Source organism: Anomaloglossus baeobatrachus, chromosome 6 (genome assembly GCF_048569485.1).
Source record: "Anomaloglossus baeobatrachus isolate aAnoBae1 chromosome 6, aAnoBae1.hap1, whole genome shotgun sequence".
In the NCBI taxonomy this organism is placed as follows: Eukaryota; Metazoa; Chordata; class Amphibia; order Anura; family Aromobatidae; genus Anomaloglossus; species Anomaloglossus baeobatrachus.
Window position 1 is genome coordinate 153534217 of NC_134358.1, and position 72089 is coordinate 153606305.

Below are 72089 nucleotides of genomic sequence, written 5' to 3' on the forward strand. Positions count from 1 at the left end.
TTTTGCAACGATTTTGCAACGATTTAAAATCGCTAATAGGTGTCACACGCAACGACATCCTAACGCGGCCGGATGTGCGTCACAAAATCCGTGATCCCAACGAGATCGCTTTAGCGATGTTGTAGCATGTAAAGCGGCCTTTAGACTTCTTAAAAAAGGGATGGATGACTTTCTCAGTAGACATGATATTGTGGGTTACAGATAATTTAGTGACAAAAATGTAGAATTGGTGGAGGAAGGTTGAACTAGATGGACTATGGTCTTTTTTCAACCTATGTAACTATGTAAGTATGTAGGCAGGAAAGTTCAATTTCAGTGTACACCTAGTTGCTTTGCTCTGTTTGATTCCCTAATGCAACTCAGTTGTGTTGATGGTGAACAACATTTTAAGGAAAAACAGTATGCTTTCTCTTTCCTTTGACAACTAATTTGTAATTCAGAAATTATATTGAATGTTCTTATTCTTGTCATAGACATATTATTTAAATATACATTTTACTATACTTTGTATTAATTTATTTGCTACATGGACATACTGTACAATGTATGCATAAGAAACAATACACATCCATATGTCTTCAGACCTAAGACATATTCTCGTACTATGTTCATTAGAAATTTTCAGTACTTGATATGTTTTAAAAAAAAAACCAAAAACCTATAACTAGGATTCCTGGAGAACCTGTTTAGCAAGATAATTTCTCACTTGCAATTCACTTGTTAACCTAGCAGGAGACAGCAGAAAAACTGAAATATGCTATATATAGATTATTCATAATAAACTTAAAAGCATTGACAATATACAATCCGATTTTTTATTCAAGTGGAAGAAAAGATAATCTAAAATTGCATACAAGTTGTAGAAAGAATAAAAAAAACCCATATATAGCTATGTATATATTTTGTTCATGCAAACGTTTTGAACCATAACTAAAGGCTACTTTACACGCTGCAATATCGGTACCAATATCGATAGCGTGCGTTCCCGCCCCCATCGGTTGTGCGACATGGGCAAATCGCTGCCTGTGTCGCACAGCATCGGCCAGACCCGTCACACATACTTACCTTCCCTGCGATGTCGCTCTGACCGGCGAACCGCCTCCTTTCTAAGGGGGCGGTCTGTGCAGCGTCACAGCGACGTCACTGAGCGGCCGCCCAATAGAAGCGGAGCGGCGGAGATGAGCGGGACGTAACATCCCGCCCACCTACTTCCTTCCGCATTGGGGCCGGCAGCAGGTAAGGAGAGGTTCCTCGTTCCTGCGGCGTCACACAGAGCGATGTGTGCTGCCGCAGGAGCGACGAACTACTTCGTACTTGCAGCTTGAATGATATTCCAGAATGGACCCCCATGTCACCGATGAGCGATTTTGCACGTTTTTGCGACGATGCAAAATCGCTCATAGGTGTCACACGCAACGGCATCACTAATGTGGCCGGATGTGCGTCACAAATTCCGTGACCCCAACGACTTCGCATTAGCGATGTCCTAGCGTGTAAAGCCCGCTTTAGTCTCTACCATTGGGTTATATTTTTTCTATCTATCTATCTATTAAAGTACTAATCAGCATCTCAAAACCAAATAAAGCTAGTATGTACAAATGCAAGGTGCTATGACTGTATAATATACAAATAAGAGGATACAGCAGCACTTTGCGATCCCAAAGATATATGATAACATTGAAAATATGTAATTTGAATTGCATTACTGCTATATGAAGGTACTTAGCACATAAATTGGCCAATTCATGAGAGCCCATCAGCCGCAGCAAGGCGTCCTTCCTTGATGGAACTCTAACCTCATATGCCACTCCTGGGTTAAAAGTTTACAAATTTAAGGGTAGGTAGGATCCAGCATTAATCAAAAATTAGCCTTAGACTCATGGAAGGAGTGCTCAGTCACAATTATTTTTTATATTAATCATTGGAGGTCAGTGACTGCCTCCTGTTTTGACTGAGCACTCCTCACATCAGCCTAAGGCCCCCTTCATGTGCCTGTTATGAACGGATGCCGATAATTGTGCTTATAACAATACGGTGGTGGAGCTATGGAAGACCCCAATCATGCAAAGATGATAAACCAACTGTTTTCTTTATATGTTGCAAAGATTGACAATAGAAGGACCTCCACATCAATGAGTCACAACAGCCCGAAACATATGTCACGGGCAGGGAGGACGCCGTCGCTGCTGCGCTCTCGCTAACGCTCGGGTCCAGCGCTGCTGCGGCTGCTGCTCGGTGGCTCGAACGGTGGGCCGGATCCGGGGAACTCGAGCGGCGCTCCTCACCTATGAGTGAAAGGGGTGGTTGGTTTGGGGGATTTAGTCCGTGACGCCACCCACGGGTCGTGGTTAAGATAGGCACCACCGCTGCTGGTGACGGGGATCCCGGGAGCGATGGTAGGGAGCAGCTGGGATGTTGTTTTCCCCCTTCGTGGGTAGAGGTCGGTGGTCCCGGGGCCTGGTGATGTTGTTGTGACGGGGAGGCAGGGTTGGTGAGGTGCAGGGTTGCAGGGACAGCGCTGCGCGGTGCCAGATGGCACGGGTGTACTCACTCAGCAAGAAAGGTACAAAGTCCTCGGTAAACCAAACAGCTGGATGGACGCGTCCCGCAGCCGGCTGCAGTGTCTCTCCCCGGACAGGTGATGGCGGCTGTCTTTCCCTGCACCTTAATGTTCTCTTTCTGACTACTATGGATTCCCAACGGTAGTCCGCTCCCCGGTGTATGGGTACCGGAGGAGCCCGTTTGCCCGCAGATGCTGGCCCTTGGGTCTCTAGCCTTAGGCGGTAGCTGTATACCCTCACGGTGTGGGCTGTTGCCTTCAATCGGGACTTTTGCTGTTGTGAAACCCCTGGGGTTCCAGTCACATTCGGATCTGACTATTGTCGGCGGCTCCAAGCCTGGTCGGGGTCCGATGACCCTGCCTGTGTGTGCTGGCTTCACTTCGCTCCCCGGTCGGTACCGGCGGGCCGTCGCCCATCCCCGGTCCTACGTTTCTGCATTGCTCCACCACTCCTGCAGACGGCCACCACCATCTGCCAACCTTGCTGTTAGTGCCTGGGCCACAAACTCAGACACCCAAGTGTTTACTCCTCTCTCTTCCACCTCCTGGACTAAAACTGTCACTTTTCCCGCCTCCAGGCCTGTGAACTCCTTGGTGGGTGGAGCCAACCGCTTAGCTCCGCCCCACCTGGTGTGGACATCAGAACCTGGAGGGAGGCAACAAGGGTTTTGTGTTTGGCTGGTGTCCCTGTCTAGTGGGGGTGGGGGTGTTTGGATGTTATCTGTGACGACCTGGCTAGGCCAGGGCGCCACACATACAAATAACAATTTATGTAGCCTGAAAGACCCCAAGTGTCAGTCTGCAGGACAGGGACTGGGTTATACTTACCTGGATATTCAAATCCCACCCCTCTCTAATAATGGGGCCTACCCAGGGATGCTACTGCAGACGGCGACACGTGGTCCCTCCAGGAATACAATCCTACAACCACCTCCCACGCTATTCTCAATATAACAGGGGTACCCGGCCTTTTTCCCAATAATCCCTCAGAATCAAGCAAACATATGTACATACAGTCAGGGCCAGAAATATTTGGACAGTGACACAAGTTTTGTTATTTTAGCTGTTTACAAAAACATGTTCAGAAATACAATTATATATATAATATGGGCTGAAAGTGCACACTCCCAGCTGCAATATGAGAGTTTTCACATCCAAATCGGAGAAAGGGTTTAGGAATCATAGCTCTGTAATGCATAGCCTCCTCTTTTTCAAGGGACAAAAAGTAATTGGACAAGGGACTCTAAGGGCTGCAATTAACTCTGAAGGCGTCTCCCTCGTTAACCTGTAATCAATGAAGTAGTTAAAAGGTCTGGGCTTGATTACAGGTGTGTGGTTTTGCATTTGGAAGCTGTTGCTGTGACCAGACAACATGCGGTCTAAAGAACTCTCAATTGAGGTGAAGCAGAACATCCTGAGGCTGAAAAAAAAGAAAAAATCCATCAGAGAGATAGCAGACATGCTTGGAGTAGCAAAATCAACAGTCGGGTACATTCTGAGAAAAAAAGAATTGACTGGTGAGCTTGGGGACTCAAAAAGGCCTGGGCATCCACGGATGACAACAGTGGTGGATGATCGCCGCATACTTTCTTTGGTGAAGAAGAACCCGTTCACAACATCAACTGAAGTCCAGAACACTCTCAGTGAAGTAGGTGTATCTGTCTCTAAGTCAACAGTAAAGAGAAGACTCCATGAAAGTAAATACAAAGGGTTCACATCCAGATGCAAACCATTCATCAATTCCAAAAATAGACAGGCCAGAGTTAAATTTGCTGAAAAACACCTCATGAAGCCAGCTCAGTTCTGGAAAAGTATTCTAAGGACAGATGAGACAAAGATCAACCTGTACCAGAATGATGGGAAGAAAAAAGTTTGGAGAAGAAAGGGAATGGCACATGATCCAAGGCACACCACATCCTCTGTAAAACATGGTGGAGGCAACGTGATGGCATGGGCATGCATGGCTTTCAATGGCACTGGATCACTTGTGTTTATTGATGACATAACAGCAGACAAGAGTAGCCGGATGGATTCTGAAGTGTACCGGGATATACTTTCAGCCCAGATTCAGCCAAATGCTGCAAAGTTGATCGGACGGCGCTTCATAGTACAGATGGACAATGACCCCAAGCATACAGCCAAAGCTACCCAGGAGTTCATGAGTGCAAAAAAGTGGAGCATTCTGCAATGGCCAAGTCAATCACCAGATCTTAACCCAATTGAGCATGCATTTCACTTGCTCAAATCCAGACTTAAGACGGAAAGACCCACAAACAAGCAAGACCTGAAGGCTGCGGCTGTAAAGGCCTGGCAAAGCATTAAGAAGGAGGAAACGCAGCGTTTGGTGATGTCCATGGGTTCCAGACTTAAGGCAGTGATTGCCTCCAAAGGATTCGCAACAAAATATTGAAAATAAAAATATTTTGTTTGGGTTTGGTTTATTTGTCCAATTACTTTTGACCTCCTAAAATGTGGAGTGTTTGTAAAGAAATGTGTACAATTCCTACAATTTCTATCAGATATTTTTGTTCAAACCTTCAAATTAAACGTTACAATCTGCACTTGAATTCTGTTGTAGAGGCTTCATTTCAAATCCAATGTGGTGGCATGCAGAGCCCAACTCGCGAAAATTGTGTCACTGTCCAAATATTTCTGGACCTAACTGTATTTCACTACACAGTGTCCTATACTTCACTGTCTCCAGACTGTGCAAAATAGCATTGGCAAACTTGTCACTTTAGCATTAGTCTGTTACTTTCAGAACCACACAGCTTGAACCTTGACAGGCTTCAATTCGGAGAGGACATCCTGGGATAAAACAATAAGTACAGTTCCTTTTTAGCATTAGCTTTCAGTGAATTGCCTTGTTTAAAATGTCTTTAATCTTGACTAACTATCCCTAACTGACTAACTTTACAGTGACCAGTCTCTAGAATAATTGCTACTCACAAATGATTTGGTCCATTTCAAAAGCACATAGATCCCTCCATCTTTGGTGGTGATCAGAGCTCAGGCCTTTCTTCAAGATGGCGTTGGTCACCTGCTCACACAGCAGTTAAAACGGTCTTCTTCCTTCTGGAGGATCTCCACCCGGTCTTTCTTGGTAAAGAACACAAAAACCAAACACGACGTCCACTCTGGTGGTCCCCATTGTCTGTGGACAAAAAGATTAGTTAGAACCAGGCCGCAGCCAATAAACCAGGGTAAAGAATAGAAGAAACCATAAAGGGAGTACCCCATTAAAGAATAACTTTTAATATTATCATTAAAAGGTCAGATGACCAAAGGACACACAAAATTAGTAAAAAAATAGGGTATAGAATAATGATAACTGGGTGGGAGATATGTATACAATTAAACAAAGAAAACACTGGCCCTAATTGGCCATATAGTATCTCTCCCTACCTGGCAATGGAGGCTATGATGTCCTAGGGTTGTGACGCCTCCATTCAACGACAGGAAACCCTCAATGACCCTATTGCACCCTAACAAAAACACCAAACAAAATGAAAAATAAACCCTGTTGCAATGCAATAATTTTTCCCCATTATTGTATTGCAATGGGGTTTATTTTTCATTTTGTTTGGTGTTTTTGTTAGGGTGCAATAGGGTCATTGAGGGTTTCCCGTCGTTGAATGGGGGCGTCACAACCCTAGGACGTCATACCCTCCATTGCCAGGTAGGGAGAGACACTATAGGGCCAATTAGGGCCAGTGTTTTCTTTGTTTAATTGATAACATATCTCCCACACGGTTACCATTATTCTATACCCTATTTTTTTTACTAATTTTGTGTGTCCTTTGGTCATCTGACCTTTTAATGATAATATTAAAAGTTATTTTTTAATGGGGTACTCCCTTTATGGTTTCTTCTGTCGACAAAAAGACAGAAATAACAAAAAGAAAAATCCACAAATGAAACACACAACAGTCCGATTTGCCGGGTCACCAAGCAAAGCCTCCCACAGCCCCACACAGCCCCACACACTTCCTTCTTCTCTCTCCTGTTTGCCTGGGCTCTCTTTTGATCCACCCACTCCCTGGATGAAAGTAAGTTAAAGTCTGTTTATAGAGATAGTCTGCTTCTCAGTGGCACCTTGTGGCCAATCTAAGCTACAGAATTTAATTGTCATACATACTGGCTTCATATGTATATGTTGCATCCTGTTACATTTCCATGTTTCCAGCATGTGTGGTATTCGTTTTCACACATATTGGAGGCACATTTAAAACTTATACTAATTAAAATCTATGTTGATCTTCACACCTTCATGTTTTCATATGAAGTGTGTGTCCGTGTGAATCACACGTGTTCACATGATCCACACCAAGACGTGTCTGTTTTTTCCTATTATTAAAAGGGTCAATAAAATTTTATGGGTCTGTGAAAAACATGTACGGCACATGAACAACATCTGTGTGAGATCCGTGTGCCGTCCATCTGAAATGGAGCAGAATGAAATGCAGTCTATAAATTAATGATTTTTATGTGTTAAAAACGTTCAATGACAGGATAAATATAGAGAGAGCTAAGTAATAGATAAATACAGTGCCTTGAAATAGTATTTGGCCCCTTTGAATTTTTCAATCTTTTCCCACATTTCAGGCTTCAAACATGAAGATAAAAACTTTAATGTTATGGTGAAGAATCAACAAGTGGGACACAATTGTGAAGTTTAACGAAATGTATTGCTTATTTTAAACTTTTTTAAAAATAGCAACAAAAAGAGGAAAATATCCTCCAAAAATTAATTATTTCTTACATCAAGATGGGCTGCAGTGTGTACATCGCCGAGGCAAAAAACTTTTTTAAAAAATAAATAACTGAAAAGGGGGGTGTGCAATAATATTTGTCCCCTTTAAGTTAATACTTTGTAGTGCCACCTTTTGCTGCGATTACAGCTGCAAGTCGCTTGGGGTATGTGTCTATCAGTTTTGCACATCGAGAGACTGAAATTCTTGCCCATTCTTCCTTTGCAAATAGCTCGAGCTGAGTGAGGTTGGATGAAGAGCGTTTATGAACAGCAGTTTTCAGATCTTACCACAGATTCTCACTTGGATTCAGGTCTGGACTTTGACTTGGCCATTCTAACACCTGGATACATTTATTTGTGAACCATTCCATTGTAGATTTTGCTTTATGTTTGGGATCATTGTTTTGTTGGAAGAAAAATCTCCGTCCCAATCTCGTCTTTTGCAGACTTCAACAGGTTTTCTTCAAGAATGGTCCTGTATTTGGCTCCATCCATCCTCCCATCAGTTTTAATCATCTTCCCTGTCCCAGTGTAACAGGGTGAAAATGTAGATAACATAAATGTGCATATTTGTTTGTTAATGTATTATATATATCTATATTTATGCTATAACTTAAATGGCCACTAGCTGTCACTAGAGGGTAGGCACACTGCTAGACAGTAAGGGGCTACATTAGGTTTCCCTGTTAACGTAGACACAGAGAGACAATTGAAAATTTCAGTCAGGATCTGAGGGGCTGTGCAAGAGAAAGACGGCTGTCGTTTTCCCGTATTTGGATTTATAGGATTGCCTGTTTTTTTTCCTTTTGTGGACCGCTTACTCATTTATTTTTGGAGCTCTTACTGCCCCTGACGAGGGGAATTCATCTGAGTGAATTTTTCTCCAGAAACTGTTTGGATAAAATCATCTAAGAGTGAATCAGAAGCAGTCTGAGGGGACGGACGCCATCTTAGGTGAAGACTTCAGTGAGTAACGATTCACCTGAGACCGATCGGTGTATAATAGTCAGGCAGGGACAGATAGATAGGATAAAGGAGAAGGAAGATTATTCTTCGACAGATTATTCACTGAGAAGGAGCTGTGTTTCTTGTTTATCCTGAGGCGTTTGCTCTGAAGTTATTACAGGTTAAGCTGTGTTGTGCTGATAATAACAGACTATTCTGCCTTTGCTTCATCACACTGTCTTGTGGCAGTGAGGTACAGAATTTTGAATAGAGGTACATGTACATATATTTGCTTGTGGCTGACTGTATATGGGAAGGTGGCCGGGTACCCTGATTGAATTGTAAACATAAGGGGAGGTGGTTGTAAGATTATATCCTTGGAGGGATCACGTGTCATTATCTGTAGTAGTGTACCTGGGTAAGCCCCATTAATAGATAAGGCAGGGAGCAGTATAGTGGGGGGAAATATAGTCCACTTCATCCCTACAGACCGACACTTGAAGTCCTCCAAGTTGCATAAACTGTTATTGTTTATTCCGAGCTGTTGTGGCCCATTAGTTGTAAGAGAACTGTTTGGGTTTTTTTTGTAAAAAAATGTTTTGAGACTTATAAAGAAAACTGTTATTCACCATCTTTGTGTCCCTGGGTTTTCCATAGTGCCATCGTATCTTAATAATCATAACGAACGGCATTCAGTCGTTACACCTGCTGTAGAAAATCAGGCCCAAACCATGATGCTGCCACCACCATGTTTGATAGTGGAGATGGTGTGTTCAGAGTTATGAGCTGTGTTGCTTTTACACCAAACATATTGTTTGGTATTGTGCCCAAATAGTTCGATTTTGGTTTCATCTGACCAGATCACCTTCTGCCACATGTTTTGTGTGTCTCCCAGGTGGCTTGTGGCAAACTTTAAACAACACTTTTTATGGATATCTTTGAGAAATGGCTTTCTCCTTGCCACTCTTCCATAAAGGCCAGATTTGTGCAGTGTACGACCGATTGTTGTCCTATGGGCAGACTCTCCCACCTCAGCTGTAGATCTCTGCAGTTCATCCAGAGTGATCATTGGCCTCTTGTCTGCATCTCTGATCAGTCTTCTCCTTGTTTGAGATGAAAGTTTGGATGGACGGCCGGGTCTTGGTAGATTTGCAGTGGTATGATACTCCTTCCATTTCAATATGATTGTTTGCACAGTGCTCCTTGGGATGTTTAAAGTTTTGGAAATCTTTTGTAACCAAATCCAGCTTTAAAAATCTCCACAATAGTATCACGGACCTGCCTGTTGTGTTCCTTAGTCTTCATGATGCTATCTGTGCTTTAAACAGAACACTGAGACTATCACAGAGCAGGTGCATTTATACACAGGTGACTTATATTTATCATCATCAGTCATTTAGGACAACATTGGATCATTCAGAGATCCTCAATGAACTTCTGGAGTGAGTTTGCTGCACTAAAAGTAAAGGGGACTAATAATATTGCATGCCCCACTTCTCAGTTACTTTTTTTTTAAAAGTTTAAAATAAGCAATAAATTTCATTCAACTTCACAATTGTGTACCAATTGTTGTTGATTCTTGACCATAACATTAACATTTTTATCTTTATGTTTGAAGCCTGAAATGTGGGAAAAGGTTGAAAAATTCAAGGGAGTCGAATACTTTTGCAAGGCACTGTAAATAGATAGATAGATAGATAGACAGATAGATAGATAGATAGATAGATAGATAGATAGATAGATAGATAGATAGACAGATAGACAGATAGATGATAGATTGTACAGCTTTTAACCAAATAGATAAATAGTTAAAATAAAAAAAAACTGGAGATCCCCCCAGTTTTGATAACCATCAAAGGTACAGCAGACAGCTGTAAGCTGATATTATTAGGCAGGGAAGGTCCATAGTTATTGGGCCCTTCCCAGCCAAAAAATAGCAGCCCACAGCCACCCCAGAAGGGGCACATCAAATTAGATACAACAATTCTGGCACTCCACATTAGCTCTTTCTGATAGCCCTGATGCATTGGAAATTGGTACGTATGCTGACTGCTTGACCGAGCATCGGGGTGCTTAGGAACATTCGGTGCTCTGCCCAGTGCAAGCTGTTTGCAGCCTCTGAATGGCTCTTACTGGGGGGAAAAACGTTTTCGGATGTGTCCAAAAAGAAACAAAACAAGAAACCCTTTTTTTCCTTCCCTGGAAATGCTTTGTTTATGGTTGGCTGTATGTGGTCAGAGAGCCGAACTGCCCAATCCTTGACTCCCAATGGCGTTTGGGCTCTGGGACCAAGATTCAGGTCAAGTCCGGGTCCTGAACTAAATTTCATCGAAAGTCTGTCTAAACCCGGTGAACCTGAACTTTCAAGGGTCCACTCATCTCTAATAGCTATTTATATTCTGACCACTTGCATGCTGACAATGTCCACAAAGGAGCTTCATTATTTCCTTTCAGGTCACTGCTGTATATATAGATACACACACCGCGAAGAAGCTGGGTGAATTGCGCCTCTGGGTGGAGGGACAATGAGCCTTATACTTATCCTACTCTCCAGGTAAACTGTAGCTTTTGCACACTAGCTCTTTATATGTTGTCATTCCTCCCAGTGTCGATTATGTAATTCTATGCTCTGTGGTCATACTTATCCCTTCTTTGTGGCATTCCACCAAATTATATAGGAGCCACTACTACACGTGTGAGGACTTTAACTTTTATATCGGACCACAACATATATTATAGCAGACACCAGCTACCCTGTTACTTACAGTTGAAACCAGAAGTTTACATATACTATCTAAAAGGACACATATGCATGTATTTCTCACTATCTGACATGAAATCAGAATAAACCTTTCCTGTTTTAGGTCAGTTAGGAACCAAAATTATTTATATTTGCCAAATGCTAGAATAATGAGAGAGAGAATGTTTTAAGGCATTTTTATTACTGTCTACAAAGTCAAACGTTTACATACACTAAGAGTAGTATGCCTTTAAACAATATTGCACAGCCCATATTATGTCATGTCTTTGGAAGCTTCTGATAGGTTTATTGGCAACATCTGAGTTAATTAGAGACATACCTGTGGATTTATGTAATGCCCACCTGAAACACACTTTGTGTAGCATCATAGGAAAGTCAAAAGTAATCAGCCATGATCTCAGGAAGAGAATTGTGGACTTGCACAAGTCTGGTTTATCCTTGGGTGCAATTTCTGGATACCTGAAGGTGCCTCATTCCTCACTACAAACAAATTATATGCAAGTACAAACAAGATATGACTGTCTAGTCATTATACCGCTCAGAAAGGAGATGGTCTCTGTTTACCAGAGATGAACGTGCTTTGATCAGACATGTGCATATTAACCCAAAGTACAAAAGCAAATGACCTTGTCAAGATGCTGGATGCTGAAACGAGTACTGTATAAACATGGGCTAAAAGGCCAATCTGCCAGGAAGAAGCCATTAAGGCCCCTTTACACACTGAGACTTTCAGCGATCCCACCAGCGATTCCAACCTGGCCAGGATCGCAACAAAGTCTCTGGTGAGTCTCTGGTGAGCTGTCAAACAGGCAAACCTGGCCAACGACGCAACAGCGATCTGGACCTGCAGAACGACCTAGCTAGTCAAACACTGGAAACGAGTGATGTGTCACAATATCTGTCAATCACTATACTCTGTCAGTCGGTCTCTCCCTCTCGGTCTCTATTCTCTCTCTGTCGGTCCGTCACTATCTCTGTCCCTCTCTCACAGTCTGTCAGTCATTTTCCCCTCCTCTCTCATACTCACCGATCCCCGGCGCGGCGCTGCACGGCATTCACACTGCTGCGGCGGCATTTACTATTTTGAAAAAGCCGGCCGCTCATTAAACAATTTCGGATTCCCTACTTTCCCCGCCCACAGGCGCCTATGATTGGTTGCAGTGAGAAAGGCCCCCACGCTGAGTGACAGGTGTCTCACTGCACCCAATCACAGCAGCCGGTGGGCGGGTCTATACTATGCAGTGAAATAAATAATTAAATAATTAAAAAAACCGGAGTGCGTCCCCCCCAATTTTAATACCAGCCAGATAAAGCCATACGGCTGAAGGCTGGTATTCTCAGGATGGGGAGCTCCACATTATGGGGAGCCCCCCAGCCTAACAATATCAGTCAGCAGCCACCCAGAATTGCTGCATACATTATATGCGACAGTTCTGGGACTGTACCCGGCTCTTCCCGATTTGCCCTGGTGTGTTGGCAAATCGGGGTAATAAGGAGTTATTGGCAGCCCATAGCTGCCAATAAGTCCTAGATTAATCATGTCAGGCGTCTCCCCGAGATTCCTTCCATGATTAACCTGTAAATTACAGTAAATAAACACACACAACTGAAAAAATCATTTATTAGAAATAAAAAATACAAACACATTCCCTCATCACCAATTTAATCAGCCTCAAAAAGCCCTCCTTGTCCGGCGTAATCCACGGACCTCCAGCGTCGCATCCAGCTCTACTGCATGGAGGTGACCGGAGCTGCAGAATACACCGCGCTCCTGTCACCTCCACGCAGCTAATGAAGGCAATAGCGCGATCAGCTGAGGTGTCACTGAGGTTACCTGGATCCAGCGGTGGATGCAGCGGTGGCCGCGGATAACCTCAGTGACAGCTCAGCTGATCGCGCTACTCACCTCAGTTGCTGCGTGGAGCTGACCGGAGCGGCGGTGAGTAGCGTGATCAGCTGAGCGGCCACCGCTGCATCCACCGCTGGATCCAGTGACAGCGGGTAACCTCAGTGACAGCTCAGCCGATTGCGCGGCTGTCTTCATTAGCTGCGTGGAGGTGACAGGAGCAGCTGTGTATTCTCCTGCTCCTGTCACCTGCATGTAGCACAGCTGGAAGCGACGCTGGAGGTCCGTGGATTACGCCGGACAAGGAGGGCTTTTTGGGGCTTATTAAATTGGTGATGAGGGAATGTGTTTGTGTTTTTTATTTCTAATAAAGGATTTTTTCGGGTGTGTGTGTTTATTTACTGTAATTTACAGATTAATCATGGAAGGTTTCTCGGGGAGATGCCTGATATGATTAATCTAGGACTTATTGGCAGCTATGGGCTGCCAATAACTCCTTATTACCCCGATTTGCCAACGCACCAGGGCAAATCGGGAAGAGCCGGGTACAGTCCCAGAACTGTCGCATCTAATGTATGCGGCAATTCTGGGCGGCTGCTGACTGATATTGTTAGGCTGGGGGGCTCCCCATAACGTGGAGCTCCCCAGCCTGAGAATACCAGCCTTCAGCCGTATGGCTTTATCTGGCTGGTATTAAAATTGGGGGGACCACACGCCGTTTTTTTTAATTATTTAATTATTTATTTCACTGCACAGTATAGACACACCCACCGGCTGCTGTGATTGGGTGCAGTGAGACACCTGTCACTCAGCATGGGGGCGTGTCTCACTGCAACCAATCAAAGGCGCCTGTGCGCGGGGAAAGTAGGGAATACGAAATTGTTTAATGAGCGGCCAGCTTTTTCAAAAGAGGAAAAGCCGCCGGAGCAGTGAGAAAGCCGTGCAGCGCCGCGCCGGGGATCGGGGATCGGTGAGTATGAGAGAGGAGGGGAAAATGACCGACAGACTGTGAGAGAGGGACAGAGATAGTGACGGACCGACAGAGAGAGAATAGAGACCGAGAGGGAGAGACCGAGTGACAGAGAATAGTGATTGACAGATATTGTGACACATCACTCGTTTCCAGTGTTTTAAGTCCACACTGAGACTTTGCTGCACAGCGGGAAACAAAGGACCAAAGAATGGTCCTGAACGATTTGTAGCGATCAGCAACTTCACAGCAGGGGCCAGGTCGCTGATGTGTTTCACACACTGCAATGTCGCTGGGGAGGTCGCTATTACGTCACAAAACCGGTGACGTTACAGCGATGTCGTTTGAGATGTTGCAGTGTGTAAAGCCACCTTTACTCCAAAAGAAACATAAAAAAGCCAGATTAATGTTTGAAAATGCACACAGGAAGAAAGACTTTACATTTTGGAGACATGTCTTGTGGTCTGACAAAACTAAAATTGAACTGCTTGGCCATAAAGACCATTGTTATGTTTGGAGGAAAAAGGGAGAAGCTTTGAAGCCTAGGAACACCATCTCCACTGTGAAATACATGGGTGGCAGCATCATGTTGGGGGGTTGTTTTGTTGCAGGAGGCACTGGTGCACTGCAAAAAATATATGGCATCACAAGGAAAGAAGATTATGGGGCAATACTGAAGCAGCATCTCAAGACATCAGCCAGGAACTTAAAGTGTAGATGGGAATGGGAGTTCCAAATGGACAATGACCTGAAGCATACTGCCAAATGGGTTACAAAGTGGCTTAAGGATAACAAAGTCAATGTTTTAGAGTGGCCATCATAAAACCCTGATCTCAATCCTATTGAAAATTCATAGACATAGCTAAAAAAGTCAGGTACGAGCAAGGCGACCTACAAACATGGCTCAGTTACACCAGTTCTGTCAGGAGGAATGGGCTCAAATTCCTACTAATTATTGTGAGAAGCTTGAGGAAGGATATGCAAAATGTTTGACCCAAGTGTTAAGGGAAATGGTACAAAATACTAATGTATGTAAACTTTTGATTTTGCAGAAATTCATAATTCTGGCATTTGGCAATTATAAATAATTTTGGTTCTGAATTGACCTAAAATGGGAAAGTTTTATTCTGATTTCATGTCAAATAGTGAGAAAAACTGCAGATGTATCTTTTTAGCTAATGTACGTAAACTTCAGATTTGAATTGTCTATTCCTGAGGCACTGCTTTTAGTTTTTATTTATCTTGAATTGTTTTAGAGATGTTGTTATTAGTGATGAGCGAGTATGCTTGTCACTACTTGGTACTCGCACGAGTATCACTGTACTCGGGCTACTCGGCAGGTACCGAGTAATTTCGCGATACTCGTGCTGTACTCGTGGTCTTCATCTTTGCATGTTGGCGCTCTTTTGAGAGCCAGCCCTCATGCAGGGACTGGCTGGCAGACCACTGCAATGCCACAGCCCTGTTAGTTGTGGAATTGCAGTGATGGGCCGGCCCGCACAGCGTGACCGAGCCTTTATACCGGCGAGCGCGCTGCCATCTCATATTCCCTGCTTTCCCTGCCCACAGGCGCCTATGATTGGTTGCAGTGAGACACGCCCCCACGCTGAGTGACAGGTGTCTCACTGCACCCAATCACAGCAGCTGGTGGGCGTGTCTATACTGTGCAGTGAAATAAATAATTAAATAATTAAAAAAAACGGCGTGCGGGCCCCCCAATTTTAATACCAGCCAGATAAAGCCATACAGCTGAAGACTGGTATTCTCAGGATGGGGAGCCTCACGTTATGGGGAGCCCCCCAGCCTAACAATATCAGTCAGCAGCCGCCCAGAATTGCCGCATACATTAGAGCTGGACGCGATGCTGGAGGTCCATGGATTACGCCGGACATGGAGGGCTTTGTTGGGGTTAATAAATTGGTGATGAGGGACTTTGTTAGTGTTTTTTATTTCTAATAAAGGATTTTTTGGGTGTGTGTGTTTTTTAACTGTAATTTACAGATTAATCATGGAAGGAATCTCGGGGAGACGCCTGACATGATTAATCTAGGACTTATTGGCAGCTATGGGCTGCCATTAACTCCTTATTACCCCGATTTGCCAACGCACTAGGGTAAATCGGGAAGAGCCGGGTACTGTCTCAGAACAGTCGCATCTAATGTATGCGGCAATTCTGGGCGGCTGCTGACTGATATTGTTAGGCTGGGGGGCTCCCTATAATGTGGAGCTCCCCATCCTGAGAATACCAGCCTTCAGACGTATGGCTTTATCTGGCTGGTATTAAAATTGGGGGGACCGCACGCCGTTTTTTTTAAAATTATTTATTTATTTCACTGCACAGTATAGACACGCCCATCGGCTGCTGTGATTGGGTGCAGTGAGACACCTGTCACTCAGCGTGGGGGCGTGTCTCACTGCAACCAATGATAGGCGCCGAAAAGCAGGAAAGCAGGGAATACGAGATTGTTTAATGAGCGGCCGGCTTTTTCAAAAGAGGAAAAGCCGCCGGAGTTTAGTGAACAGCTGTGCAGCGCTGCAGCAGTGATCGGGGAACGGTAAGTAAGAGAGAGGGGGGAGAATGACCGACAGACTGTGAGAGGGGGACAGACAAGACAGAGAGAGACCGACAGAGCGAGACCGACCGACGGGAGATAGAATGAAAAAAAAAATGACCGACATCGCTAGTAAAAAGCACAAAACGTGCGTTTTGGACATCGGAGTGCCACACAATGTTTTTACGTAAAATCTTTCATGTAATAATCTCAAAAAGTAACATACACCAGCTCTATCTCACTATTGGGTATGTGCCCTTAACATTTCCGCCATGAAAATTCATTTTGGTGTCATTTTGGAAGGTTTTCTGGTGAGTCCGTAAAAATGGCGTAAAAGTCGGACAAAGGTGTTCACAGCTGTGACTTTTGAGTCATAAATGCTTCAAGGGGTCTTCCCCATGCTGTTGCCATGTCATTTGAGCACTCTTCTGAGACTTTTGTGACATTTTTAGGGTTTCTACATGCTGCCGGGGGTCATTTCAGAAAAATACTTGGGTCTCCCATAGGATAACATTGGGCTCGGTGCTCGGGCCGAGTACACGAGTATCTTGGGATGCTCGGCCCGAGCCTCGAGCACCCGAGCTTTTTGGTACTCGCTCATCACTAGTTGTTATCCCACATTTTGCTTTACTTGATTTTTTTACAGGGTTCACCTTACCTTGTGTTGGTTATTTTTAGGTATATACAGTATGTACAATAGTATGTACATGTATGTAACAATACGCACGTAATTAATGTTTATTGATTCCACCTGTCTAATATTCAAAGCGACTATTTGAAATAAACTCAATAGATTCGAAACGTCAATACTCTATTGCCATAATGATGTATCCTGCAGTATTTATCCTTTTGTTTTGGAACATCAATAAAACTTTTAATTTTGCATCTCTAGAGTGTGCAGAGTATATTTTTACTCTTTAAAGGGTTTAACAGACAACTTTTCAGAAGTTTTATAAATCTTTAATGCAATAACACCTTTAACTGATTTCTACAAATGTGCATCACTGGACATCCAAATTGAAAGTTGTTTACTACAATCAGGCATACGGTTTACTCTCAGGGATGGCACAGGCAGAAGAGTTATGTCTGAGTCATCTGCAACACAGTCCCTCACAATCTGTAATTAATATTGATAGAGGGAGATAGCTCTATTTGTCAGGACATAGCCCCCACCCCCAAGTCAATTGTAGAGTGCCAATGGGTTACTATGGCAACTAAAGGCCTAACAATGTTCTCCGTGTCTGCCAAACACCTCATTCTACTAGATCATGTCATAGGCAGGGTTAAATAAGGCTACTTGTCAGTCAAGCTCTCACATTGTAGATATTGCATTGCACTAACACTAGACAAGCAGTGCAGTTTGATTAGTAAGACTTGTATACAATGTTTTAAAACGTAAAAAAATAGTGTCAATAAAAGTTAAAAAAATGTAAATAAAAAGGGGACAAAAAGATGTATGTCTCCCAAAATGATACCAATAAAATCAACATTTTATTACCCCCCAAAAATCAAACCTACATACAGCTCTGTAAACAGAAAAATGAAAAAAGTTTGGTTTCTCAGAATATAACGACCAAAAAAACCTATAATTTTTATTCAAAAGTAATTTTCTTGAGCAAAAGTAGTGAAAGGTATAAATTGTGTCCTAAAAAATAGAAAAAGTGTCAATTCAGCTCACCCTTTCTTTGTTAGGCTATGTGCCCACGGGAAATTAAACCTGCGGATTTATCTTCGGAAAATCCGTGGATTTTCTGGATTTTCCAGATAAATCCGCAGGTTTCAGCATGTACAGACACTCCCCATGTTATCCTATAGGACGTGGAGAGTGCTGTGTACATGCTGCGGATATGTGCGGCTGCGGAATATGCTGCGGATGTCCCGCAGCCGCACGTAATTGCATGTCAATTATTTCTGTGGAATAACCTGTGGAAATCCCAGCTCTCCACTATGGAGATAGGGCCGGGACTTCCTCAGGTAATCCGCATGAATGCCCGCAGGTTTACCGCAGCTATTTTGCTGTACTACCGCAGCTAAAAATAGCTGGGGATTCCGGCGAGCAGCTGTGGGAAACCTGCGATCGGGTGTTCAGACCACAGCTGCAGAGGGGGGAGGCCGGTGCAGAGGAGGGGGGGGCAGAGCTGTGGAGGGGAGGGATTTATATTCCTCTCTCCTCCGTTGTCGGCTGATGCAAGAATTGCACTGCTCTCACGTTACACCGGTTACACGTTACACGTTACACCCGCCCCCATCGTTCGTGCGACATTTGGTGCTCGCTGCCGTAGCAAACATTATCGCTACGGCAGCTTCACACGCACATACCTTGTCAGCGATGTCGCTGTGACCGCCGAACAATCCCTCCCTCAAGGGGGAGGTCCATTTGGCGTCATAGCGACGTCACTGCGGCGTCACTAAGCGGCCGGCCAATAAAAGCGGAGTTGAGTGGGACGTAACATCCCGCCCACCTCCTGCCTTCCGCATTGCCGGGGGACGCAGGTAAGGAGATGTTCATCGTTCCTGCGGTGTCACACATAGTGATGTGTGATGCCACAGAAACGACGAACAACATCGTACCTGTGGCAGCAGCGATATTAAGGAAAGGAGCGACGTGTCAAAGAACAATTTTGCAATCGTCGCTCCTTGGTGTCACACGCTGTGATGTCGCTACCGGCGCCGGATGTGCGTCACTAACGAAGTGACCCCGACGATATATCGGTAGCGATGTCGCAGCGTGTAAAGCACCCTTAAGTCTCTCTCTCATGAAGAGTGTAAGCTCTTATGACGTGCAGGGTTTTCTCTGTCTCCTCTTCCTCATGTGTAAATAATAATAATCTTAATAATAATAATAATAATAATAATAATCCATTTTCAAAAAGTGTAATAAAAAGTGAACAAAAATTAGAATAAATCCTCAAACACCTCCAGTGACAGAAAATTATGTCTCTTAGAAAAAATGGAACAAAAGCAAATGTTTTCTTTTTTTTTTTCTAACAGTGCATTTATTATGAAAAAGTAATAAACACATAAACTAAACTGTAGTAATGTAACAAAGACATAATTGTACTGAACCTCAGAATAAAACTAACACTTTATTGAGCAGCATGGTGAATAAAGTAAATTTCATCATGCAAAAAAACTAGCAGAATTGTTGTTTTGCTTCTATTCAACAGCATAAAGATTTAATTTAAAAGTTTGTTAATAAGATACATGAACCACAAATGATATAATTTATAAATACATCTCATCTTGAAGTAGAACAAGCTCTTATACAAATATATTGGCAACATGTTAAAGCACCTAGAGTGCAACAATAAAAGTCAAAAGAAAAAATGGTTCTTCACATAAAGTCCAAATCGGGCTGTGATGCCAATGGGTGAAGGATAGTGATGAGCGAGTACTAAAAAGATCGGGTGCTCGAGGCTCGGGCCGAGCATCCCAAGATACTCTTGTACTCGGCCCGAGCACCGAGCCCAATGTTATCCTATGGGAGACCCGAGTATTTTTATGAAATGACCCGCCGGCAGCATGTAGAAACCCTAAAAATGTCACAAAAGTCTCAGAAGAGTGCTCAAATGACATGGCAACAGCATGGGGAAGACCCCTTGAAGCATTTATCACTCAAAAGTCACAGCTGTGAACAATTTTATCCGAGTTTTATGCCATTTTTACAGACTCGCCAGAAAACCTTCCAAAATGACACCAAAATGAATTTTCATGGCGGAAATGTTAAGGGCACATACCCAATAGTGAGATAGAGCTGGTGTATGTTACTTTTTGAGATTACATGAAAGATTTTACGTGAAAACATTGTGTGGCACTCCGATGTCCCTGAGAAGAGACGTACATGAAGGCCTCTTGAGTCTAATGTGCCCATTTTGAGGAAGTGAGTCTTTGTAGTATTTTCCTTTGCCAGGGCAGTCCAAAATTGTGAGGTTCACCAATGCCCCTGCATACAGACGTGCATGATGGCCTGTAAACCTGAAGTGCCCATTGTAAGGAAGTGGGTCTATTGTAGTATAGCTCTTAGGCAGGGCAGCCAAAAAATTGGGAGGCTCCACGTTGTCCCTGGATAGAGACGTGCATGAGGGCCTGTAAACCTGAAGTGCCCATTGTAAGGAAGTGGGTCTATTGTAGTATAGCCCTTAGGCAGGGCAGCCAAAAAATTGGGAGGCTCCACGTTGTCCCTGGATAGAGACGTGCATGAGGGCCTGTAAACCTGAAGTGCCCATTGTAAGGAAGTGGGTCTATTGTAGTATAACCCTTTGGCAGGACAGCCAAAATTTGGAAGGCTCCACATTGTCCCTGGATAGAGATGTGCATGAGGGCCTCAAAACATTATTCCCATTGCAAAGGAGCGGGTCTCTTGTCGTTGTAATGTCCATTCTGAAAGAATCGGCGAAAAAATTTACCACTGGGGGTATACCTGAAACAACGGCCTAACTATTGTAACGGTCATCATGGTGGCGCATGAGGAGAAGCAGGAGCAGTCCAGCAATTATCCAAAGTCCAGAAGTGTGTACCCATGGGTGAGTGGAGGTACATGGCAAATTCCCGTTACAAACTTTAAATTCCGCTCTCATTTGCTGGTGGCGTGGTGAAGTCTGGCCCAATCCAACCCTTGTTCATCTTGATCAGAGTCAGCCTGTCACCATTTTCAGTTGACAGGCGGGTGCGTTTATCTGTAATGATTCCACCTGCGGCACTAAAAACACGCTCTGACAAAACGCTAGCGGCATGGCAGGCCAGGACTTCCAAGGCGTAGAGAGCCAATTCATGCCACGTGCCCAGCTTGGATACCCAATAATTGTAAGGCACAGAGGAATGTCGGAGTACAGTTGTTCGATCTGCAAGGTACTCCTTGAGCATCTGGGCAAACTTAGGATTTCTTGTGGCACTACCCCGCACCTCAGGGGCTGTGGTACTTGAGGGGCTGAGAAAACTGTCCCACATCTTAAAGACTGTTCCCCTACCTCTGGCGGATTGGACTTGTGCCCCTCTCGGCTGTACGCCTTGGTTGTCCACTGATTCCTGACCTATGCCGCTAGCAATTTGTGATGGGAATGCTTTGCATACTTCCGTGACTATGGCCTTCCGGAACTGCTGCATTTTGGCTGACCTCTCCGCCTCGGGAATAAGAGACATAAAGTTCTCCTTGTAGCGTGGGTCTAACAGTGTTACCAACCAGTAATGATTGTCGGCCAAGATGTTCTTAACGCGAGGGTCACGAGACAGGCAGCTTACCATAAAGTCAGCCATGTGCGCCAGACTCTTAACAGCCAGTACTTCAGTATCCTGACCAACACGATGACTGAACATGCTGTCCTCCTCCTCCTCCTCATCTAACCTGTCCTCTGGCCAGCCACGCTGAACCGAGGATATGACTGGTGTGCATGTCATATCCTCAATTTGGCCTGAGAGTTGCTCCATGTCTTCATCCTCCTCCTCGTCATAGTCCTCCACTGCACGTTGTGATGAGACGAGGCTGGGCTGTGTGTTATCACCCACACCCACTACTGTTTCTTGCTCCAACTCATCGCGCTCCGCCTGCAATGCATCATGTTTGTTTTTGAGCAGAGACCGTTTTAGAAGGCAGAGAAGCGGTATGGTGATGCTAATAATGGTGTCATCACCACTCACCATCTTGGTGGAGTCCTCAAAGTTTTGGAGGATGGTACATAGGTCGGACATCCATCTCCACTCCTCAGGTGTTATGTGTGGAGTTTGACCCATTTCCCGACGGCTTAGGTGATGCAGGTACTCAACAACTGCCCTCTTCTGCTCACATATCCTGACCAACATGTGCAGAGTTGAATTCCAACGCGTGGGGACATCACACACCAGTCTGTGAGCCGAAAGATGCAAACGGCGCTGAAAGTCGGCAAGGCCGGCTGAAGCAGTAGGTGACTTTCGAAAATGTGCAGACAGGCGGCAAACTTTTACCAGCAGATCGGACAGCTCTGGGTAGGACTTTAGAAACCGCTGAACCACGAGGTTGAGCACATGGGCCACGCATGGAACATGTGTCATCTGGCCTCGCCTCAAAGCTGCCACCAGGTTCTGGCCATTGTCACACACGACCTTTCCTGGCTTTAGGTTCAAAGGTGTGAGTCAGTGATCTGCCTGCTGTTTCAGAGCTGTCCACACCTCTTCTGCATTGTGGGGTTTGTCACCTATGCAGATTAGCTTCAGCACAGCCTGTTGCCGCTTCGCCGAGGCAGTGCTGCAGTGCTTCCAGCTTGGGACTGGTGTGGAGGGTAAAGTGGATGAGGATGCGCAGGAGGAGGAGGAGGCTGAGGAGCATGACATTCCGGAGCTGTAGAGTGTGGGTGAAACCTTGACTGAGGTAGGGCCTGCAAACCTTGGTGTGGGAAGGACGTGTTCCGTCCCTCGCTCAGACTGGGTCCCAGCTTCCATAATATTAACCCAGTGTGCCGTCAACGAGATGTAGCGGCCTTGCCCACAAGCACTTGTCCACGTGTCTGTGGTTAGGTGGACTTTGGCTGAAACAGCGTTGTTCAGGGCACGTGTGATGTTTTGTGACACGTGGTTATGCAATGCGGGGACGGCACACCGGGAGAAATAGTGGCGGCTGGGGACCGAGTAACGTGGGACAGCTGCCGCCATCAGGTCGTGGAATGCTTCTGTCTCCACCAGCCTAAAAGGTAACATTTCCAGCGCAAGCAGTCGCGAAATGTTAGCATTTAGAACTGGGGCATGTGGGGCGTTGGCAGTGTATTTGCGCCTGCGTTCAAAGGTTTGCTGAAAGGATAACTGAACGCTGCGCTGGGACAAGGACGTGCTTGATGATGGTGTTATTTCTGCGTAGGCAACTGCAGGTGCAGGGCCGGAGGAGGCTTGTTTGCAGGCAGCATGGAAAGGGGATTGGCTCGCATGCACAACAAGCAAAGACGTAGCAGTGACATCAGCAAGCACTGCTCCTCGACTCTGTTGTACATCCCACAAAGTCGGGTGCTTGGCTGACATGTGCCTGATCATGCTGGTGGTGGTCAAGCTGCTAGTTTTGGTACCCCTGTTGATGCTGGCATGGCAGGTGTTGCAAATGGCCTTTTTAGAATCATCTGGAGCCAACTTAAAAAACTGCCAGACTCGGGAAGACCTAACATTTGTACAGGCACCTTGTGTCGTGTTGTTGTTCCGGGGAACGGTTGCCTGACTTCTGCCTGGGGCCACCACCCTGATTCTTACTGCCTGTTGGGATGCTACGCCTCCCTCCCCCTGTGCACTGCTGTCCTCGCTCTGCATATCCTCCTGCCAGGTTGGGTCAGTTACTAGATCATCCACCACGTCGTCTTCCTCTTCTGCACCCTGCTCCTCTTCCTGACTTCCTGACAATTGTGTCTCATCATCGTCCACCTATTGTTGAGACACGTTGCCAACTTCGTGAGAACGTAGCTGCTCAAATATTTGGGCATCTGTACATACGATCTCCTCATGACCCACTTCAACAGGAGCTGGCGAGAGGCCAGAATGTGCGAATGGAAACGTGAACAGCTCTTCCGAGTGTCCAAGTGTGGGATCAGTAATGTCCGTGGACGTGTACTCAGCCTGGTGGTAGGAAGGAGGATCAGGTTCTGAAATGTGCGGTGCAGTATCACAGCTACTGACACTTGACCGTGTGGAAGACAGAGTGTTTGTGGTGGTGCCAATCTGACTGGAAGCATTATCCGCTATCCAACTAACAACCTGTTGACACTGGTCTTGGTTCAAGAGCGGTGTACTGCTGCGGTCCCCAAGAATTTGGGACAGGACGTGCGAGCGAGTAGATGTGGCCCTTTGTTGTGGCGAAATTAGAGCTTGCCCACGACCTCGGCCTCTGCCTGCACCACCATCACGTCCACTTCCTTGTTCGTTGCCAACGCCCTTGCGCATTTTGCAATGCTGTGCTGAAGTGTATTCACTAGACTTGTGCGTTATATCCAAGTTTGTGCAAAACGCACACAAGTGCACCTGTACGCTGCCACCGACAGGCACACATGTGCGGTTTTTAAATGCAAGCACGGACGCACTAAGAACCTAACAGGTTTTTAGGAGCACAATTACTGAGTTTGAGACTATCAGACACTGCTGACTGACGTGTATTATTCACTAGACTTGTGCGTTATATACTAGTTTGTGCAAAACGTGCACCTGTACGCTGCCACCGACAGGCACACACGTGCGGTTTTTAAATGCAAGCACGGACGCACTAAGAACCTAACAGGTTTTTAGGAGCGACAATTACTGAGAAGTTTGACACTATCAGACACTGCTGACTGACGTGTATTATTCACTAGACTTGTGCGTTATATACTAGTTTGTGCAAAACGCACACAAGTGCACCTGTACGCTGCCACCAACAGGCACACACGTGCGGTTTTTAAATGCACGCACGGACGCACTAAGAACCTAACAGCTTTTTAGGAGCGACAATTACTGAGAAGTCTGACACTATCAGGACTGTTTTAGACTGTGTACACCAGCCCCAGATATGATGAAGGCTGGTATACGGTCACCACTAGGAATGGCTATATACCCTGCCTGCCTGCCTGTATACAGCTACAATAGTCCTGAGAAGGACTCTTCTGGTCACTAGCCTGTATTCCGACCTGGCTATACCCTGCCTGCCCTGCCTGTATATAGCAACAATAGTCCTGAGAAGGACTCTGCTCCTGTACTCCGACCTGGCTATACCCTGCCTGCCTGTATACAACTACAATAGTCCTGAGAAGGACTTCTGGTCACACTGTTTGCAGCCCTGCTACGGAAATAACTATAAAGGGCCGCAAACCTTTCCCTGAAGCAGCAACACTCTTTCTGCACTGACTGTCTGGATGGCTGTGTGCAGAGCACAGCGCGCCCGCTGGTATAAAGGCTCGGTCACGCTGTGCAGGCCGGCCAATCACTGCAATTCCACAACTAACAGGGCTGTGGCATTGCAGTGCTCTGCCAGCCAATCCCTGCATGAGGGATGGCTCTCAAAAGAGTGCCAACATGCAGGGATGAAGACCACGAGTACAGCACGAGTATCGCGAGATTACTCGGTCCCCGCCGACTAGCCCGAGTACAGTGATACTCGTGCGAGTACCGAGTAGTGACAAGCATACTCGCTCATCACTAGTGAAGGAATGTCAAATCATATATTAAACAACTAATTTGGGAGTCCCATATAAGATAGTTGTGTCAGGTAGAAGCTCAGGTTTGTAATCAACTGCTTTTCTAAGGCAATCTTCCCGTAAGGTGCACAAATTTTAGTCTATATTGCAAGCAGAGTGATTCATTCTGGCAATACTTTTTCAGTAGAGCCTGAAGAAGGACAGTAGATCCTTCTAAGAACATTTATTCAAGGAAAGATAATTTGTGAATAAAATATCTTTAGTCTGACTAATTACATACTTTTTTCTTGATTATATTGTCTAATCACTTTTCTGTTACAATTAGGGGAACAAATTTTTTGTTGCATCCACAAAAACACTTGTTCTTACTTAATTCAAGTGTGCTGATCTCAAATTTGAAATTAGTTTTTCTCTGTAAGATACAGTTTATTTTGCGCCTTTAACGTTGAAGTGTATAACAGCCACATATATAACAGAAGGTGTCAGTACTATACTTACATTTACGCCCACTCAAGGAAGCCATGATTCAATCTAAAAACAAAATAAGAGGGTGCAAAAAGGAGTTTTTATCAGATAATATAATTTTTTACATTTCAAAACAACTACAGTTATGTAAAAGTGATGTTTGTAAAACATTAAAGAGGCTCTGTCAGCAGATTGTACCTATGAATGTGCTAATGCTACTAATTGCTACTAATTTTACTAATAAATAATGCTCCTAATGTTACTCTATATGATCCTATATGCATGTTATAGACCAAAACGTGACGACAGGTCCTCTTTAATTGCCTTGTGGTTATGTTCAATCTAAGAGTCGTTGCCCTTTAACTCCAATTTAAAAACCAATGCATGCCATAAACTGTAACAAAAAGAAATTAAATTTGTCAAAAAACTAGAGCATGCACCAAAAACGGTTTTCAGATTTGAAATCAGCGATGCAGACATACATAGAAAAAGTTCTAAAACCTCATGCAACAGAACAGTGTTATATTCATTGTAAAATTACACTCAATGACAGATAATCTATATGCTCTTTCTCCTTTTACTGCTACTTCTTTCAGGCGATATCTCTCCTAAACCTGGTCCACCCCATGCCAACTTTACCCCCTCCCCCACCTCTCATAGAAACCCTGCTAACCTCATTAATATTAGCTGTACACCCTCCCCTCCCACTTTTAATTGTGCTTTCTGGAATCCACAGTCTGTATGTAACCAGCTTCCTTACATCGACAACTACTTTCTCAATAACTCTCTTAATCTGCTGGCCCTCACTGAGACCTGGATTCAGAACTCGGACACTGCTTCGCCTGCTGACATTTCTCATGGTGGCTTACACTTTTCCCATTCACCAAGACCTGAGAACAGACATGGTGGTGGAGTCAGCTTACTCCTGTCCCTACAGTGCACTTTCCAGGTCATCCCGCAGCTCCATCACTCTCATTTCCATCCTTTGAGGTCCACACCATCAGGCTTTTCCTTCCCCTCAGAGTAACAGTCATATACCATCCTGCAGGCTCACCGACCCAGTTCCTTGACCAGTTTTCAGTCTGGCTGCTGCACTTCATGCCCTCAGAATTACCAACCCTTATCCTAGGAAACTTTAACATACCCATGAACAGCCCCACCTCCCCTTCTGCATCCCAGCTTCTATCTCTAACCACCTCCCTTGGCTTCAAACAGCTCTCATCCTCTGAGACACATGAAGATGGTAACACCTTTGACCTCGTCTTTGTCCGCCTCTGCTCAGTCTCTCACTTGGATAACTTATCTATTCCCCTCTCTGACTACAACATCCTCTCCTTTAAGCTCACAAACCCTCACCCACCCCAGCACACTCCCACCTATCACTCATTCAGAAACCTACAGGCCATTGACTCTCAGACACTTACAGAATCTCCACACTCATCACTGTCCCCTATCCCCTCACTTTCCTGTCCTGAGCTGTAAACCACTACAATGACATGCTCAGAAGTACCCTAGACCAAATAGCTCCCCTCACCTTCAGAAAGATCAAACAGAGTAAAACAGCCCTGGCTCAAATCGCAAACTCGATTTCTCCAGCAATGCTCTAGGAGTGTTGAACGCCTTTGGAGGAAAACTTGCACACCAGAAAACTTCATCCACTACAAATTCATGTTAAAAACCTACAACACTGCACTTCACCTCGCCAAACAGACCTACTTCACCACCCTGATCTCCTCACTATACAACAATCAAAAAAAGCTCTTAGACACTTTTCATTTCCTCTTCAGTCCCAAAGCACAGACCCTTATCACAGACCTTCATGCTGATGACCTGGCCTCATATTCCACAGAGAAAATAGAATACATCCAGCAAGAGATCAGCTCCCAGCCACCAAGCGTCATGATTCCTGTCCCTCCCCACATCCCGTCCGGTTCACTCTCCCCATTTGACCCAGTCACAGAGGAAGAAGTCTCCAGGCTACTCTCCTCTTCTCATCCTACCACTTGCCCTACTGATCCCTTTCCCTCACACCTACTCCAACCCCTCTTTCCGTCACTACTCACCTAACTAAAATCTTCAATCTCTCTCTTCTGGTATCTTGCCCTCTTCCCTTAAACACTCTATCATAGCTCCATTATTAAAAAAACCCTACTCTTTACCCATCTTGTGCAAACAACTACAGACCAGTCTCCAATATCCCCTCCATTTCCAAACTCTTGGAGCACCTGATCTATTCCCGCCTCACCCGTTACCTCTCCTCTCACTCTCTTCTAGATCCTTTACAGTCTGGCTTCCACCCCCTACACTCAACAGAAACTGCCCTTGTCAAAGTGACCAATGACCTACTTCTTGACCTCTCTGCAGCCTTCAACACTGTTGACCACCATCTCCTTCTCTCTATGCTCCATTCAGTCGGCTTAAAGGACACTGTGCTCTCCTGGTTCTCTTCTTATCTTTCTGGCCGCTCATTCAGTGTATCATTTGCTGGCTCCACAGCTTCTCCTCTTCCTCTCACAGTTGGTGTCCCTCAAGGTTCAGTCTTCAGCCCTCTTCTTTTCTCCCTCTACACTGCCCCAATTGGACAGACCCTCAGTAAATTTGGCTTTCAGTACCATCTTTATGCTGATGACACACAACTATACACCTCATCCCCTGAGCTTACCCCCGCTGTTCTACAGAACACCAGTGACTGTCTGACTGCAGTTTGCAACATCATATCTGCTCTCTATCTGAAACTTAACCTTTCCAAAATTGAACTTCTTCTATTCCCTCTGTCTTTGAACCTTCCTAAACCCAACATCTCCCTCTCTGTGTGTGGTGCCACAATAACTCCTAGGCAACAGGCTCACTGTCTGGGTGTTATACTTGACACCAATCTCTCCTTCACCTCCTATATCTCTTGCCCACTCCTGTCGCCTGCACCTTAAGAACATTTCTAACATCCACCCCTTTCTCACAATGGAAACGACAAAAATCCTCACCGTGGCCCTGATCCACTCCCTCCTCGACTACTGTAACTCTCTATTAATTGGTCTCCCCCTAACTAAACTCTCTAGTCTACAGTCCATCCTTAATGCAGCAGCCAGGGTCACCTATCTGGCTAACCGCTACTCAGATGCCTCCTCTCTGTGCCAGTCATTGCACAGAGATATGGCTGCCAATATATCACAGGATCCAATTCAAATTGCTTATTCACACCCACAAAGCTCTCCACAGTGCGGCACCTCTCTACATCTCCACCCTCCTCACTGTCTATCACCCCACCCCTTCCCTACGCTCTGCAAATGACTTTCGACTAACATCCACACTAATCCGAACCTCCCACTTCCGGATCCAAGACTTCTCTCGAGCTGCACCAATCCTCTGGAATGCTCTACCCCAAGAAGTCAGGACAAATCACAACTTACTCAGCTTCAGACGCTCCCTAAACACACATCTTTTTAGGGTGGCCTATCACACTCCCTAGCCGAGTTAAATGTACATAGTCCCTCCACAACTTCTCAGAACATAACTCCACATCAAACTCCACTGCACCCAAATGCATTTCACGGTTCTGGCTGACTTTGTAAGGTATCCCTTATCTATCTCCCATTTCCTTGAGATGGCTGGATTGTCATTGTAAATAAGCATTTGCACCTTGTTTCCCCCCCATCTCATTGTAGATAGTAAGTTCTCACAAGGAGGGTTGTCTCTTTTTTTCCATACTCTAATTATTGTATTTTCTATAACTGTTATTTGTTTGTATATGATCCTCCTGAATTGTAAAGCACTGCAGAATAAGTTGGTGCTATAGAAATAAAGATTTATTAATATTATTATTATGATTGAAATTGTCCATATTCATTACCTTTAGTCTAAAATGCATTAGTAATTTTCATAAAAGAGTAAACCCAAGTGACAACTCCCTAATTTAATGATGTCTCATTGGGGTTGTAATTCTCCATATTAGAATATTACTCAAGGAGGCTTTAGCTGGTGACTGTGTGGCACCCCTAGGGGTATTATCCACAGTAAAACCATCATTAGTTACTCAACACAAGCACTAGAGCAGATACCGCACTACCACCTCTGGCCAGAAGGGGGAGCTCAAGAGACTCCCCTAGATATATTCTGATCTGAGGTAAAATTGACAGTTTAGTTTTTTCAGTTGGAGCCGGGACGCTCAGAGGAGTAGTTACAGAGAAATTGCTCTGAGGTCCTTAGGAGAGACTGACAATTTCCAGGCCCAAGCCATCGGTCTGAGGAGGAGGAGACAGAGAAGAGGAACATTTTAGGAACAAGGTAGCCATTAATATCTACCCCTGAAAAGGCGCAGATACGGACACCGGATCCGTGGCTGCATTAGTTTCACACAATACAGCAACCAGGAAAATTGAAGGCGATTCAAGCTTCACCAGGGTCAGACACAGCAACATCCAGAGAGTTCAGCGGTACTCCCGGAGGGGGTAAGCAGAGGAAAAGGACTCAAGCTGCCTGTTGAATTAGGACCCGGGAGGGACAGTTTGGGCCAGCAGCTAGTTCACACACAGCAGCAGGCCACACACAGACAGCGCAAAGAAGGAGGCCAAGGACCCGGCAGGGCAGAGTAACTTAGTCCTCCTGATACAGACTCCGGTGATGGGACTTGTTGTTATGTAGTTTTTGTTAAAGTAAACCGATAAAACGTTGCCTGCGCCTCAGTCTCTCATTTGGACAGTTGCCACCTATCCAGGATTGGGACCATCGAAGCTGAGAAAACCTGTTGCTGATCAAGTAAGTGTCTGCGGCTGCGCCCCTAAAGTCTCCTCACAATACCATTATCTATAACCACCATTGACTTTTACCTCACCTGCCTGGGACCCACAGCCCTACCCGGAAAGGGCTTTCCACCTCAGCTGCCCCACATCATCATCCCCGGCCAGCTACTGGCAGCGGTGGCCATAAATAGCCACATTTATTCCGGGTGGCGTCACGAAAAACTCTTATAAACTTTTATTTATCCCCTGTAAATACCCCCCATTGCACTGTGCATCGCCTGAGACCACAGCCCGGGTCGAGCCACCCGTGACATCCCCTCAAGAAATAGACCCCAGATCCGGTGCTGGGTACCCCGGTCTCCTGGGCGTCACGAACAGGATCTACCGTGCCCAGCTAAACTGGGTATTGTGTGCCGTGATTTCCAGTAAAATTGGTCATAAACTGTGTGAAAAACATCAAAAATTGACTTTATTAAAGAAAATTTATTTTCCCCATTGAAAACCATTGAAATTGACTTTTTCCCATTGAAAGACATGGGGACAAAATGGCCGCCATCCTCTGAGGTAATCACCTCATAACTGCCAGGACGCGAGACTGTGTTATTTGAACAGCGCCACAGCCTGAGCTCTGACTAAAATAAATAAATAAATCCTGCTGCACCGTGGAACTATTGTGCGCCATCCCGACGGAAGCAGAGGACCGGAAGGGTCCAGATTAACTAAGGGGGCGCAACATGTCGCACCATGGAGATGCTGATGCACCAGGTGATGCAACCGCAGCAGAAGGACAAAATATGAATAGAGCGTCTGGCAGCCCAGCGGCGCAAGGAGCAGCGCCCATTATGCCATTTCTGATGCCCTATACTCCAGGTGCCCCGTGGCTACCAAACTATGAAGGTAAGCCAAATACTCTTGATAACTTTAATGAGAAGCTGCAAGCCTACTTCAACATGTACCCTGCCCTGACAGAGATTCAGCGTGTTGGTCATCTTATGGGACAATTAGCTGGCAGTGCCCTGCGGGAAGTCACAGCCTGGCCAGTAGATTCAAAAGACACTGTTAAACATAGAATAGCCGGATTGAAAGCAGCTTTTGAAATCACTGCCGGTAGTAAGGCTAAAACAAGATTCTTTAATTGTAAACAGAAATCCAATGAGAGCGTGAGAGACTTTGCTTTAAATCTACAGGAGGCGCTGAAAGCACTTACACTAGCAGAACCTGTTTTTACCACCGGAGCAGATAAGTTATTGAAAGATCAATTTATTGAGGGACTCTTAACTCCTTCTCACAGGGGGCATTTAAGCATGCTGACCTTTAAGGATCCCGAACTGACATTTGCTCAATTAAAGGAAAGTGCCATTCGTCTCCAGCAGGCAGAGGCGCCCCGGGATCTGGATTTGTCTCAAACTATTGCAGAGGCACCTCAGCAGCAGGGAGTGCCAGTGACCTCTGCCATGTCAGGGGCTATTGCTAAATCTCTGGAGCCTAACACCAATGAGGCTCTCCATCAAAGCTTGCTGCCCTGACAGACACCGTTGCTTCAATGGCTAAAATCATTCAGGAGTTGCGTGGATCCCAGACTGCACCCAAGATCGAGTTGGCGACCAGCAAAGAGGACGTTCCATGGATGAGGCCCAGGAGATACTTAGCGTGGAGAGGACGACCCAGCGACCGCTACCAGCCGGATGGACAGCCCATTTGCCGTCGTTGCAAGGAGCCAGGCCACTTTGCCCGGGAATGTATTTTAAACAAAGATCCCCTGGGAAGGCGGGCTGCTTCGCAGGAATGAACTTTCAAGGTCCAACACCCTGGCATGACAAGTACGTAGGAGGGCGTCCCGTTATCCCTATCGTGCTGGACGGTATTCCCCTCAACGCCCTGCTGGACACCGGTTCCCAGATATCATCGATTCCACATATCCTTTATAAGAGGTACTGGGCTGATACAGACATTGATAAAGGACCATCTAACGTTGCATTGAGTATATGGGCTAGTAATGGTGAGATAGTACCGCAAGTAGGTTTTAGGGAAATGACTGTCAAGATTGGTAGGGTAGAATTACAGAAGCAAGGTATTATTGTTGTTGATGTTGACCGGCGAGATCGTGAACCAACTGTATTGATAGGAATGAATGTAATAGAAAATTGTTTTTCTGAGGTCCTTACTGTCTTACAGCAACTCGCCAAGACTGCCAGATGTGACCAGCAAAGAATTCTACAGAGAGAGATAAAAGCTTTGGTGTTAAAGCAACAGGTAGAAGTTGCAGGTGGAGAAATTGGCAGTGTGAGGGTAAGTGATCCAACCCCTATTGTAATTCCGCCTAAAACCGAAATGTTGGTATGGTGCAGAGCCGCAATAGGCATAAAAGGGCGAGATTATCAGGCTTTGGTAGAACCCATGTACACTGATAGTAGGCCCACTATACTGACAGCCAGGGGAGTAGTCGAGGTACACCGGGGAAGGGTGCCAATACGTCTTTTAAATTGTGGAGAAGAAGAGGTCACTTTACCGAGGTATGCTACTATGGCAAAACTATATACCGTTGACAACAATAGCATCACAGCCATTGAGCCCTTGGATCCGTCATGCCAGGCGGATGACAATGGTTCACATGGAGAATTGGAGGATTGGTTTCAACAGTTGTACGTAGGAACAGATTTAACACCTACCCATCAAAAACAAGGGGTGTACAGGCTAGTGAGAGAATATGAACAAGTTTTCAGTAAACACCCGCTAGATTTTGGGCAGATCAAAGGGGTAGAACACACAATGCCCACTGGTAACCACCCACCAATAAAAGAGAGATATAGACCCGTACCGCCCGCTCACTACCAATGTGCAAAAGGTATGCTAAGGGATATGCAACAAGCCGGGGTAATAAAAGACAGCTGTAGCCCCTGGGCAGCCCCTCTAGTGATGGTTAAAAAGAAAGACGGAACCATGAGAATGTGCGTGGACTACCGGCAGATTAATCACAGTACCCATAAAGACGCGTACCCCCTACCTAGAATAGAGGAATCATTAGCAGCATTAAGATCTGCTAACTATTTTTCCACCTTAGACTTAACAAGTGGATATTGGCAGGTCCCTGTGGCAGAGAGAGACAAGGAAAAAACAGCATTCACCACACCGATGGGTCTCTGTGAATTTAATTGTATGCCGTTCGGACTCTGCAATGCACCCGGTACCTTCCAGCGACTGATGGAGTGCTGTCTAGGACACAAGAATTTTGAAACCGTCCTCCTGTACCTAGATGACGTAATAGTCTACTCCAAGACTTATGAGCAACACCTACAAGACTTGGCAGAAGTATTTGAAGCCTTGTCCAAATATGGCATGAAGATCAAGCCATCCAAATGTCACCTTCTTAAGCCAAAGGTACAGTACCTGGGACACATTGTAAGTTCAGAAGGAGTAGAACCAGATCCCGAGAAAGTAACCGTGATAAGGGATTGGCCAAGACCCACCAGCGTGAAAGAGGTGAGGCAATTCCTGGGACTGGTGGGCTACTATCGCAGATTCATAAAAGGGTTCACAAAGTTAGCAGCACCCATACAAGACATCCTGGTAGGGCAGTCAAAGAAGCCCTCAGCCCGGAATCCTCCTTTCCAGTGGAGTGACGAGAGGGAAGAGTCCTTTGAGAAGCTAAAAAAGGCACTGACAGGAGAAGAGGTTCTAGCATACCCAAATTACCATCAACCCTTCATCCTCTACACAGATGCCAGTAATGTGGGACTAGGAGCAGTACTGTCACAAAAGCAGGGAGGCAAGGAGAAAGTCATCACCTTTGCAAGTAGAAAGCTCCGGCCTACTGAAAGAAATCCGGAAAATTACAGCTCCTTCAAGTTAGAACTATTGGCAGTAGTCTGGGCTGTAACCGAGCGTTTCAAACACTATCTGGCAGCTGCAGAATTCACCATTTATACTGATAACAACCCGTTGACCCACCTGGATACAGCAAAATTAGGTGCGCTGGAACAACGATGGATAGCCCGGCTGTCTAATTACAACTTTGTGATCAAGTATAGAGCAGGCCGCAAGAATGGAAATGCAGATGCCTTATCCCGGATGCCACACTTTGAAAATGTGGAAGAGGAACCGGAGGAGCTTGAAGAAATTGAACTACCGGCCTTCCATAGTCCCAAGATTGGACAGTATCAGTCAGGTGCCTATCAGAAACAACAACAAGCGACTCTTAACCCATTAGCCCACCACAGATGGGCTGACACGCAAGACAGCAATCCGGCTGTGAAGTTGGTAAAGGAACTGCTGACGGAACAAGGTGCATTTCCCAACCAGAATGCCCCGGAAGAGACACATCAACTCTGGAAAGAGAGAGGCAGAATGTTCTTGTATCAAGGGAAGCTTTGCAGAAGGTACACTAATCCAAAGACACATGAATTAGTCTGGCAAATAATAGTGCCTAAACAGGATGTAAAGATGGTCCTGGAAGCTTACCACAATGGTGCCGGTCATTTCAGATGGAAGAAACTAGAAATACTTATGAGAGAAAGATTCTACTGGGTTGGTATGAGAAGATCAATTGAAGAATGGTGCAGAAACTGTGGCCCGTGCAACCTCAGAAGGAAAGATCAACGAAACCAAAGAGCACCACTCCAGCCCATAGTCACGAAGCAACCACTTGAGCTTGTCGCCATAGACCATGTGAAGTTGACACCAAGCCGGTCTGGCTATGTCTATGCCTTAACCATCGTGGACCATTACTCACGCTTCTTAGTAGTGGTACCCGTGAAAGATCTCACATCAAAAACAGCAGCTAAGGCGTTTCAAACATACTTTTGCAGACCCCATGGTTACCCTGAGCAAGTACTTGCAGACCAAGGTAAAGCCTTTGAATCAGAGATCTTCAGAGAGATCTGCAATATGTATGGTTGCAAGAAGATCCGGACAACAGCATATCATCCTCAAACAAATGGCTTATGCGAAAAGATGAACCATATTGTAATTGACTTATTGAAGACCTTGCCGGAGTCAGAAAGAAATCAATGGCCAAAGAAATTGCCCGACTTGGTAGACCTATATAACAATTTCCCAGTAAGCTCTACAAATTGCACCCCAGCTTACCTTATGCGTGCAAGACCCGGTAAGCTACCAATTGATCTAGAAATGGGAATTCTGAAACCGGATGCAGAAGTGCAAGATTCCAATTGGGATACCCTACGTCAACAGCAGTATCGCCAAGTACAAGAGTGTGTGGAAAGAAGTCTCCAGCAAGCTCGAGAAAGACAAGAACGAACTTATAATCAGCATGCTCTAGCAACCCCGTTAAAACCTGGTGACCAAGTACTAAAGAGAAATCGTTGCACCAATAAACTGGATAATCAGTGGGAAACCATCCCATACACAGTTTTACCAACAACAGTGAACAATCCTAAAATGTGCCTTATCAGCAAAAACGGAGGGCTAACATCAGTACTAGTGTCAAGAGACAATCTGAAACTATGTCCTGAAACCTTGAAAGAGACAGAAGTTATCCAATCGGAACCTGAAGTAATCCAACCCGTACAGTTTCAACCAGTTAAGGAAGAGGAAGAAAAAATTCATACAGTCTTAGGAGACTTTCCTAAAACCTGGCCCACGTACCATGGTGCAGTGGTAGTACCAATGATGGCCTTTTACCAAGTACCAGAACTAACACCAAAGTCCATACAACCAGAAGCCCCAAGACAAACAGAATCAGAAGTTGACCCTGTACCACAAGAAGTCCCAAGACAGGAAGAACAGATTCCTAGTTATAGTGATCCCGGTCACAGTGGACTTGCCAACCCCACAAACGTGGAATCATCCCTAGCAGAACCAGAAGCACCCGGTAGGTACACATCCACTAATACCATCATGCTAAGTACGCCTAGTACACTAACCTTACGTAGGTCCCAGCGTAATACTCAAGGTCAACTACCGACAAAATATACAGATTATCAAATGTAAAGAAGTCGAAATTTGAATTGTGTATATGTTATGTGGCACATTTAACAGAATTCAGAAAAATTTAGTTTAGTCATTAGTTATTAGTTTGCAACGTTTAAGCCCAGTACCTACAGGGACTTTCCTGTATGAACTACTTAAATATTCTTGAACTTTTCTTCATTATTAACTATGGACCATGCCACAGGACCGGTTGTGGTAAAACTACTTGTAAATAGTTATCAGCTGGAGGCGATAGACTAAAACTCCGGAAAGACTGCTTTTTGATCTTTTTCGACTTTCTTTTAGACTTTCTTTTAGACTCTGTTGGAAAAATGGAACCGAGTTCCAAGACGCTAATTGCAGTGCCTTTTCTAGCAGATAGTTAGTTATTTCAATTTCTTCAGGAATAGAACTGTATTAATGGATGCTGTTTGAAGTGACTTTTTACAGAACTCTATTTTTGCACTCTGAGTGGTTTTTGTAATTTTTTATTTTTACGACTCTGTACATATTAATTGTTATATCATTTGTTTATTGTATCACAGTCCCGGAGTACTGTTTTTCACTAAGGGGGAATGTGGCACCCCTAGGGGTATTATCCACAGTAAAACCATCATTAGTTACTCAACACTAGCACTAGAGCAGACACCGCACTACCACCTCTGGGCAGAAGGGGGAGCTCAAGAGACTCCCCTAGATATATTCTGATCTGAGGTAAAATTGACAGTTTAGTTTTTTCAGTTGGAGCCGGGACGCTCAGAGGAGTAGTTACAGAGAAATTGCTCTGAGGTCCTTAGGAGAGACTGAAAATTTCCAGGCCCAAGCCATCGGTCTGAGGAGGAGGAGACAGAGAAGAGGAACATTTTAGGCACCAGGTAGCCATTAATATCTACCCCTGAAAAGGCGCAGATACGGACACCGGATCCGTGGCTGCATTAGTTTCACACAATACAGCAACCAGGAAAAGTGAAGGCGATTCAAGCTTCACCAGGGTCAGACACAGCAACATCCAGAGAGTTCAGCGGTACTCCTGGAGGGGGTAAGCAGAGGAAAAGGACTCAAGTTGCCTGTTGAATTAGGACCCGGGAGGGACAGTTTGGGCCAGCAGCTAGTTCACACACAGCAGCAGGCCACACACAGACAGCGCAAAGAAGGAGGCCAAGGACCCGGCAGGGCAGAGTAACTTAGTCCTCCTGATACAGACTCCGGTGATGGGACTTGTTGTTATGCAGTTTTTGTTAAAGTAAACCGATAAAACGTTGCCTGCGCCTCAGTCTCTCATTTGGACAGTTGCCACCTATCCAGGATTGGGACCATCGAAGCTGAGAAAACCTGTTGCTGATCAAGTAAGTGTCTGCGGCTGCGCCCCTAAAGTCTCCTCACAATACCATTATCTATAACCACCATTGACTTTTACCTCACCTGCCTGGGACCCACAGCCCTACCCGGAAAGGGCTTTCCACCTCAGCTGCCCCACATCATCATCCCCGGCCAGCTACTGGCAGCGGTGGCCATAAATAGCCACATTTATTCCGGGTGGCGCCACGAAAAACTCTTATAAACTTTTATTTATCCCCTGTAAATACCCCCCCATTGCACTGTGCATCGCCTGAGACCACAGCCCGGGTCGAGCCACCCGTGACATCCCCTCAAGAAATAGACCCCCGATCCGGTGCTGGGTACCCCGGTCTCCTGGGCGTCACAACTGCTACTGCCAATAATTGGCTACAGAATTCCTAGTCCCTCGGGTGGACAGTGAGCATGTAGTAGGAAGCAGGCACTAGTGGTGAAACAGGCAGTTGATCACTTCCAATTGACTAAACATGTATAATGATTTACTTTTTCAACTGTTATTTTGGGGTTGACAGCATGTGAGTGCACATCAGTCTGGTATTTTCGTCACATGCATATTGCCTGTACACTTTTGGAATGACCAGGCAATGCTTTTAAACTTTATTTACATGACATGTGCAACCCCTTGAAGCATTGTGCTAGGTGTTTCTACAAATTATCATAGTCTATGTGGCTGTTCACATATCCATGTAGTTTTGTAAACTTGATGTCAGTGTAAAATCATGGAGAGATGTCTAGTTTATACCTGTATCACGGATGAAAAGTGATTATACAAGTCAATGGGTCAATGACAATACATGGATGGCATCACTGTTCAGACCCTGTGATAAACAATGAAAAGGATAGGAGAAGCTTTGTAAATTATTTACTTATCCATACATGAAAATCACTGATGACACGCTGATGGGAAAAACTGATTAAACACTGATGAGTAGAGATGAGCGAACCTGAGACTGTACAAAAAACAAAAACAGTTAGAGTTTAGAATTTGGGTGTTTTACTTATGCAAACCATTTGTGCGAGTATCGCTGTGCTTGGGTACGCTCGGTGCTCAGCCCAGTGCGAGACGCTTGTAGTGTTTGAACGGCGCACACTGGAGATAACAACAGAGTGATCGGATGTAGTTTGCACCCCCCCAAAAAATGGAAAACCCCACTGGCCCATCCTTGGAAGTGATCTGTTTATTGTTGGCTGAATGTTGGAGGAGACCTGAACTGCATAATTAGTGACTTCCATTAGGGTTCAGGCCAAGTTCGGGTCCCAAACCAAAGTTTATCTAAAGTCTGGCTGAACCCGTCGAACTGCACTTCCACAAATCCTTATTTCTACTGATGACACATGGATCAAAAATACTGAAGGCACTTGGACCGTTTTTATGCTTCTGTGAACAAACAACGCCTTCTGAATGAGGCCTTAAGATGTAAAACGTTATTCAGGAAGCACTTATCATGTCTACTGTATTTGGTTAGTGCGCATTGGTGCTAATAGCGCTAAGTTTTATAGTAAGTATTTCTGAGTTATGCTGAATTTGGTTTAAATAGAAAAATATTACTGCTGCATATGTATTTTAAGCATCCTGTATATTTGTGTTCCTGTAGACACCATTAAATTCAACATAAAAGTCCCCAACCCCTTTATCATGACTGATATTTTTTCTGCCATATAGCACGGTCCAAAAATGTCACCCGTATCCACGCTGTGCCTTTGCACGAGGAATATTCAATTTCAGATGTTGACATTCGAAGGATTTACCACTGGAAGCCTTAAAGTCATCCAGTATTCCGTCCTAGCTCGATTTAAGCACCTTGTCACAGTGAGTTATTTCGGTGTGTGCTACTTATGGCATCAGTCGGAAATTTTTCTAGTACCTACTTATTAATCTCCTCCTTCTCTAAGCTCTGAATACAGAAAAAATACAGGCTGCCAGAGAGTCAATCTGGATGTAATGTGCTCCCTTGATAAATGGCTCTTATCCTTTTTTCAGCTTGGCAGAGTACTTTTGTTCTTTATTTTTTGTTAATGCTTATGATAAAAAATTAAATTACTGTTCATCTTTTCAATAAGTTTTCCACTGAGATTCCCCAGCTCAAGAACAAACATTTAAAAGACTGCAGAAAAGGTTTAGCTTTATACACATCTCTGCTATATTATTCATTGCAATGTATTTTTAATGGCTTAAAAAAAAAACCCAGTAAAATATAGTTTAATTTCCATGACCAAGCTGCCTGAGATTTACAGAGTGATAACTTTACACATCCTTGGAGACATACACAATGGAAAGATACTGCGGTCTTGCCTTTACTAAAGCAGAGATGCTCATAAGAGATTCATGCATGCTTGGAGGATATTGTCAAGAGATTTCATCAGGTGCCAAGGATCTTCTAACCTTTAACTTACAAGCATTAATTTAGCTTTGCTATGAGAATAAAAAATAGGTCAGCTAAACAATACCTGTTCATATAGTAATAAAAGAGAAACAAATCGGGAGCGGTGTGTCCGTTATTAGAATTCGCGAGGTTAAGTAATTAAAAACATTGGAAATTGCCATTTAATGTGAACTATAAATCAGATTCTATGAAATTCATGAAAAGCGGAATATTGTGAATATAGAACTAAATGCAGTTTGGCTTCAATGATGCTGCTGTACTTATACTTAAACAGACTAATGGATAATTTTGGACAAAATGTCAGGGACGCTACTGATTTCATCAGAATAGCGGTAATATCATCTAGCAGTTTTACATCCAAGGTTGTTCTGTATGGTTTTATTAGCAATATTTAATGGAGTAAAACATGAAAATAACCATTATTGGGTGTTATATCCTTTTTACGTTAGCCTCTTGATAAAAAGAGACATTGTATACAGATAAATTAATGACTGTCTGTTATAGAACTGCTGTGGAACCAGATACGACTACACATTGAATTATGATATACTGTGAAGTTGTGTGTAAACAAATATGTCTTTCAGGCTTGCTAGGGGCGTAAAAAGAAGCTCCGTGGTCCCAATGCAAAAAATTGTACATGGCCCCCACCTACCATGTGCCATTTATAATACTGGAATATTGTTAAGTGGAAAGGCCTTTGGTTCCCCTCAGGCGCTAGGACCTAAGTTCAACTGATACCTATAATTATGCTCCTGCGGCTTTGACATTATAGCAGTTCAATATTTTAAAGGGGTTTACCATTACAGTTTGACCATCTTGCATATGTCCTAGCTTTTCTTAAAGGGAACCTGTCAACAGATTGGGTGACTATAATCTGCGGCCACTACCACTGGGCTCTAATATAAAGCATTCTAACATGCTGTATATAAGAGCCCAGGCCACTGTATAGAGCGTAAAAATGACTTTATAATACTTACCTAAACGGTTGGTTCTGTGCAAATGGGTCAGATGGGTGTCTCAATTCTCCGGGAACGGTGCCTCCTCTTTCGGCCATCTTTATTCTCCTTCTTCTGAAGCCTGGGACCATGACTCGTCTTACGTCTTGCACACACGCCGGCATTGAGGTCCTGCAGGCTCATCACAATACTTTAATCCGCCCTGCTCAGGAATAATACAAAACAATACACAGTAATTATGCTACAAAAAAGCTAAAACTGAAATACCAAGAAAAAGTGAATACCAGACAATGGTCACATAATATATAACCTGCTATTCAATCCAACAATAAATGGATGTCAATATATAATTATCTCCAATAAAAAAAATATACTAACAAATACAAGGCAATAGAACAATAAATACTGTAAAAAAAGCCCTCAGAACATGCAAAATGCCCATTTAGAACAGACCAACAGCAATGGGTAGTCCAAATGGATATAACGAGTAGGGCTGTTAGGTCTGATCAAATGGGCTGAAGGAAAAAAGGTGGCTTCTGCCAGAGCAGAGAGAAATCTTGCATGGGGAGGTAAGGTAGTGGAGAGAGAGGGGGGGTGGGTCATGCGGCAGAGCCCTACACGTATCTCCACGACTGCGGCTTCATCAGGGAAATGTGGGGGAGCCATGTAACAAAAGGTATTTATGCAGTAGTCGTTAGAAATAATATTAACCCGAATATAGCACTAATTCAAACCCAGTAGGTAATAGAGAAGAATTCCAACATGTACAACTTATTCAGATATAGCAACATGTGATAATAAAACTTAACCTTTAATTGGGTTATTTAAAATAACGTAAATAACATACAGTGATCCAAACACCAATTAAAACCAGAAACATGTTGAGGCCAATACGGTTCATGTATTTATGGCGCCAACATATTTCAATATACAGGGGAACGGGAGACGTTCACCCTTTACAACCAACACAGGAGGGGTAGGGAGATCTTGTGCACAGTTGGCTATAATGGCACTGCTAGTAAGCTGGATTATTGCTGGGTATATGTAGCATACAGGATATATATATGATCACAATAAAAATAGTATGCCAATTAACCCAGTCAGCATTAGTACCATTAGGCTTAAATGGATGAAAATAATTGCCCAGCTGTAAATTTACAGTAGTGTAACATACCAACAAAGGACAATTTAAGCCGAAACAAACACCATAGACTGTAATATCCAAAAGATGGTGACTCCTATATGGATATACTATGCTAGAAATCAATTATATCCTATGGCATATAATAAGAAAAAACAAATGCAATATCAAGACCACTTGAAGTGGAACAATCTCACCCAGTCCTTTCGTCCCATGGATGGATCAAAGTTCTCCCGTGTTGTATAGTCCAAATACCGGCACGGTGGGAGTAGTGGCTTGGTCACTAGCCCTGTCTGGGATTAAACTGACCCTTTAGTTATCCACAATGACTCCCGCCCTTACAAGGGCAGTCCACAGCTGGCCCTGTTGTGAAAGAGAAAGAGAGCGCATCTGCTGTTTACAGCCTTGTAGCTGTGATCAGCAGATACTGCAGAGCGATCGGAATGCTGATCGCAATAGCCCCTTGGGGGACTAGTAAAATAAAAAAAAAAAAAAGTTAAAAAAAGTTTTAAAAAATTAAAAAAAAAACAAAAAAACCTAAAAGTTCAAATCACCCCCCGAAATCGCCCCATTGAAAATTAAAGGGTTAAAAAAAATACAAAATATACACACATTTGGTATCGCCGCGTTCAGAAACGCCCGATCTATCAAAATATAAAATTAATTAATCTGATAAGTATGCGGCGTAGCGGCAAAAAATTCCAAACGCCAAAATGACGTTTTTTTGTCGTCACAACTTTTGCGCAAAATGCAATAAGAGGCGATCAAAACGTAGAATCTGCGCAAAAATTGTACCGTTAAAAACGTCAGCTCGAGACGCAAAAAATAAGCCATCACTGAGCCATAGATCCCAAAAAATGAGAATGCTAGGGGTCACGGAATATGGCGTAAAACGTGCGCCACTTTTTTCGGACAAACTTCCGATTTTTTTTAACCCCTTATATAAAAGTAAACCTATACATGTTTGGTGTCTACGAACTCGCACTGACCTGACACATCATACCAACACATCAGTTTTACCATATAGTGAACACAGTGAATAAAATATCTCAAAAACCATAGTGCTATCGCACTTTTTTGCAATTTTTCTGCATTTGGAATTTTTTTGCCGTTTTCCAGTACACTATATGGTAAAGCTGACGGTTTAATTTAAAAGTACAGCTTGTTCAGCAAAAAATGAGCCCTCACATGACCATATTGACTGAAAAATAAAAAAGTTACGTCTCTCAGAAAAAGAATGGCGAAAAAAAAAACGGAAAGCAAAAAAGCGGCCGGTCATGAAGGCAGGGGTTCTTTTTGAGGATAGGCAAGAAGAGTTAGGACATATAAAAAAGTGGGTTAAATAATTGTGGGAAAATCCCTTTAGGCCCTGTGCGCGCTTACCGGATTTTGCCGCGGATTTTCCGCGGATTTGCTGCATGTTTCGCTGCAGAAAATGTTCATAACATCTCTGCAGTGAATCACCAGCAAATCCTATGGAGAAAAAAAATCCTGTGGGCACTGGGCGGAATTTGACAGCTGCATGTTTTGCTGCGGGAATCCCGCAGCAAAAACAAGTGCATGTCAATTCTTTTCCGCACGTCGCTGCGGGATTTCACTCCATTGACTCCAATGTTAATCATGAAATCCCGCAGGGAATAACGCAGGCAGCAAATTCTGTGCGGTTCACTGCGTTTTGCTGCGTTATTCCCTGCGGTATTTCGCGGTTTACCTCCGGTAATGTACATCGCTTGTCTGCGGTTTGCAGGGAAGTGATGTCATTACAGGAAGAGGAAGCCGTGCAGAGAGTAAACACAAACACAGATCACACACACACACAGACATCACAGACACATAGAACACACATAGAAAGCAAACGGACATATAGAAAACAAAGAACGTGGGCTCCGCTGCATATTTACCTTCCAGCCGAGGTAAGCACACAGCGGCAGCCCGGTATTCTCAGGCTGGGGAGGGAGAGGGGCAGGGATAATGTCCCCTGCCTCACTCCCCCTCCCGCAGCCGAGAATATCAGCCGCAGCTGCCGCGGCACTGTCGCATCCATTATGCGGCAGCACCGGCTTGTCCTCGGCTCTTCTTGCCGCCGTGTAGCAGTGGCAGCAAGGTAATACAAGGGGTTAATGATGGTGGGGGACCACCGCCATTAACTCCAGGCTTGATCATGGCAGCGTCTATGTGACAGCTGACATGATCAACCCGTAAGTAAAGTGAATAAAACACAGACACCGAAAAATCCTTTATTTTAAATAAAACAAACAAGCCTCGCTCACCATTTTATTAACCCCTCCCGCACCAAAGCTCCGGCGTAATCCACCGCTCCGGCGTAATCCACAGGTCCTGCGCTGCTTCCATCCAGCCGCGACTGTCACAGACACAGCGCTGAATGAAAGCAGCAGACAGCAGAGGTAATTACCGGTCATTTCCCACGGCCGGTAATGTGAACTCACTGCCGACCGTGGGAAATGCAGCGATCTGTCCTCTATCTATCCCTCTATCTGTCTGTCTATCTATCTATCCCTCTATCTATTCTTCTGTCTATCTACTATCTCAGAATTAAATGACTTTTTTTTTTTTTTCTTCAATGTGCTTTATTGCATTGAATGCAATAAAGCACATCCCAACCCGCACGCGGCAAAACCGCGGCAATACCGCGAACAATACCGCGGTAAAACCGCAGCAAACCGCGGCAAACCGCATGCGGTTTTCGGGTGCGGTTTCCCGCGTTTTTTTACCGCGGGTGCGGTAATCTTTGAGAGCATGCGGAATTTCTCAAGAAAATTCCATTTCCCAGTGCGCACATAGCCTTAATATACTGAATGTAATCTTCATAATATATAACATTGTCTGCAATTGTGCTTAATGATTCAACCGACAAAACCATTAGCATGTGAATATACATTTACATTTCTTAGGCCCACCAGCAATTTCTGGCATGTCTCCATGGCCTGCTCCGGTGACGTCTGCCCCAGTCACCACGCGCCGCTCCACTGTCACATCTCCACCAGGGCCTGCTCCAGTGATGTCTTCCCCGGTCACCAGGCGCTGCTCTACTGTTATGTCTCCACCAGGGCCTGCTCCGGTGACGTCTGCCCCAGTCACCAGGCACCGCTCTGCTCACACTGCAGGCAGTGCTGGTGATGAGGGAAAAGTCAGTTCCCGTGGCTCTGGTGGGCAGAGTCGACGCACATTCACCAAGCTTGGTCTAGTTGGAACTTGCAGTAGGGCTGACTTACTGTAGGGGTGTGTGCCTTCCAGCTAGTATCAGCTTCTGCTTCAGCCTATTGGAAGGTACCACACCCTTTTTATATCCCTCAGTGTTCTTGGAACTTTGCCAGATATTGTCTTGTGTTGCTGTGAGCCACATCCTTCCTGGAACTGTTCACCTTGCTTGTTGTCTTATATGAACTCGGCTTTGTTTACTGACGTCCCTCCTGCCTACTGTTTTGTACTTCACCTGACATCTCGGTTTGACCTTGGCCTGTTTTCCGGACATTCCTCTTGTTTGCTGTTTTGTACCTAGCTTGACATCTTGGTTTGACCTCAGCCTGTCGACTATCGCCATCTCCGGACTGCAGCCTGCCATAGGCAGTGACCCTGCAGTAATTCCAGATCTCTGTATAGGGGTTAAAGGGTTTCGGGGTACCTCAGGATCCTGCTTAGTGGCTGGATTGCCGTTACAATTTCTGTGGGACTAAAGTGCTTGGGCAAAAGGGGCCTAATTTTGCCTGCTGCCAGCCATTTAATTCTTCCTTATAGATAAATACAATGGAGGATTATTACGTGACACTGGCCAGTGCCAGCATCAGGACACACAGTGGTGAAATACAATATTGAAAGTAAATATATTACTAAAGCTGCTATTGACTTGAAATATATAGTGTTTAAAAAAATGGAGGGAACACTAAAATACAAAATCCTTGTTTAAGTGTTCCCTTTATTTTTTGAGCAGTATATATAAGCTCCAGCCCAAGCATCTCCTATGTGATGTATATGCTGCAGCTCTAATGTCTCCTATTTGATGTAAATGCTGCAGCCCTAGTGTCTTCTATCGATATATATATATATATATATATATATATATATATATACAATGTTGGCCAAAAGTATTGGCACCCCTGCAATTCTGTCAGAGAATACTCAGTTTCTTCCTGAAAATGATTGCAATCACACATTCTTTGGTATTATTATCTTCATTTATTTTGCTTGCAATGAAAAAACACAAAAGAGAATGAAACAAAAATCAAATCATTGATCATTTCACACAAAACTTCAAAAATGGGCCAGACAAAAGTATTGGCACCCTTAGCCTAATACTTGGTTGCGCAATTTTTAGCCAAAATAAATGCGAACAACCGCTTCCGGTAACCATCAATGAGTTTCTTACAATGCTCTGCAGGAATTTTAGACCATTCTTCTTTGGCAAACTGCTCCAGGTCCCTGAGATTTGAAGGGTGCCTTCTCCAAACTGCCGTTTTGAGATCTCTCCACAGGTGTTATATGGGATTAAGGTCTGGACTCATTGATGGTCACTTTAGTAGTCTCCAGTGCTTTCTCTCAAACCATTTTCTAGTGCTTTTTGAAGTGTGTTTTGGGTCATTGTCCTGCTGGAAGACCCATGACCTCTGGGGAAGACCCAGCTTTCTCACACTGGACCCTACATTATGCTGCAAAATTTGTTGGTAGTCTTCAGACTTCATAATGCCATGCACATGGTCAAGCAGTCCAGTGCCAGAGGCAGCAAAGCAACCCCAAAACATCAGGGAACCTCCGCCATGTTTGACTGTAGGGACCGTGTTCTTTTCTTTGAATGCCTCTTTTTTTTCCTGTAAACTCTATGTTGATGGCTTTTCCCCAAAAGCTCTACTTTTGTCTCATCTGACCAGAGAACATTTTTCCAAAACGTTTTTGGCTTTCTCAGGTAAGTAGAGATGAGCGAACCGGTCCCGGGTCGGCTCGAGGTCGGTTCGCAGAACGGAGCTCCCGTTCGAGTTCGGTTCGTCGAACGTTCGACGAACCGAACTCGAACTGCATAGGAAACAATGGCAGGCAATCACAAACACATAAAAACACCTAGAAAACACCCTCAAAGGTGTCCAAAAGGTGATAAACAACTCACAACACAACACAAACACATGGGAAAGTGACAAGGACATATACTCATGCGAAAACAAAAGAACTGAACAAGGAAAAAGAGGAGACACAGATATATGAGTATATGCAAGGAAACATCGATGCCATTACTGTGCAACTTGAGCCCTGCTCATTTTAGGCTTCCAATCTGGATAAATTGCCTGAGCTCGACACGTACGCCTTGGGGATCTTGTCGTGTCCTGCAGCAAGCGTTCTCTCGGAACCTGTCTTCAGTGCTGCTGGGGGTCTGCTGGCAGATAAGCACACGTGTCTGTCCACTGACAATGTGGACATGGCTCTCAGAGGACTTTTCTTCCCCTGGGTCAGCCAGGGGACGGGAAAGGCACGCGTAATTTTGAGAGTGCTTCATGCAAAGCATCTTTTTCATCTTGAAAATTGGGTCAACTGATGCCAGTCAAGTGGGGTGTGTGTGGCCCAGTTAGTGGAAACGAGAGAGACTGTGGTTGGAGTCCCCTCGCTGTGTTTCTAAAAGAACCAAGATGAACAAGTCATGGCTCTCAGAGGACTTTTCTTCCCCTGGGTCAGCCAGGGGACGGGAAAGGCACGCGTATTTTTGAGAGTGCTTCATGCAAAGCATCTTTTTCATCTTGACAATTGGGTCAACTGATGCCAGTCAAGTGGGGTGTGTGTGGCCCAGTTAGTGGAAACGAGGGAGACTGTGGTTGGAGTCCCCTCGCTGTGTTTCTAAAAGAACCAAGATGAACAAGTCATGGCTCTCAAAGGACTTTTCTTCCCCTGGGTCAGCCAGGGGACGGGAAAGGCACGCGTATTTTTGAGAGTGCTTCATGCAAAGCATCTTTTTCATCTTGAAAATTGGGTCAACCGATGCCAGTCAAGTGGGGTGTGTGTGGCCCAATTAGTGGAAACGAGGGAGACTGTGGTTGGAGTCCCCTTGCTGTGTTTCTAAAAGAACCAAAATGAACAAATCATGGCTCTCAGAGGACTTTTCTTCCCCTGGGTCAGCCAGGGGACGGGAAAGGCACGCGTATTTTTGAGAGTGCTTCATGCAAAGCATCTTTTTCATCTTGACAATTGGGTCAACTGATGCCAGTCAAGTGGGGTGTGTGTGGCCCAGTTAGTGGAAACGAGGGAGACTGTGGTTGGAGTCCCCTCGCTGTGTTTCTAAAAGAACCAAGATGAACAAGTCATGGCTCTCAAAGGACTTTTCTTCCCCTGGGTCAGCCAGGGGACGGGAAAGGCACGCGTATTTTTGAGAGTGCTTCATGCAAAGCATCTTTTTCATCTTGAAAATTGGGTCAACCGATGCCAGTCAAGTGGGGTGTGTGTGGCCCAATTAGTGGAAACGAGGGAGACTGTGGTTGGAGTCCCCTTGCTGTGTTTCTAAAAGAACCAAAATGAACAAATCATGGCTCTCAGAGGACTTTTCTTCCCCTAGGTCAGCCAGGGGACGGGAAAGGCACGCGTATTTTTGAGAGTGCCTCATGCAAAGCATCTTTTTCATCTTGAAAATTGGGTCAACCGATGCCAGTCAAGTGGGGTGTGTGTGGCCCAATTAGTGGCAACGAGGGAAACTGTGGTTGGAGTCCCCTCGCTGTGTTTCTAAAAGACAAAAAAGATGAACAAGTCATGGCTCTCAGAGGACGTTTCTTCCCCTGGGTCATCCAGGGGACGGGAAAGGCACACGTATTTTTGAGAGTGCTTCATGCAAAGCATCTTTTTCATCTTGAAAATTGGGTCAACCGATGCCAGTCAAGTGGGGTGTGTGTGGCCCAATTAGTGGCAACGAGGGAGACTGTGGTTGGAGTCCCCTTGCTGTGTTTCTAAAAGAACCAAGATGAACAAGTCATGGCTCTCAGAGGACTTTTCTTCCCCTGGGTCAGCCAGAGGACGGGAAAGGCACGCGTATTTTTGAGAGTGCTTCATGCAAAGCATCTTTTTCATCTTGAAAATTGGGTCAACCGATGCCAGTCAAGTGGGGTGTGTGTGGCCCAATTAGTGGCAACGAGGGAGACTGTGGTTGGAGTCCCCTCGCTGTGTTTCTAAAAGAACCAAGATGAACAAGTCATGGCTCTCAGAGGACTTTTCTTCCCCTAGGTCAGCCAGGGGACGGGAAAGGCACGCGTATTTTTGAGAGTGCTTCATGCAAAGCATCTATTTCATCTTGAAAATTGGGTCAACTGATGCTAGTCAAGTGGGGTGTGTGTGTGGCCCAATTAGTGGAAAAGAGGGAGACTGTGGTTGGAGTCCCCTCGCTGTGTTTCTAAAAGAACCAAAATGAACAAATCATGACTCTCAGAGGACTTTTCTTCCCCTGGGTCAGCCAGGGGACGGGAAAGGCACGCGTATTTTGGAGAGTGCTTCATGCAAAGCATCTTTTTCTTTTTCAAAAGGGGGGTCAACTGATGCCAGTCAAGTGGGGTGTGTGTGGCCCAGTTAGTGGAAACCAGGGAGACTGTGGTTGGAGTCCCCTCGCTGTGTTTTACATGCTTTTAGAAGGGCATGACATGGCTTGGAGGTTGACTTTCAGCATCTGCAAACTGTTGGCTACCAAAATGCTGCCTTTCCAACCTTTTTAACCGAGGATTTTCGAGACCTTATGCCCATCGCAGTGCCCCAAGAGCCGATGCCCAGGCGCCACTCCTTCTCCAACAAAGGCGTGCACGCGCTACACCAGCATGTCGCACTAAACATCACTGATTCCTTGAGAAACTCTGTGTGAAAGGGTGCATTTCACCACAGATAATTGGCCCAGTAAGCATGGACAGGGGCGTTACATGTCGCTGACTGGGCAATGGGTTACTGTGGGGAGAGATGGAGAAAGGTCTTCTGTACAAGTCTTGCCGTCCCCACGAGTTGTGTCAATCCTTCTTCTGTATGAAGAAGTTAATACACTGCTTCTGCCTCTTCAACCTCGTGTGGGTCCTCCGCCTTGGCCCAAACCCTGTGTGGTCAGGCCACCCTTCCTTGTAACTGCGCACAAGGAATACCACACACCTCCTTACTATGCTGGCAGCAGAACTCAATGCCATCAGGCGGTCAAAGGTTTACTTTGAAATGTATGGGAAATGTGAGTCACACCGCTGAGAAGTTGTGGACGGTTAGCTCTGGAGACCGAGTTTCATCAATGGTTGTCTCCACTCAACCAGCAGCCAGGGAAGGCCGGGTGCGACAATGATGCAAACATGGGTGCGGCGCTTCGCTGTGACAATGTGACACACGTGCCTTGTGTGGCTCACGTGTTGAGCCTGGTTGTCCAGCAATTTTTAAAGCACTATCCTGGCCCACATGGCCTTCTGCAAAGAGCACGGTGTATTGCCTTCCTTGATCCACACACTCAGATGGGCTGTAAATGATAGGCTAGAGGGAAGCCACTCACCAAGCAGGACCACTAGAACCCTGAAATCCTTTAACCCCTATACAGGGATTAGGAATTACACAGGGCCCAAGGTGATCAATACCTGTGGAAGGCTGCAGTTCCAGAGAATAGTAGTCAGGCAGGGTCAAAACATTAATTGAGGAACAGGAACAGAATGGGACGGCCAGGACTTAATCAGAAAACAAGCAGAGGTGAAATGCGGATCGGCCAACAAGGTACATAAACAGCAAGCAGGAAACGTAGTCAGGTAACAAGCACACAAAATCATAAAACTGAACTGGGGGTAAAAGTAACCAGAGGTTCATAGCTATGTCTGGCAGTGGTCTGCAGACAGGATGGGCATAAAAAAGGGTGTCTTCCCATTGATTGTAGCTGAATGATGGTACTTCATCTGTGAGATACCCACCAGCTACATTCAGCCAGAGATTCTGCATCTGTCAAGGTAATGCAGCCCAGTGGGTGAGCATAACCTGCGTCCACCTGCGCCGCTGGCATCGACTCCTCTCCCATCATCAGCACTATGCATGAAAGGAACACGTTGTCACCTGGCGACCGGAGTACAAATTGACGGAGCGGACTCCGTTGGTGACTTAACAGCCGTGTGCGGCAATGATGCAAACCTGGCTGCGGGCCATCAACAGGGCAATGTGACACACGTGACTTGTATGGCTCACGTGTTGAACCTAATTCTCCAGCAATTTTTAAAACACCATCCCGGCCTACATGGCCTTGTGCAGCGGGCACGCTCGCTATGTGCTCACTTCCATCGTGGGCACACAGCAGCTCAACAACTTTCGTCGCTACAGAAGTCTTTAGGTCTGGTGGTTAAACGCCTGAAATGCGATGTACCGACACGCAGGAATTTGAATCTGCACATGTTGCAGCGTTTGTGGCAGCACCGCCGAACCCTGCTGCAATACGTTATGACATATAGCCTGGGATAACTTGATCCAGAGGTGGTGCAGATCACGCTGCTGGAGTGGTGTCAGATCAAGGACCTATGCACCCTTCTACACAGTTTACAAATGTCGACGAAGATGTTTAGCACTGGCGATGCCATTCTCAGCATGACAATTTTGGTCATCTACATGATGGAGCACACTGTAATTATTATTCGGAGTCAGGTGTTGGGACAAGAGTAAGGGTAGGAAGTACAGGAGGAGTCATATGCGGAAGGGATAACAAGATCTACGAGGTCCAGATGGTCAGTGGCACCTAGGCGGCAGTTATGGTGAGGGAGAGGGATTAACAAGGGCGCATAGTATCAGCAAAAAGTGTTGAGGAAGGTGCAGGAGCCCATGAAGAAATGGAGGACGAACTGGCGATGGGCATGGAAGACTCAGCAGATGAGTGAGAGCTTGCTCACATTTCGGTTGTGTGAGGTTGTGGGGAGAGGGCAGAGGAAGGAGGCACGATTCTCACCTCTCTGCCACCAACACACCAAGGACTTGGTCCTCCTGGATGCACAAGACACATGAGCGCCTTCTTGCTGCACTACCTACAACATGACCCTCGGATTGTACGAATTCGAAGTAATCCTGACTACTGGGTTGCCACACTGTTAGATCCCCGGTACAAGACAAAATTTGGCGAAATAATTCCTGCCATAGAAATGGACGCACGTATACAGGAGTATCTGCAGAATGTGGTACGCAATCTTAGATCTGCTTTTCCACTAAACACCAGTGCTGCACAGAGTGAATCTCAACGCTTTGTCATGGATAGGAGGAAATGGTCTTTTACTTGTCCACATCTGAGGGACCGAGGGCTGGCTGCCGTGCTGAGATGGCATTGAGTACGGTGTCCCTGCAGAGTTGCACTTTTGGTCATATACCAAAATGAGTTGAAAAAGGACAGATGCTGGTGGAAAGGGGAACAGGTGTGTTGGAAAGGGGAAAAAGTTTTGGTCCGTGGATTTGTTGGTTAAGCAACAGTAACATTTGCTGAAGAAACACCATCTGTTACAGTGGGACTGGCAGATTTGGATAAGGTGGTATATACTATGTTACCGCTATATAGCGAAAATTAATAAGAAAAGAAAGAGAAAGGTATATATCCCCATCAGCAGTCAGTGTCCACCGTGCTCCCAGATGGAAAAGGAGAGGTTGGCAACTGGAAGGTTTGGTGGAGGATACAGAGCTGTGTGGCTATGAAACTAATAGTAGCCTGAACCGAGTTAGACGCCATTCGCATCTGGAGACTGGGAGCCCTGTTAGCGTCACAGGGTCCACATGCCAACCCAGCCCAGGAACTCCCTGTTAACAACACAGGAGCCATTGAGTACGCTGACCGTGTGCGTAGGGGCCACACCTGTGAACAGCAGGCGCATCAGCAGCAGCAGGCCTGTTAATGCCACTGGGCTGCACAAGCAGGACTGGTAGGACAGGAGCTAGTCTTAACCGTTCTGCGTTACCAACTGTGGTGGTGGCCTGCATCGACACCCTATCCCTGCCTACCTCTGGCCTAAAGCCGCAATGGGTTCAACACATGGAGGTGTGCTCTTTCGGAGCATAATAGAAGACTGCGCACCTCCTTGTTGGCTCCAGCCCCTTTTATAACCTGGGTCCGCCCCAAACCAGGGTGAACCACAATGCACCTCCTGGAGACAAAAGCAGAGTGACACGTCATGAGTGGCATAACTAGCGTCCTATTTGAAACCGCAACTTCAATGATGACCTCATGGCTGCCATGACCCAAACACCTCACCAGTCATCGTCTGACCATCAATAATGCGGTGACAAGTCATAGGGGTGGGCCTCTGCAAGCCATTTGGGAGTGGCCTGGCCACATCGTCAGGACACCTGATGCCCTGTGGTCTATATGGGACCCCCACATCAGGGGCAGGGCCAAAGAGTTCATTACCGGACCTAGTCTCTGATGCAGTAAGTGCCTGAGCATGCTCAGTAGCATGAAATACAGTCTCTGAAAAAAGACTATCAGCTTTAGCATGGTGTCTAGGCACAAAACAGGACTTAGACCCGGCACGGAATGCAAGTACCTGTGCAAAGAGGCTTTTCGCACTAAGTGTGGGAGCATGCGCTGTATCCCGAAATGAAGACTTAGCCTTAGCAATGGCACAGTCAGGCAGAGCATACTCACTAGGCGAAACACTGTAGTTAGGCTGCGGCTGGGGTAATCGGCACACGCATGCGCACTACCTGCCTCTCCACACTTAGACGTGGAGGAGAAAGTAGCCAGCTGGACAACCAAAGGCACAGCCCTAAATGGCAGCTGACGCCTGGGCGCAAATGAAACCGCAGCAGGCTTCAGGTTACAGGTTTTGTAACAACAAATACCATCCAAAAGAACAGGTGTACTTCTTCCCATGGATAATCTGATATGATCCTTTTTTTCACGGACACAACCATCGCTAACAAATGTAGATGAGGCCAAAACAGCAGCTGCTTCAATGGATATCAAGTGCTCCATAAAGTGGCCTCTCCTCCACCCCAATTTCAAGATCCCAAATACTCCATTCCTCTGTGGTGTCAATCCAATCGCACTTGCTTCATTGAAGCTGAATTCCAGAAGAACAAGAAAGTTTCAGTGGCGTTTATCGATCTCTCTGCTGCATATGATACTGTGTGGAGGGAAGGACTTTTATATAAATTTCTGAAGGTGATTCCATGTAAGAAAATGAGGTACCTCTTGAACAATATGATTGCAAATCGAACTTTTCATCTTATTATGGGCGATTCAAACAGTTGTAAGAAATCTTTAAACAACGGACTGGCCCAGGGATCAGTGCTGGCACCTCTCCTGTTTGCCCTGTACCTAGCTGATATTTCTAAAACAGTGTCACGGAAATTTGGATATGCCGATGACTGGGCACTTGCTATGGTAAGCAAAACAATGGAGGAAGCAGAGGACGTTCTTACAAAAGATCTTAGTGTAATGGGAAAGTACTTCCGACAATGGAGATTAAAACCTAACCCATCAAAAACGGAAGTTTGTTGCTTTCATTTACACAATGCAAGTGCCAAGACTGAACTTAAAGTACAATTTGAAGGCCAATCTGTTAAACACAATTTCAATCCTAAGTATTTAGGTGTAACCCTTGATAGAAGTCTAACTTTTAAATCCCATCTGGATAAATTGGCACAGAAACTGAAAGCACGTAATAATATTATTCAGAAACTTTGTGGATCCTCATGGGGCTCGGCAACATCTGTTTTGAGAACATCTACTCTTGCCCTGGTGTACTCTGCTGCAGAATACTGTGCTCCAGCATGGTTAAATAGCTATCATGTAAACTTAATTGACACTCAGCTGAACAACTCTTTGCGTATAATATCTGGTGCTATTAGACCTACACCTGTTCACTGGTTACCTGTGCTGGGTCATATCGCACCCGCAAATCTAAGAAGACAAAAGCTCCTACTTAAAGAGTACACTAAAGTAGTGAATAATGAAAAACTTCCAATACACCAAAATATCAGAGATGTTACAATACAACGATTGAAATCAAGACATCCACCCATCCGAACTGCAATCACCTTGCATGAACAAAACTTCAATTTAGAGGAGAAATGGCGAGAACTTTGGGTCAATGTAGTAGAAGGTGATCCCCAAATGTTCCCTAATTTACAAAACCCTCCACCAGGCTTCAATCTACCAAGGAAAACATGGGTTACTCTAAATCGTATCAGAACAAACTTTGGCGTCTGTGCAGATTTTATGTATAAGTGGGGAAAATATGACTCTCCGACCTGTGACTGTGGAGCAGATCATCAAACTATCCAGCACATTGTTGAGGAGTGCCCCCTGAGAGCCTACCATGGTGACAAGAAGGATTTCTATATTGTAAATGATAACGCTATTGCATATATAGAAAATCTTGATATTCAAATTTGATTTTTATCCTGTTGATATTTTTCAATCACTGTCTATTGTCTGGTGTTTATTTTTATATGATGGTAAGATATACGTTCATACGATTAAATAAACTTGCTTCCTAACAGCTCTCAAGTTTCCACCAGCCCTGCTGAGTATGGGGTAACAGAGATGGTTGAGTTTGCATAGCTGTTCAGTCGCACTATAGCCTGGGAATCAGAGGTCTGCTCCAAAGCTGCAATGAGTACAGACAAGGAAGTTATTATTATTTTTATTATTATTGATTTATAGAGCACCATTGATTCCATGGTGCTGTACATGAGAAGGGGTTACATACAGAATACATATACAAGTAACTATAGACAGACTGGTACAGAGGGAAGAGGGCCCTGCCCTTGCGGGATTACATTCTAAATGATTTTTGGGAGGAGACAGTAGGAGTGGTTTAGGTTGAGCGTCAAGTACGTATGGTGGTGGTGTCATTGAAGGTTATAGTCATTTCTGAACAGATGAGTTTTCAGATTCAGTTTGAAGCTTGCGGGTGTAGCAGATAATCTGACGTGTTGAGGTAGCGAGTTCCATGAGACAGGGGAAATGATCTGCGCAGATGGCCAGAAGCTTTGTGAGTGGAATCCAGGCCCCGATGAAGAAGGTGCTGAGCCTAATCTACACCCTCATTTCCAAAAAGTAAATCCTCCTGGTGGAGACAATGGGGAACATGATGAGGAGCACAGATACCTGATTGGAATGACAACTTTACTATTCGGTCAGGGCAGGAAGAGGTTGTCTCGGAGGACTCAGGACGAGGGGAATGAAAACACACAGGGTTATTGATAAGGTTGGAGACCACACTTACTGTCAAACCAAAGTCAGCCAGTCGATGAGGTCAGCAGAGGAGGTGGAGGAGGATGCTACTGACGACGAGGTTACGTTGCGTCTTCCTGGCCAGAGACAAAGTACTGGAAGCACGTCAACAACTAAATCCTGGACCACAACTTTGACTCTGAGCAGAAGTCGTGTTGGCTATGCAGGTCGCATGGGCTGAAAGCCTTGCCTAGCCTGTGAATTTTTGGACATCGCAAAAGATCACCCAAGTCATGGAATCTGTAAGATTTGTCAACAATCTGTAAGTAGAAGGCAAAAACTCCCACCTTTGAGTAGTTCCTCCATGAAGTGTCACATGGATATGAATTGATAGCGTGAAGGTGTATTGCTCAGCTTTAGCCACTGTCAATGCAACATGCTAATTTGCCATTGCATGCATTGTTGCAGACTACACACAAGGGGCTGCTGTTATTTTGGATCTGCCTTTGTTTGGTCACTATAGCAATATCAAATTGCTCTTCGGGTGTGGACTTGGAGATGCTGTCTATGAACAGAAGGAAAAGCTAAAGGTGTGTGTTACAGCAAGGAGCCACCGCGGAAACACTTCGTTCAATTGTGAGGGGAGTCATGTTGTACTTTGATGATGAGCCCCGTAATGCCAGTGAGCAGCATCCTGTGCCACAGACCAACATTCTTACAGTGCTGTCTATACTGTTTACCGTGAGAGGAGCGTAAAGTCTGTATTTCTGGCAACTGGACATCAGAGTACCCGGGTACGGTAGGCTGTGCCCAGACAATAATGCGGGCACGCAACACTTTGTTTTATTAGCAAAACACATATCTGTTCTGGGTAGGCCGACTATTTATAGACAATAAGACTTGCTGCCTCTGCACTGTCAAATTGTCACATACAGTTTAAATCATAGAGGGACAGCAACACATGTTTGCATTGACTGTTGCTTTTCAAGATTTCCATGACTGTGTTGCAGAGCTGTCTGGTTTGCATTCACACTGTTATCATCTGCATTATCTGTGAGGCTTCAGCTAACAAGGGTATTCAGGGGGGGTAATGTGTTTTGTTTATGTTTAGGTAGGTAACTTGGAAGCTCTTGTGATGCGCCACTGGTAAGTCGTGTTCGCACACACACACGCACAAACACACAATTACTGCTACACAGAGGGATTAGCAGGTAGTAGGCAACAGAATAGATTGTTCAATTATTTAAATTGTATGCATGGTTCTTATTGTTTGTTTTGGTAAAGTTAAACAATCATTTATTAACCCAACTGCCTAGAGTCCTTTTCCTGTTGCCTGGTTTTGCTGCATACTGGGGAGCCCACCCTGTACACGACTTAAAATGAAGCATAAGTCGCAATGTGAATTTCACTGTGCTACAATGCAGCCTAGCGTGCCTGTGCAACCACCGCCTGCCCCATCAAGTGCATCTGCGTGCTCTTCATCATCTGTGACTATGGGGACAGCAGTCACACATGGTTTTTCACACTGAACTTCCACTCCTTTACCCACAACAGGGAGTGTGATTGGCAGGTCATCACTTGTTTTGGAAGTGGAAACAGAAGGTATTGTTGAGCTGTCAGACATCGAGAGAACTATCATTGGATGCAGGCTACATAATATCCACGCCTGCACCTTCGTCACAGATTGGCTGGACTACCTGCAGTTAATAATTGCATTCCAGAAATGGAAAGGAGTGTAGAATGCACATGTGTTGTACCTTACTTGGCAGCAAAGGAACACTAACTTAGTATTCCAGACAATTTTAGGATGGCAGAAAAAGAGTCAGCTCTTTGGGCAAATTAAATAGCGTGGCAAAAGTGGACAGATGGGTACAGGGGCCGTGTTCTGTGGGTACCAGGACAGTAAAAGAAGCCTCACTTTCTATCCCTCCTAATGATCAAATGCAGCAAGGAATTCCCTGAGTTTGCTATAAAATTAGCATAGCTAAATGTGCATGAGGGTAGAATGCAGAGGTGCTTGAGATTGCTTGGCACAAGTGGCACAATAAAGGAGTCCAACAGCCAGTTCTATGATGCCACTAAATGGCAGTATTTTTTGCTATCATTATAGCTTATTAAAAACAGAGCAGGAGGGTGTCCTGCACAGGTGCTAGAAATAGCTTGGCACCAGTGGGGCACTAATGGAATACAACAGCCAGTTCTATGATGCCACTAAATGGCAGTATTTTTTGCTATCATTATAGCTTATTAAAAACAGAGCAGGAGGGTGTCCTGCACATGTGCTAGAAATAGCTTGGCACCAGTGGGGCACTAATGGAATACAACAGCCAGTTCTATGATGCCACTAAATGGCAGTATTTTTTGCTATCATTATAGCTTATTAAAAACAGAGCAGGAGGGTGTCCTGCACAGGTGCTAGAAATAGCTTGGCACCAGTGGGGCACTAATGGAATACAACAGCCAGTTCTATGATGCCACTAAATGGCAGTATTTTTTGCTATCATTATAGCTTATTAAAAACAGAACAGGAGGGTGTCCTGCACAGGTGCTAGAAATAGCTTGGCACCAGTGGGGCACTAATGGAATACAACAGCCAGTTCTATGATGCCACTAAATGGCAGTATTTTTTGCTATCATTATAGCTTATTAAAAACAGAGCAGGAGGGTGTCCTGCACAGGTGCTGTACATAGATTTGCACCAGTGGGGCACTAATGGAGTACAACAGCCACTTCTTGTATGCCACTAAGTTTACTCAATTTTTGGTATTATAATGTCTTAGTAAGTAACAATGAGTTGGAGTGTGCAATGCAGGCAGACGTGCTGCAAATATCTTTGCACTAGTGGGACTAGACAAAAGTCCAATAGCCACGTTTAGGATGCCACTAGGTACACTGAGTGTTTGCTAGTATAATGGCTTAGTTATAAAGAGTTTGAGTGTGCAATGCAGGCAGACGTGCTGCAAATATCTTTGCACTAGTGGGACTAGACAAAAGTCCTATAGCCACGTTTAGGATGCCACTAGGTACACTGAGTGTTTGCTAGTATAATGGCTTAGTTATAATGAGTTGGAGTGTGCAATGCAGGCAGACGTGCTGCAAATATCTTTGCACTAGTGGGACTAGACAAAAGTCCAATAGCCACGTTTAGGATGCCACTAGGTACACTGAGTGTTTGCTAGTATAATGGCTTAGTTATAATGAGTTGGAGTGTGCAATGCAGGCAGACGTGCTGCAAATATCTTTGCACTAATGGGACTAGACAAAAGTCCAATAGCCACGTTTAGGATGCCACTAGGTACACTGAGTGTTTGCTAGTATAATGGCTTAGTTATAATGAGTTGGAGTGTGCAATGCAGGCAGACGTGCTGCAAATATCTTTGCACTAGTGGGACTAGACAAAAGTCCAATAGCCACGTTTAGGATGCCACTAGGTACACTGAGTGTTTGCTAGTATAATGGCTTAGTTATAAAGAGTTTGAATGTGCAATGCAGGCAGACATGCTACAAATATCTTTGCACTAGTGGGACTAGACAAAAGTCCAATAGCCACGTTTAGGATGCCACTAGGTACACTGAGTGTTTGCTAGTATAATGGCTTAGTTATAAAGAGTTTGAGTGTGCAATGCAGGCAGACGTGCTGCAAATATCTTTGCACTAGTGGGACTAGACAAAAGTCCAATAGCCACGTTTAGGATGCCACTAGGTACACTGAGTGTTAGCTAGTATAATGGCTTAGTTATAATGAGTTGGAGTGTGCAGAGGACAGGAAGGTACAGTGCCAGGATTGTGGGGCTCTGGGTAGAGGAATGGAAGCCTGCCTTTCTATTCCCTCCTAATGGGGAAATGCAGCGACGAAATCCCTGACCTTAGCTACACAGACGCTGTCTCTGTTTTCAGGACCTGTCACCTATGGCTCTGACCCTGCCGGTATGAGCCCTTAAAAGGACTGATAGAAAGTGCTCTCCCTAAGCTGTCTAGCGCTGTGTATGGAGCGTATACAGCAGTATCGGCGATAGGACTCAGGACGGAGCTGCGCCAGTGATGTCTGACACCAAGGACGCAGAAGGCAGATAATGGCGTGCTGGAGGAAAATGTCCGGTTTTATAATGCAGGGACATGTGACATGGACATCCTATCACACATGCCGTTGCTTCTCTGGCTAAAAGTCCACTTAGCTGTGTGTGTGTCTGGGATTGGCTGACATGCTGGCCCGCCCCACTACACGCGCGCTCTTAGGGAAGGAAGACAAGGAAAAAAAAAATGGCGCTGTTCACGCACACTATACACTGAAATTTCATAATAGTGTGAGTCACAGAGTGACTTACACTATTACAGCGGAAAGCCAGCTAGGAATTAGCTGTTTTTTTGCTGCTAGAACCATTATCGAACGTTTCTAGAACTATCGAGCTTTTGCAAAAAGCTCGAGTTCTAGTTCGATCTAGAACAGGCCCCAAAATCACTCGAGCCTAGAACTGGAGAACCTCGAACCTAGAACTGCGCTCAACTCTACAGGTAAGTTTTTGCAAACTCCAGCCTGGCTTTTTTATGTCTCGGGATAAGAAGTGGGGTCTTCCTGGTTATCCTACCATACAGTCCCTTTTCATTCAGACGCCGACCGATAGTACGGGTTGACAGTGGTGTACCCTTGGACTGCAGGGCAGCTTGAACTTTTTTGGATGTTAGTCGAGGTTCTTTATCCACATCCGCACAATCTTGCGTTGAAATCTCTCGTCAATTTTTCTTTTCCTTCCACATCTAGGGAGCTTAGCCACAGTGCTATGGGCTTTAAACTTCTTGATGACATTGCGCACCGTAGACACAGGAACTTTCAGGTCTTTGGAGATGGACTTGTAGCCTTGAGATTGCTCATGCTTCCTCACAATTTGGATTCTCAAGTCCTCAGACAGTTCTTTGGTCTTCTTTCTTTTCTCCATGCTCAATGTGGTACACACAAGGACACAGGACAGAGGTTGAGTCAACTTTAATCCATGTCAACTGGCTGCAAGTGTGATTTAGTTATTGCCAACACCTGTTAGGTGCCACAGGTAAGATACAGGTGCTGTTAATTACACAAATTAGAGAAGCATCACATGACTTTTCAAACAGTGCCAATACTTTTGTCCACCCCCTTTTTTATGTTTGGTGTGGAATTATATCCAATTTGGCTTTATGACAATTTTTTTTTTTTCATTGAAGACAAATTAAATGAAGATAATAATAGAAGAAACGGAGTATTATCTGACAGAATTGCAGGGGTGCCAATACTTTTGGCCAGCACTGTATATATATATATATATATATATATATATATATATATATATACTAGATGTACTACCCGGCTTCGCACGGGTTAATAACTGCTGTTAAAATAATAGAATGTATTAACGAAACTGTATTCTGCACACAAAAACCACAAAACAAATAGATATAAATGTAATTATAATGTCTGTCTCCCCCCTCTGTATATATCTCTCTGTCTCTCTCTCTCTATCTCTTTGTCCGTCTGTCTCTTTCCCTGTCTGTCTCTGACTGTCTCTGTCTCTTTCTCCGTCTGTCTTAATCTCTTTCCCTGTCTGTCTATCTATCTGTCACTTTCCCTGTCTGCCTCTTACCCTGTCTGTCTCTTTCCCTCTCTTTCCCTGTCTGTCTGTTTCCCTGTGTCTGTCTCTGTCTCTTTTTCTGTGTCTGTCTCTTTACCTGTCTGTGTCTGTCTCTTAACCTGTCTCTGTCTTTCCCTCTTTTTCCCTGTCTCTCTTTTTCCCTGTCAGTCTGTCTCCTTGTCTGTGTCTGTCTCTTTGTGCCTGTCTCTTACCCTGTCTATGTCTGTTTCTTATCCTGTCTGTGTCTGCCTCTTTCCCTGTCTGTCTCTGTCTCTTTCCCTGGCTGCAGTGTGGCACGCCAACATTCCATTTAAGGGCGTGGCTGCGCATTCTTCTAAAGTTCTGGCTGCACTAAGGCTCCCAGCTCCATTCGCTTTAATGGAGGCAGGTTTTTTGCTGAATAACTGTAAAGCGTGGGGTTAAAATTTCCCCTCAAAACATAGCCTATGACGCTCTTGTGGTCCAGAAGTGCGAGTGTGCAAAATTTCGTGGCTGTAGCTGCGACGGTGCAGATGCCAATCCCGGACGTGTACACACACACACGCTCACACACACACACATTCAGCATTTTTTTTATATATATTTTATAGACCCAGCATCTCCTATAAAATATACAGTATGCTTTAGCTCCAGGTTCTCCTATGGTATGTATATGTCCTAGCCCCTGCAGCTTAGTGATGTATACTGACGGGCAATAAGGTAACAATGTTTTGAACTTTTGACTTTCAGGCTCCATATCTCACCATCCACTGCAGCTTTGAACTTGAGACTATATAAGTTTTATAGAAAATCATCCTGGCTAAATACATACATTTGACTTTTAACCATTTAGAATATGATTAGTTATGCAGATTGTTGTCATGTTACATGGCATTGTTACTGTTTTGCTCCTAAAGTCTAAATTTTAATTTTTATTATTTTTAGTATTTAGCAAATCCATCTTTGGTTTTCAACACTGCCTGAATCCTTCTGGGCATACTCTCAATCAGACTCAAGCATGTCTCTGATATCTGATCTCAGGTCTCTACTTTCTGTTCCCAATGTTGGTGCATACTGGTCGACTTATTTGAGTAAGTAAACAGCTTTTTCTTCAACTTTACCCACCAGTAGTAATGAGCAATCCTGTGGATAATCACGTTAGTTGAACCTGCACAGGAAAAAAAAACTTGGGATCGGAGAACGAACTTGATGTCAAACTGAACTCCAAACAACAAACTACATATAGGTCAAAATAGATGAGACGTTTGAGGCTGTAAAATGGCCATAGTAGGCACTAGGCCGCTGCAAATACCATGTTTTTCCAAAAATAAGCCCTCCCCCCAAAAATAAGCCCTAGCAGGGATTTTCAGCATTTTCGGAGCAAGACTTAAATATAAGCCCTTCCCCGAAAATAAGCCCTAGTGGCGGATCTATAATGAAGTGTCCATGCAGCTAAAAAGGTTACAGATACTGCAGGACACTTCATTATAGACAGCGGCACCTGGCAATTACACTCACCCGACACTGAGCGGCAGGACCTGCAGTGATCACACACACACACATCAGCTCTCACACACACACACACACACCAGATCTCACACACAAACATCGGATCGCACACAATCAGATCGCACACACAAACATCGGATCACACGCAAACATCAAATCACACACACATCGGATCGCAGACATATCGGATCGCATACACACTCACCTCATCCAGCGACACCGATCTCTTCTCGCCGGCAGAATCCTGAGAGGCAGTGCGGTGCAGCGCGATGAACAGGACCTGCGGCGGGACACGTGATTTGCTTCATTCCCTGCGGCCGTAAGCGCTGGATGTGATGTGATGTGTGCGCAGCGATCGGCTGTGTGTGTGTGTGTGTGATCTGCTGTGTGTGTCTGCAATCGGCTATGTGTGTGTCTGCGATCGGCTGTGTTTTCTGCGATCGGCTGTGTGTGTCTGCGATCGGCTGTGTGTGTCTGCGATCGGCTGTGTGTGTCTGCGATCGGCTGCGTAAGTCTGCGTTCGGCTGTGTGTATCTGTGATCGGCTGTGTATGCCTGCGATCTGCTGTGTGTGTAAGTGTGTTCGGCTGTGTGTGCCTGCAATCTGCTGTGTGTGTGTGTGTGTGTGTGATCTGCTGTGTGTGTCAGTATGTCAGCTAGCAGCAGGGTAGGATGGCGTGCAGCACCAACCGGAGATCACAGGGAGGACCTGAGAGCCACGCAGAAGTCCTGGTCTGGTGAGTATGAGTATCCTGGGAAGTGGGGGGTCTGCTTTTTTGGGGGGTAAACTTACCCCAACCGTGTTTCTCCAAGAATAAGACCTCCTCCAAAAGTAAGCCCTAGTGCTTTTTTGGGGGGCAAAAAAAATATGACAGTGTCTTATTTTTGGAAAAACACGGTAGATGTTAAATGGTAGTAAAAGAATGATAGTTATACATACCGTGTTTCAAGGAGGATCATGCTGCAATCAGACTCTCTTCCAGGCCCGCTTAGTAAGGTTCATGAATAGTCACTGCTTCCCCACCCACCCTCTGTGTAAGTGTCTGTGATTTGTTGCAGACTGCTATACATACCCTCTACCCTGTGTCCGCATCTGTGATTGGTTACAGTCAGTTTGCTGTATAATGGCATAAAAATAAATAAATTAATAATAATAATAATAATAAAAATAACGTAGGCTCATATGCATTTTCCCTCATTTCTCTCTTGGCAGTCACGTTACATTGTTCGCTCACGTCGCTACTGTAGGCAAACAGATGCCGCCATTCAGTATTCCATTAGAGTAGTATATAATATCTATATTTTCTGTAACAGACTAAAGCTATTAAGACAGCATTATATATTAGCTGACCATCCCATTAACAATGCTATCCATTAGTTTACTGGTTGTAAAGTATTATGATGAAGTGGCCTCAGTGCTTGGTGGTAATAGGTGGTCCCTTCTGAGCTAATTCAATTGATAAGTGCAATACATGTCGCTATTCATGGAAAGATAATGCTGTTTTAAGAAAGATATTGGAAGGTGTTATGGTTCTCCACTGAGTGCTGTAGCCATTTCCTCGTACCATTATACAGGCACTTTAAATGAAGATTGGCCTCCAGAGCTACAGGGTCATTAATGTGTAACAGCTTTAACACAGAAAATAACTGTCTCAAGGGGGAAATATCTGGCGCTGCAAATCAATTTACTTTTTATCTAAATTCAACAGCCTAATTTAAGGAATCACACATGGGCACCATGTCCAATGCTATTGTATGTGTTAGCAGCACCCCTGTGCTTAATGGATTAGCAATCACTATTATGACTTTTATGTGAAACAGCCTACACTACAGCCGTATGTGGGACATATTCTTGGTGCTATTATATCAATATTGAGCTTAATATTTGATGTGGCTAAATCTGGTAAAGTTTAAAGTTCTATTGTTTATATTATTGTGTATATCTCCCAACTAATCTCCCACTACACTCCAACACATAACCTCAGATCCTCCCAAGATCTCCTTCTCTCCACCTCTCTCATTCATTTCTCATGCAACTGTGGCGGGTGGAGGAGGGGACGCCGCGCTCTCCCACTGCTCGGGTCCGGCTGCCGCTGCTGCTGCGGCCTGCTGCTGCTGCTCGGTGGCTCGAGCGATGGGCCGGATCCCGGGGACTCGAGCGGCGCTCCTCGCCCGTGAGTGAAAAGGGATTGGTCTTTGGGATTGTTTATTGTCCGAGACGCCACCCACGGTTGTGGTGATTATGTGGACACCACCGCTGCTCTGTATGGGGACCCCGGGAGCCATGACAGGGAGCAGCAAAGTTGTTGGTTCTCCCCTCCGTGGGTAGGGGGGTAGTTGTCCCGGGGCCCAGTGATGAGGTGGGTGGATGAGGGATGGTGGGGCCGGTGCAGGGCTTGGTGGGGTGCAGGGACGCGGGGGCAGATCTGTGCCTCACGGCACTGTGGTACTCACTCAGCCTGAGATGGGGACACAGTTTTCGGTAAAACACACGACTGGAAAGACGGTTCCCACGGACGGCTGCAGTTGCTTTTCCCCTGTAGTTGACGGTGACGGTCCCTTTTCCTGCACCTAAGATGATGATGGTAGCGATGGGTTCCCACCGGTAACCCGCTCCCCGACTTGGTTATGGGCCGGAGGAGCCCTACTTTGCCCGCAGGCGCTGGCCCTGAGAAACTGGTGCCCTGGAGGTGGAGGTGTCTCTCTCTAACGGTCGGACTGTTGCCTTCAATCGGGACTTGGTTTTTGGGAGACCCAGAGGTCCCCTTCACTGACGGATTAGGCAAATTCACGGCAACTCCTAGCCTTGCCGGGATCCGAGAGGCCCCTGCCAATGGTGCTGACTGCTCTTCGTATACCGCTCCGGTACCGCCGGGCCACCACCCGTCCACGGTCCTTTCGGCAACCTCCAAGCAGCCTCTCCTGCAGACAGTCACCGCCGTCTGCTGACCTTGCTGTCTCAGTCCGGGGCACACACCCGGACCAACTTCAGGCTTTCTTAACTGTTCCTTTGCACTGTCTCTACTCTTACTGTCCTCCTTTACCACTTCCTTCTACTTCCACTAACTTTTCTTATCTTGCTTCTCACTCAAGCCCTGCCTGAGCTAAACTGCCTGGTTTTCCCGCCTCCAGGGCTGTGAACTCCTCGGTGGGCGGAGCCAACCGCCTGGCCCACCCCCTGGTGTGGACATCAGCCCCTGGAGGAAGGCAACAAGGATTTTAGGTTGGCCTTGGTGTTCCTAACTGGGGTGTAGGGTGTGGTGGTGTTATGACCTGTGACCCCTGGCTTGCCCAGGGCGTCACATTCCCCCTTAGCAAAATGCAGACCGTCCGCGGGCTGCCCGTCCAACACCGGTTTTATTTTCTGAAAAGATATAAAAAAGAGAATAACACACATACAAATTATGAAATCATCCCACATCGGGAGGTTCGGTACTTAAACGTTGCAAAACGGTAACATTAAAACGGTTGCGGCTGCCGCTCTCTCCCACCCAAGTAACCTAGCCCTGATGCTGCCCCTAAAACCCAGGCAGCACCCCTTGACCCCAGTCCTGAACCAGTTACCCGAGCGGGATCTGTCCTTCCCCTCCAGAGGGTAGCCACCGGTTCCTGTGGTGGCTGGGCCTCAGCCTGCTCCACTGCGGGCCCTCCCTCCAACCTGCCTCTCCGGAGGCGGTAACGGTTAGCTGCAACAACAGATTTTTATTTACAACCCACTTAACGTTTGTGGTTGCCCTGCAAGTTCACGGGCTTGTCCATAGGAGTTCCTATGCAAAACTTTTTGAAGGGTCCCCACGGGGACAACAGTGCCGGCAACGGCCGGTTCCCAATCACGGTAGACAATCAGGTTACTTTCACGGTAATCATTTTCTCATTTTTCATTTTCTCAAACTTTTTTAAAACTTTCAAACTTGTAAACACACAGACTGGTGGTCCCTACGGGGACTGTGCAACGGTGCTCCGCTGCCCTACTCAGAGTCCTCAGCTAAGGCGGATCCATCCCCCTCCACCAGCATCTCAAACATGCACTGACATGCCTGCTGTGACAGGGGTACCCGGTACCCATTCCCACCGGTACGCGGGGTATGGAAAACCACTGGGTCTCCTACATAGCGGGAACGCTCACTTGCCTCCTCAAACTCAGCAGCGGACCCGGGGCTGGGGCCAGGGCCATCACCTCTTGTTCCTGCATCAGGCGGGTTGCCGCCAGCTGCCGCAGCCTCCTGGCCTCCAGCATACAGCACATAAGATCCTTTTGCAGTAGCACGGAGCAGCAGATCAGGCGAGTTTACACTGAGACGCCCCATAAGTAACGGCAAGGGTGATGCATAGGCCAAGACTAGGCCGGGCCCCTCACCCGCAGCGGCCGGTCCTGATAGGACATAGGGACGTGGGTCACCAGTCGACTCTGTTACATCTATTCCCCCTCCGTACATCGGGGCAGTCGTAATCAGCATCTCCGCCTCATTGGTCCACTGTTCCATCATCCGGAAAATCTGATCCTGCTGACGCTGGTGGAATTGAATCACCCGGGCCTTCATCCAGACCACGGTCCCGGGCTCGGGGCCCGGCACAGTCACTACCGGGACTTCTGGCACCATTCTGTTAAGGGGCCGCGATCCTAGCGGTTCCCCCTGGTGTACTTCAGAGACGTCCTGGACGTCTGCAGCCGGCTGGTCCGCCGGAGCGGCTTGGCAAGGTATCGCTACCAGTTGGGCAGGTAGCGGGCCTAGTGGCGGAGCGGCAGCAGCTAGTACGGGTAGCGGGAAGAGAGGCAGGGTGAGAGGAAGCTGGCCAGGCTCCTCAGCTCCAATGGCCGATCCCTCGGAAATACAGGGGCATGGGTCTCTTACCCGATCCTCCAAATCCTCTTCCACCTTGCGTCTCCGCATAGCAGCCACCACGTCCGCCATGTCGGTCTCCCACTCCTCCAAGAGGAGTTGCATGTGGGCCTGCAGACGGTTACTCAGCGGGACGGTCCGGTCCCTCAACCACGTCGTCGTGCCGGGCGCGGGGGCTTCCTCGTTGGGAGTTGGGTTGTACATCTTGGCAATCGTGCCTTCCAAGAACCCAGTATTGCTGCAGAGTCCTGGCGTCTCTGCCTTTATAGCCGCGGCTACATGCGACCAGTCGCCATTTTCGTCCCCCTTACCCTCTTTCCGGCCCCTCCTCTATCGGGGCAGGGTCTTGGCCTTCGCGCCTCCACTACTCGAGAAGACGCTCGAGCGGGAACTTTTCGTGCCAAAGATGGCGACGTCTGAAATTTTTCGGCCGGACACCTCCGGCGGTAACAAGGCGCACCTCTACCCAACGGCAGAGCGGTAAGATCCTGTTCGTGACGCCGAGTTGTCGTGGGCGGAAGAGGGGACGCCGCGCTCTCCCACTGCTCGGGTCCGGCTGCCGCTGCTGTTGCGGCCTGCTGCTGCTGCTCGGTGGCTCGAACGATGGGCCGGATCCCGGGGACTCGAGCGGCGCTCCTCGCCCGTGAGTGAAAAGGGATTGGTCTTTGGGATTGTTTATTGTCCGTGACGCCACCCACGGTTGTGGTGATTATGTGGACACCACCGCTGCTCTGTATGGGGACCCCGGGAGCGATGACAGGGAGCAGCAAAGTTGTTGGTTCTCCCCTCCGTGAGTAGGGGGGTAGTTGTCCCGGGGCCCAGTGATAAGGTGGGTGGATGAGGGATGGCAGGGCCGGTGCAGGGCTTGGTGGGGTGCAGGGACGCGGGGGCAGCGCTGTGCCTCACGGCACTGTGGTACTCACTCAGCCTGAGACGGGGACACAGTTCTCGGTAAAACACACGGCTGGAAAGACGGTTCCCACGGACGGCTGCAGTTGCTTTTCCCCTGTAGTTGACGGTGACGGTCCCTTTTCCTGCACCTAAGATGATGATGGTAGCGATGGGTTCCCACCGATAACCCGCTCCCCGACTTGGTTATGGGCCGGAGGAGCCCTACTTTACCCGCAGGCGCTGGCCCTGAGAAACTGGTGCCTGGAGGTGGAGGTGTCTCTCTCTAACGGTCGGACTGTTGCCTTCAATCGGGACTTGGTTGTTGGGAAACCCAGAGGTCCCCTTCACTGACGGATTTGGCAAATTCACGGCAACTCCTAGCCTTGCCGGGATCCGAGAGGCCCCTGCCAATGGTGCTGACTGCTCTTCGTATACCGCTTCGGTACCGCCGGGCTACCACCCGTCCACGGTCCTTTTGGCAACCTCCAAGCAGCCTCTCCTGCAGACAGTCACCGCCGTCTGCTGACCTTGCTGTCTCAGTCCGGGGCACACACCCGGACCAACTTCAGGCTTTCTTAACTGTTCCTTTGCACTGTCTCTACTCTTACTGTCCTCCTTTACCATTTCCTTCTACTTCCACTAACTTTTCTTATCTTGCTTCTCACTCAAGCTCTGCCTGAGCTAAACTGCCTGGTTTTCCCGCCTCCAGGGCTGTGAACTCCTCGGTGGGCAGAGCCAACTGCCTGGCCCACCCCCTGGTGTGGACATCAGCCCCTGGAGGAAGGCAACAAGGATTTTAGGTTAGCCTTGGTGTTCCTAACTGGGGTGTAGGGTGTGGTGGTGTTATGACCTGTGACCCTTGGCTTGCCCAGGGCGTCACACAACCACCTCCAAGACTTCTCCCAAGCATCCCCTGTCTTCTGGAATTCACTGCCTCAACATGTCAGATTATCTATTACACTTGCAAGCCTCAAATGAAATTTGAAAACTCATCTGTTCAGAAACTCCTATAATCTCCAATAACCCCACTGCGTCACCACCATCACAGCTATTGCCTCACCACCGTGCCGGAACTGCTTCACGACCAACACCTCACCTACTGTCTACTCCCCAAAATCATATAGAATGTAAGCCCGTAAGGGCAGGGTCCTCTTCCCTCTGTACCAGTCTTATTGTAACTTTTATATGTATTCTGTATGTAACCCCTTCTCATGTACAGCACCATGGAATCAATAAATAATAATATTGTTGTGAATGTTATTATGTATCATAAAATGAGGTAAGTATAAAGCTTAACCTATTTTTTTTTTTTTTTTTCAAAGTTTAACAATCATTTAGTGATTTTATAAAATTGTCATTTCTGGATTGTTAAATCATAGGGATGAGCGGATGTATCCGACACTATTTGATATCTGACGGCTAATGGGGTATCTGAGACATCCGATAGCCGACGGCTAATTTAACATCCGCTCCGATACTTTCATTTTCATTTCTCACGTCCTGGCGCCTTTTTCTAGCCCATGAACACATCTGACATTGCTTGCCCTTACCGTAACACCGCTGCCATCGTTGTTGTGGTGTTACTGTGATTGGCTCGGCCGCGCAGCGTCATGGGGGCTATATAAGGCAGCCACCATTTCGTGACCACGCATTCATTCCAGAGCTGGCAGTGTACATACACTGGGGTGTGTGAGATAGAGCATTTATACAGCCAACTAATAGTCCTTGTAAGGGCTGAAGACAGTGTGCATAGCTCGTATCAGCTGTGACAATCATAGAACACGGTTTAGGGAGGGACAGTTCAGTGCGTTCTATGAGATAGCGTTCCTGCTAGAAAATCCAAAATAGTCCTTGTAAGGGCTGAAGACTGCATTAGCTAGAATCAGCTGTGTAAACCGTAGAAACAGCTATAGGGAGGGACAGTGCAGTGTGTTCTATGAGATAGTGCTCCTGCTAGAAAATCATAAATAGTCCTTGTAAGGACTGAAGAGTGCATTAGCTAGTATCTGCTGTGCAAATCGTAGAAACAGCTATAGGGACAGTGTTAGTGCATTGCTTAGTAGTTGAGAGCCTTTCCTGTTTCAAACCGCCCCCCCTCCAAAAAACAATCCTCTTTTTAGTGGGGCATACAGTCTTTTACTGCAGTATGTGATATAGGGCCAGGTTATTCACAGGCAGGGAGAGATTTAAAGTTGTCCTGACATCGGCTACTAAATGAGCAATTTCGGCACTACTACATCCCTTGCGTCTGTTATACTAGGAATATATAGTACAACTTGCAAAAAAAAGGTCCCAAAATTGCCAAAACAACTGGTTCAGGTGTAGTGTAGTGCCTGACCATCTCAATTCATACCAGCTCAGTGGCGTCTTTGTGTTGGCTTCATAGCATACATAAACTCCATAGGTCCCTACAGCTAAAAAAAAAGGTTTAAGTTTAAAAAAAAATAAATAAATAAATTGGTATCACAGCCTGTAGTTCTGCCTGAAGCCAAATACCATAATATATAGCATCCTCGTGGTGGCTTCATATCTTACACAACTTAGATAGTGGCCTGCTGCAACTAAAGGCCCTGTAACACGCTACGAGATGTCATAGCGTTTGACACCTCCGAACGACTGTTAACGAGCAAAAATACTCACCTTATCGTTGCTCGTTGACATGTCATTCATTTTCATAATGTC